We start from the raw sequence: 72,089 nt of genomic DNA, 5'->3' as shown, positions 1-72,089 counted from the left end.
AACTAGAGCAGCCACTCTGGATAACAGTGTGGAGGTTCCTCAGAAAGTTAAAGATAAACTCTATGACCCATCAAATGCACTACCAGGTATTTATCCAAAGGATACAAAGCTACTAATTCAAAGGGGCAGATACACCCTAATGTTTATAGCAGCATTATCAACAATAGCCAAACTATGAAAAGAGCCCAAATGTCCATCAACTGATGAATGGATAAAGAAGAAGTGGTGTATATATATAATGGAATATTACTTGGCAATCAAAAAGAATGAAATCTTGCCATTTGCAACAATGTGGATGGATCTAGAGTGTATTGTGCTAAGCAAAATAAGTCAGAGAAAGACAAATATCATATGATTTCACTCATATGTGGAATTTAAGAAACAAAACAGATGAACATAGAGAAAGGAAAGGAAAAATAAAATAAGATAAAAACAGGGAGGAAAACCATAAGACACTCTTAACTATAGAGAACAAATTGAGAGTTGCTGTAGGGGAAGTGGAGGGATGGGCTTAATGGGTGATGGGTTAAGGAGGGCACTTGTTGTGTTGAGTACTGAGTGTTAAATGTCAGTGATGAATCACTCAATTTTACTTCTGAAGCCATTACTACACTATATGTTAACTAACTTGAATTTAAATAAAATCATGCAAGAAAAAAAAAATTCTATGAAAAGGAATTTTTGCCTTCAAAGTTAAACTATCATATTTGAAAATTAAAGTAACATTTTTGTAGCACAAATAAATAGAATGGAATAAGAATCATTAAATCCTAAATGATAAATGCTTAGCTGATCCTATGCAAGATTTTTACAAATTTTTTTCTACAGGAAAAAAATTTTTAAATTAATTTTAGTATGGATCTAAGTTCAATATGAACTGGGCTTGTGTATTTCATAATTAACAAAAATAGAAACAGAGTTTTGTTACAGCTTGATTGTTTCACCTACTATTACTAATGGTATATTGTGATACACAAATATCTTGAACTTCATCCTTAAAAAATAATTGACTGGAGATGAGGAATTAAGATGGTGGAGAAGTAAGGGAACCCTGGGCTTTCCCTATCCCTCAAACACAGCTGTATTGAGGTCAGATCACTTGGAACACCCTGGAAATCAATCTGAGGACTGGCAGATGGATATCCATCATTGAAGGGTGACAGTGTGGCAGGTGTGAGGTTTATTTTAACAAACAAATCAAAGTACATCTAGTTAAATGTCCAAACACCCCACCACTGCAGGCAAGGAGGAGCTCTGCAGAGGACTGACCAATGGGAAAGAGAAGCCAAAATGCAACAGTAGAGTGCACACAGCATATACAGAAACATCCTGAAGTTCCAGGCTCTGGACAGTGCCTAACCCCTTTTTAATATAGCATTATCTTCAGATGCAGGAAACATAACCAGCATTCAAAATAGACAAAAGGCAGAAACTTAGCCAAAATGACAAGATGGAAGAATTCTCCCCAAAAGAAAGGTCAAAAAGAAATCAGAGCCAGGGACTTGCTCAACACAGATATAAGTAATATATCTGAACAAAAATTTAGAACAACAGTCATAAGACTACTGTCTGGACTTGAGAAAAGCATCGAAGACACCAGAGAAACCCTTGCTGCAGAGATCAAAGACCTAAGAACTAGTCAGACTGAAATAAAAACTGCTATAACTGATCTGCAAAAACAACCGGATATATTTTCAATGAGGGCTGAGGAATCTGAGTAGAGAAGAAGTTATATAGAAGATAAAATTACGGAAAACTAAAAGCTCAAAAGAAGATGGAAAGAAAACTATTATACCATGCCAAGGGAGATCAGCAATTCCATAAAGCAAAAATAGTCTCCATATCATAGGAGTCCCAGAAGAAGAAGAGCAGGAAAAGGGGGGAGAAGGATTATTTGAACAAATTAAAGCTAAGAACTTCACTAACCTGGGGAAGAGCACAGTAATTCAAGTCCAAGAGACACAGAGAACTCCCCTCAAAATCAACAAAAACAACTCAACACCACAACCTATCATAATGAAATTTGCAAATACAAAGGTAAAGAGAGAATTCTGAAAGCAGCTAAGGGCAAATGTCCTTAACCTGCAAGAGTAGACACATAAAGGTAGTAGCAGACCTATCCACTGAAACTTGGCAGGCCAGAAGGGATTTGTAGTAAATATTCAAAGTGCTGAGTGGGAAAAATATGCAGCCAAGAAATATTTATCCAGCTAGGTTGTCATTCAGAATAGAAGAAGGGACAAAGAGTTTCCCAAACAACAAGTAAAGGAGTTTATGACGACTAAACCAGGCCTACAAAATATTTTAAGGGGGACTTTGAATGGAGAAAAAAAAAAGGCCAAAGCAACAAAGACTACAAAGTACCAGAACATCACTGGAAACACCAACTCTACAGGTAACACAACAGCACTAAATTCATATCTATAGTCACTCTGAATGTAAATGGAATAAATGCTCCAATCAAAAGATATTGGGTATCAGAATGGATTAAAAAAATCAAGATCTATCCATATGCTGCCCACAAGAGGTTCATTAGACCTAAGACACCTGCAGATTGAAAGTGAGGGGATGGAGAACCATGTTAACAGATGTCAAAAGAAAGTCTGGGTAGCTATACTTATATCAGACAACCTAGATTTTAAATCAAAGACTGTAACAAGAGATTAAGAAGGACATTATATCATATCCATCAAGAAGATCTAACGATTATAAATATTTATGCCCCAACTCAGAGGCACCCAAATATATAAATCAATTAGTAACCAACATAAAGAAACTAATTGATAACAATACCATAATGGTAGGGGACTTTAACACCCACTTACAGCGAAGAACAGATCATCTAAGCAGAAAATCAACAAGGAAACAATGGTTTTTAGTGACACACTTGACTGGATGGGCTTAGCAGATATATTTAGAACATTTCATCCTAAAGCAGAAGAATACACTTTCTTCTATATTTGCATGTCAATCAATGTAATACACCACATTAATGAAAAGAAAGTGTAAGAATCATAGGATCCTATCAATAGACGCAAAAAAAGCATTTGACAAAATACAGCATCAATTCTTGATAAAAACCCTCAACAAAGTAAGCATAGATGGAAACATCATAAAAGCCATACATGAAAGACCCACAGCTAATATCCACAGCGAGGAAAAACTAAGAGCTTTTCCCCTAAGGTCAGGAACAAGACAAGGATGTCTACTCTCACCATTACTATTTAACATAGTACTGGAGGTCTTAGCCTCAGCAATCAAACAAAAGGAGATAAAAGGCATCCAAATTGGCAAGGAAGAAGTCAAACTTTCACCATTGTATGTAGAAAACCCAAAAGACTCCACCGAAAAATTGTCAGAATTAATACATGAATTCAGCAAAGTTGCAGGATATAAAATCAACTTGCAGAAATCTGTTGCATTTCCATACACCAATAAGGAAGCAACAGAAAAAGAAATCAAAGAACCAATCCCATTTACAATTGCACCAAAAAAATAAGATATCTGGTAACAAAACTAACTAAAGAGGTAAAAGACCTATACTCTGAGAGCTATAGAATACTTATGAAAGAAATTGAAGAGGACACAAAGAAATGGAAAAACATTTCATGCTCATGGATTGGAAGAGCAAACATTGTTGAAATGTATATATTGCCAAAAGCAATCTACACATTTAATGTAATCCCTATCAAAATACCATCAGTATTCATGGGGAGCCTGGGTGGATGAGTCAGTTAAGCACCTGACTGGCTCACGTTATGATCTCTCAGTTCGTGAGTTCCAGCCCCGCATCAGGCTCTGTGCTGACAGCTCGGAGCCTGGAGCCTGCTTCGGATTCTGTGTCTCCCTCTCTCTAACCCTCCCCTGCTTGCGCTCTCTCTCTCTCTCTCTCTCTCTCTCTAAATAATAAATATTAAAAAATTTAAAAAATACCATCAGCATTCCTTACAGAGCTAGCTCAAACAATCCTAAAATGTGTATGGAACCAGAAAAAAACCCAAATAGTCTAAGCAATACTGAAAAAGAAAAACAAAACTGAAGGCATCATGATTCTGTATTTCAACCCATATTACAAAGCTGTAGTCATCAAGATTATATGGTACTGGCACAAAAACAGACACAGAGGTCAATGGCATGGAAAGAAAACCCCAGAAATGGACCCACAACTATTTGGTCAACTAATCTTTGACAAAGCAGCAAAGAATAGTCAATGGAAAAAAGACAGTGTCTTCAACACATGGTGTTGGGATAACTGGACAGCAACATGCAGAAGAATGACACTAGACTACTTTCTTACACCATACACAAAAGCAAATTCAAAATGGATGAAAGACCTAAATATGAAACAGGAAACCATCAAAATCCTACAGGACAACACAGGCAGCAACCTCTTTGCAGCAACTTGTTACTAGACACATCACCAACGGCAAGGGAAACAAAAGCAAATATAAACTATTGGGATTTCATCAAGAAGCTTCTACACAGCAAAGGAAACAATCAACAAAACTAAAGGACAGCCTACAGAATGAGTGAAGATATTTGCAAATGACATGACTCATAAAGGGATAGTATCCAAAATTTATAAAGAACTTACCAAACTCAACACCCAAAAAACAAATAATTCAGTAAAATATTGGCAAAAGACATGAATAGACACTTTTCCAAAGAAGACATCATGGCTAACAGACATATGAAAAGATGTTCAACATCACTCACCATCAGGGAAATACAAATCAAAACCACAACATGATACCACTTCACAAGAATGGCTAAAATTAACAACACAAGAAACAAGTATTGGTAAGGATGTGGAGAAAGGGGAATCCTCTTGCACTGCTGGTGGGAATACAAACTGGTGCAGCCACACTGGAGAACAGTATGGAGGCTCCTCAGGAAAAAAAAAAAAAATAGAACTACCCTACAATTCACAGTGGTGTTGTTAGGTATTTACCCATAGGACACAAATATAGAGATTTGAAGGGGTACATGCACTTCAATGTTTATAGAAGCATTATCAACAGTAGTCAAACTATGGAAAGAGCCCAAATGTCCACCACCTGATGAATGAATAAAGAAAATGTGGTATATATATACACACACAATGGAATATCACTCAGTCATAAAAAAAAGAACAAAATCTTGCCATTTGCAATGACGTGGATGAAGCTAGAATGTGTTATGCTAAGCAAAATAAGTCAATCAGAGAAAGACAAATACCATATGATTTCACTCATATGTGGAATTTAAGAAACAAAACAGATGAACATATGGAAAGTGGGGACAAAGAGAAGAGAGGGTAACAAACCACAAGAGACTCCTAATAATAGAGAACAAACTATGGGTTGATGGAGGGAAGTGGTTAGGAGATGGGCTAGACAGGTGATGGGTATTTAGGAGGGCATTTGTTGTGATGAGCACTTGGTGTTGTATGTTATGAATCGCTAAAAACTACTCATGAAACCAATACTGCACTGTATGTTAACTAAAACTTAAATAAAAAAATAAAAATAGCTGACTGGAAATGTGAAGGAAAAGGAGAATACTGTGTAAATAAAACACCATCAACTCTCTGTGTATTTAGTTATCATTGATGTTTTTGTTTTGCATCGTCTTTTGCAACAAGTTTCCCATACAAAGTGTGTACTTTTAAAGTAATCATTGCTGAAAATACAAATTCATGCAAGGACTGATTGAAATTTGCAACAAGTTTTTCCCATTGAAACATCATGAATGGTGATTAGGTGCCTAAGCAAGCACACAATATCCCATCCAATCCATAATGTACCTGCTCATAGTATCAATGCATTCTAAGATCTAATTACAGGTACCAGGAGGGGTGGGAATGGCAAATAAAAAGGAAGAAAAACAAGCACAGCAACACATGAGTACTCTTGCATGCAATTGACTTGTGAACCTCCCACACTTGGATATGTGAATTAAGATCTTTGAGTTTATCACTCTACAGAAGTGAGTTCTCTCACTTTTAGAGTCAGGGCATTCCTTTAAGCCTTTCAGAAGGTAAAACGACTCACTTACCAGATTCGTGCCTTGAATTCTGTGTGTGCACATGTAAGTATGGATGGAGCAGAGGAGAAAAAAGAACAGGAAACTCTGAGAGGCAAGACTTGAAAGATAAGGCAGAGCTGTATTGCAGGGGCATTATTGACCCGACTATAGACTTTGAGTTATTATACACCATGGGTAGGGGAAACATCAAAGGTGCTTCAACCAAGTGTGAGATGTTTAAGATGAAAACTACTTCAAGGAGTATGAAGGAACAGGCAAGGAGCAGTGCTAAAAGATCTGCTCCTTTGTTAAGGATGAAGAAAAATTGAAAGCCAATTCCCAAGGGCATCTTCTCTGCACTTAGCTGCAGAATGACCCTGCTATGTCACCCCTTTGGCCAAGAGTATCCTTGGGCCTGATAAGTGTCCCATGAGAAGCAGGATTCTTCAATGAAGCTGCTGTGACTCAGAACCTCTAACTGAAAGAAGAGCAGGAAAGGTCACTGAGGAGGCCATAGTGGCCTTGGAAAGAGAGTGATTCCACAGCCCCTTGGCTAAGGTCCATTACTCCCCCCAACCAATCTCCTCTTTATTTTGGTGGGGGGTGGGGGATCTTTCCCCAAGACTCAGAATTGACAGCAATTTATCAGAAGGCAAACAAATTAACTTCTGCAATACTGACACCTTATCTTGGGTTTTGTTTGACAGAATTTCCTTAAGCATAAGATACATATTCTGAACAGGTTGGTGAGTGATTGTTCACTATTGATTCCATCTCTGGCTATCTCTAAGAGATTTAGACCCAAAAAAAGATATTACTTCCTCCACCACTGGGGAAAATAAAGACAGAAATGGAGGCACAAGGGTCTCCAGAGAAAGGAGGGAGTGAGCAAGGGAATAGTTAGCACAGATATGTCTCCTGGCACAGCTCCCCTTCTAGAGACAGTAAATGAATCCTCAAGGAGCAAAAGACAAACTCTGCTTATAATTCCTGGATCCTACAGTACATACATTCACTGATCTTCATTCCAACCTATTTTTACACCTTCTCTCCAACTGGTTACACAAAAGCAACTACTTCTACTCTCAGAAAAGCCTACAAGAAACTGACTGAGAAGTTTCAGTTGGATTTCCTTTCATGCTTCAGGGAAGAAGGTAATGTAGTGCTTAGAGAGGGAAAAATATTAAAATATAGCTGGAGAATCTATATCTCTGAAAAAAAGCTTCCTGCTAATTCTACTACAGTCTTACATAAAACATTTGGTATTTATTTTATGTCAGATATCGACAAGTTGCTTCCACCTTGTCATTTCATTATCTCATTCAACAGTCTTTATCCCAGGGGAAGGCATTATCACCTCCATTTGACATTTGGGGAAACTAAGAGGTATGAAATAACTGGCTTGTAGAATTTCCCACAACAGTGCAATATAAGTGCTGGAATTCAAGTCCTGGGCTCCCATGTTCAAATTCAGTACTACTTCTATTATACCACAATTACCAACTACTTATGGGCAATCCAGGCTGTGGATACTCATTTCACAAGTTAAAAAGTGAAGCTTCTTTGCCTTATTAATCTTCTGTCCAAGCAGCCTGAATCGCATAGATACAGTGAGACCCCTGTGTTCACGTTCCCACAATGTTGGCCATACCACCCTCTGAGGCCCATTTAGGGGGACTCAGCCAACTTAGATGGACAGTTAACATGACAGCTGCCTTCTACACTTAGGAACTAACTGAAAAACAGTGAGTAATAAGACAGCTTAGCAGAAACATATCTACCTTTACTTACATTTAATTTCATTAGATTCAGCATAAAATATTTTTACACACTTCCTATTTTCCAGAACAGTTTTGTCAGGCGTTTACCTGGAAAACTATCCTGCAAGGGAGCTGTCCTGTATATCTTCATTTATAATTAACACAATATCCAGCAAGGGTTTTCATTTCAGGATTATATATCACTTCTAGAATTGTAAGTCTAGCTATCCTGTGCAGTCTGGGTATTCCTAGAATAACAACAAACATCTCAGAAATAAACAGGATTCAGAATTATGTAGTATAGCTCCCATTCTACATTCAAGAAACTAAGAGATGTTAAATAACTATACTAGATCCATAAAGCAAGATAATTGTTTTTTTTTTTATTCAAGAGAATTTAGGCCCTTGTCTTTCTACTTTTCCTCTCTGCCACCCATCCTTTAGCAGTTAAAGACATAATCACTTAAAATAGAATAGTTTCTGTTACCAAGAACATTCAATCTTTCAAAACCCTCTTTCAAATGAATTCCCTGAAAACTATACCAGAATTCTAGTAACTCAAGATAATACATGGAAGCTATTAAATAATTCATCCCTGCAAATTTTACTCACATTACATTTTAGGTTCATTTGGTGTAAAAATCACTTTCAAATAAATAATATTATTTTAAGTCTTGGAACATATTTCTCCCAAAATATCATTGTTGTTGTTTTTAAGAGGGGGAGGGGCAGGGAGAGAGAATAGAGAAAATCCCAAACAGGCTCATGCTGTTGGCACAGAGCCTGACTCAGGGCTCACACTCACAAAACGTGAGATCATGATCTGAGCTGAAATCAAAGTCTGACACTTAACCAACTGAGCCACCCAGGTGCTCCAAAATATTTTCTTTTATAGATACTTTTAAAAGTTCTTATTCTCTTCATTACAACTCATGCATTTTTCAAAGTATTCCATGATATACATATTTATAATTAGAAAAATATTTGTTAAAAAAAAGAGCAGTTATACAACAATTTATTAAGTACCTACTACACACCACAACTATAATCAAACAATGAATTCAACAGACCAGTTCCCTGACTTCATTCAACTGGCAAATGCAACAAATAAATAAAGAAATAAAATAATTTTAGATCTTGATAAGCACCTTAAAGAAAATAAATAGAACTTTAGGAACAAAAGAATGGCAGAGGAACTAACATAGGGTGTTCAAAAGAAGAGAATATTAGTGCTGGAAACTGAAGAATGGGTTCCAGATGAGATTTCCAAACAAAAACAAACACACACACACACACACACACACACACACACACACACACACACAAAACCTAGAGCAAAAGCACCTGGTCAGAGACAGACTTGCCTTATTCTAGTATAGGAAGAAGTCCCATGTAACTGAAGAAGAGGGAAGAGGGAAAGGCAGAGGAGGAAAAGAGGGAGAGGAAGGGAAAAAACTGGTGAAGTAGGTGAAGGTCAAATCGTTCAGAGACTCATGCACCATAAAATGGAGCTTGGATTTTATTCTACATTGGAGAAGTTACTGAATGTTTTCACACAAAGAAATGACATGACCTTATTTACATTATTAAAAGGTCAATATGGCTACTGTGTAGAAAATGGGTTGTAAAGAAGCAAAGGCAGGAAGAAGAGAGATAATTCAGGAGGTCTTCGTGGTAATCCAGAGAAATAATAATGGTAGTTTGAACAAGGAAATGCAGGAGAAAGAAAAGCAGATTCATCAAGATAAATTTTAGAAATAGAGCAAATAGAAATTGTAACTGAGTTGTATGTGAAGGATAGGAGAAAGGGAGATGTGATATTAAAAGAGAAAGTCCATAAAGATTTACTCTAACTACCCACATTTCCAGTAATAAGATGTTCAAATAGATGACCAAGTATAAATTGAGATTTGAGGAAACCCAATAAAACAATCCAAACCAAAAGACATAATCACTATTAAGCAACAGATTCCTTGAATTGATCAAGTCCAGGTATTCTGTCTGTAAACTTATTTACAAGCTTCATAGAATTTTTCTTTTAACTTCTGAGACTGGATAACCTGAGTTCATTCGTTACATCAAATCCTGCCTTCTGCCATTTGTGAGTAAGCAGTGTACCAAATGGACTCCAATATTAGTTTTAACACATTCTACAGAAACAGGCAAATTAGGGCAAAAATTTTTCTTCAACAAAAGCATCAAGTCCTGAATATTTTTACTCTAAATGAGAGTTGCTTTACAAATATAAGCTTTTTAAATAAAGCCCGCTTTCAGTGCCCTTCATGAGAAATAAATGTAGGGGCACGTGGGTGGCTCAGTCGGTTAAGCATCCGACTTCAGCTCAGGTCATGATCTCGCAGTCCGTGAGTTCAAGCCCCACGTCAGGCTCTGTGCTGCTCTGTCTCTCTCTGTCTCAAAAATAAATAAATGGAAGGAAGAATGGAAGGAAGGAAGGAAGGAAGGAAGGAAGGAAGGAAGGAAGGAAGGAAGGAAGGAAGGGAGGAAGGGAGGAAGGAAGGAAGAAATGTATAATCAAGTGGAACTTAGCCTGAGCTCCCAGGCAGACAAATTTAAAGCTCAGCAAAAGCATATAGAAGATGGAGTTCACAATACAGTCATCTTCTCCCCATCCCTTCCCACCCTAGCTGAAGCCACAAAAGCCCTGTGGCAGTCAATAGATATTGGGATAGAGATGGTTAGGATCTTAAAAGTTCTTATGAGACACATGCCCTTGCCATAGGAATCGAGTAAATGTCCTAAACAAACTTGGGTCCAGAAAAGAGGTGTGTGGTTCCAGCACATCACTTCATCCTTACCCCCAGAGAACAGACCTTTTCCAATATGGTCATATTATTGATGTTAATTTTATCTTTAGGATAACAATCCAAATGGCCTTAGGTGCAATTTTTTCAGGAGTTTTCTCCAGCACACTTGATTTACTCATAAAATTGGTAAACAATGGCATTAAAGATATTGAATCAACAGGTTAGGTTGAAATATAGCCAAATGTCAAATAATTTTTAACTGATATCAAAAGTCCCACAGTTTTCTTGCTCCAGAATCACATGACCCAACAAGGCACCTGCATATAAGCAGCTGCATTAGGTGACTACTCATGGAGGTCTTAAAGGTAATGCATTTATCCATTCATTTTTTAAGAATTACAGAAACCCTTATGCCCCAGGTCATCTCCATGACACTGCTATTAGAAATTACCTCAGGTTCTTGTTTTTATTTTGTTAATGTTTTTATTTATTTTTGAGGGAAAGAGACAGAGAACTAGTGAGGGATGGGCAGAGAGAGAGGGAGACACACAATCCAGGCTCTTAATTGTCAGCACAGAACCTGATGCAGGGCTTGAACTCACAAATGGTGAGATCATGACCTGAGCCGAAGTCGGACACTCAAATGTCTGAGCCATCCAGGCGCTCCCCTCAGTTACTCTTACAAAGGCATTCATGAAGAAGAGAGCTAACCCAGTATATTTAGTTTAGGAGGAGAGAAAAAGAGAATTATGCAGAGTAATGCCAGTCTACATTGCAATCTCCTATCTGGGATAAGCTAAATGAAGTAAGGATTTTAATCTCTTTTGTTCACTGCTATATCCCCAGTATCTAGGAAAAATACCTAGCAAACAGTAAACATTCAATAAATATTGACTTAATAATTTATAAATAAACAAATCTCAGTTTCTTCTTTGGACAAAGAAAATGAAGCCCCTCTGCTATTCCAGGAACATGCAGTAATTATGGGTTTTTTCACAGCTTCCAGACACATGAAAATCTCAAATACTCTCAACACCTCCAGCACCATCACTGGCTTCATCCTCCTGGGCTTCCCTTGCTCCAGGGAGGGGCAGATCCTCCTCTTTGTGCTCTTCTCTGTTGTCTACCTCCTGACCCTCATGGGCAATGGGTCCATCATCTGTGCTGTGCGCTGGGATCAGAGACTCCACACCCCCATGTACATCTTGCTCGCCAACTTCTCCTTCCTAGAGATCTGGTATGTCACCTCCACTGTCCCCAACATGTTGGCCAACTTCCTCTCTGACACCAAAGTCATCTCCTTCTCTGGGTGCTTTCTCCAGTTCTACTTTTTCTTCTCCTTGGGTTCTACAGAATGCTTCTTCTTGGCTATTATGGCATTTGATCGGTACCTTGCCATCTGCTGGCCTCTACATTACCCCACTCTTATGACTGGACATCTCTGCACCAACCTTGTGGTCAGCTGCTGGATACTTGGTTTCCTTTGGTTCCCAGTACCTATCATTGTTATTTCCCAAATGTCCTTCTGTGGATCCAGGATAATTGACCACTTCCTGTGTGATCCAGGTCCCCTATTAGCACTCACCTGTGCCAGAGTCCCAGTAATGGAGTTTTTGTGGACTATTATAAGTTCCTTGCTCTTATTTATTCCTTTCCTCTGCATCATGGGGTCCTATACTCTGGTCCTGAGAGCTGTGTTTAGAGTCCCTTTAGCAGCTGGACGAAGAAAAGCTTTCTCGACCTGTGGGTCCCATCTGGCCGTGGTTTCACTGTTCTATGGTTCGGTGATGGTCATGTATCTGAGCCCAACATCTGAGCATGAGGCTGGGATGCAGAAACTTGTGACTCTGTTTTATTCTGTAGGAACCCCATTCATTAATCCTGTGATCTACAGTCTAAGGAACAAAGATATGAAACATGCCCTGCAGAAATTTCTAGGAATATAAAAGTTATGACCTTGATAAAGAAAAATGGGGGTAATTGGCCTACCTTCATATTTTTTCAGGTGAAAAAAATTAGTAACTAATACCACTCTGAAAATTGTTCATCCTATTATTGAGCTTATTCATCATGGCTGTTTTCTACTTTTCCTGGAATGATGAGAGCAAGAAAAGATTCAGAGACATTATCCAATTCCCTCATTTTATAGATGAAGAAGCTGGGGAATGGAAATTTTGAGTGACTTGCTCTGGCCATAACTATATAATGCACAGAAAAATCTTTTTAAAGAGCTGTTCTTTCTACTCATAAAGAAATAAATACATAATAAACTATAAGAAAGTATTATTTTTTGCCGTTCAGATATGTAGCCATCAAATAGTCTTTCATCTGAGGAGGGGGAAATATGTATATTACTGATAGAATTGTAAATTGGTGCAACTTCTACTTAGGACAAATTGCAAAACAATTTAACAAAACTTAAAATGCACAGTATCCATTAACAGCAAATGCACTCACTCCTAAATACCTAGCCTACACATATAATCTATCACACATATGTGAAAATATGCATGCAAAAGAATATTTATTGTTGCAGCATTGTAATACCAAATTACTAGAAATCACAAATGCCCATTTATGGAGACCTATTTAGATAACTTATGATGTGCCCATGCAATGGAAAATGATATAGAATTTTTTAAATGAGGGAGTTTTAGATGCACATAGATGGAACCACCCACAAGTTATATTGTTAAGAGAATAAACAATGTATAATACATAAGCTGTCATTTATGTATAAAATCATAAATGTGTATGTGTGTGTTTAAAGGATAGAATATCTTTCAAAGGGTAGATATGAAATCTAACAGTGGTTGAACTTGGGAAGGAGGATGATTGAGAATGTCTTAGATGCAAGGCAAAGGAAAATATTTTCACTGTGTACTCTTTGGTATCCTTGATACATTTATTGATGATGATGATGATGATGATGATGATGATGATGATGTCATCTGTATTAGAAAAATTTCCAAGAATTGGATCCTGAGGAACAGTGTTTCCATAATTCCTGGATTCCTTGAGGAATCTATAAAGCAGGGTGTCTTCCCTGGGTCATAGCATATGAAGGAGTCAGGATCTAAGAGCCCACAGATATCTTTTCATTCAGACTTCTTGGTTCTGGAGAGACGATGTGAGAATTACTTTGTCATCTGAGGATATCTGGGAGGAAATAAACTGTTGAAGTTATATCTAGTCTCTTGTCAGAACAATTGTATTTATTATATTCTTTATTGTTCACTCATTTATCAAAAACATTTAATGAATACCTTCAATATGTCAGGTACGGAGCTAGTAAATGAATCAAATAAGGTGAAAAATCACATTTGAGTCCTCATGGAACTGACAGTTTACGATAAGAAAAAATTTAAATTGTGAGGTGGATTATGACCAAGAGAGATATTAGTTGTTACAGAAGTCACCTGGAGAACAGTGTGTGCAAAGTAAGGAGAGGTGAGGGGGAAAAGAGCAGGAAAATGAATTATTCCCACATAGCTAATTATAGCTCATAGTCTACAGGATCACAGCAATAAAAAAGTCAGGAGTATCCCTGAAAAGGGTCTATTAAGCTCTTTTTTTAATTAACTAATTTATTTATTTTTTAATATACATCCAAGTTAGTTAGCATATAGTGCAACAATAATTTCAGGGGTAGATTCATTAATGCTCCTTACCACGTTTAGCCCATCCACCCTCACACAACACCTCTAACAACCCTGTTTGTTCTCTATATTTAAAAGTCTCTTATGTTTTGTTCCCTGCCCTATTTTTGTATTATTTTTGCTTCCCTTATGTTCATCTGTTTCATATCTTCAATTCCTCATATGAGTGAATTCATATGATATTTGTCTTTCTCTGACTAATTTCGCTTAGCATAATATCCTCTAGTTCCATCCATGTAGTTGCAAATGGCAAGATTTCATTCTTTTTGATTGCTGAGTAATACTCCATTGTATATATGTACTTTTTTTTTTTTTAGTTTTTATTAAAAAACATTTAATTTTTATTAAAATTTCAATAAGATAGCACTTTGAATTCCATGTATGGATCTCATAGCAGTCTGTGAAACTCAAGTCAGTAATTCCTCAATTTATTTCATTAATCTTCAGATGAAAAATTAAGATTCTCAGAAGGTTGTAATTCAGTCTTTCTTTTTTTTTGTAATTTAACTTTATTTTTTATTTTTTAAAATTTACATCCAAATTAGTTAGTATATAGTAAAGCAATGATTTCAGAAGTAGATTCCTTAATGCCCCTTCCCCACTCCCACAATCCCTCCCATTTAGCCCATCCCCCCTCCCACAATCCCTCCAGCAACCCTCAGTTTGTTCTCCATATTTATGAGTCTCTTGTTTTGTCCCCTCCCTGTTTTTATATTATTTTTGTTTCCCTTCCCTTATGTTCATCTGTTTTGTCTCTTAAAGTCCTCATATGAGTGAAGTCATATGATTTTTGTCTTTCTCTGACTAATTTCACTTAGCATAATACCCTCCAGTTCCATCCACGTAGTTGCAAATGGCAAGATTTCATTCTTTTTGATTGCTGAGTAATACTCCATTGTATACATATACCAGATTTTCTTCATCCATCCATCCATTGATGGACATTTGGGCTCTTTCCATACTTTGGCTATTGTTGATAGTGCTGCTATGAACATGGGGGTGCATGTGTCCCTTCGAAACAGCACACCTGTATCCCGTGGATAAATCCCTAGTAGTGCAATTGCTGGGTCATAGGATAGTTCTATTTTTAGTTTTTTGAGGGACCTCCATACTGTTTTACAGAGTGGCTGCACCAGCTTGCATTCCCACCAACAATACAAAAGAGATCCTCTTTCTCCGCATTTTGGCCAACATCTGTTGTTGCCTAAGTTATTCATTTTAGCCATTCTGACAGGTGTCAGGTGGTATCTCATTGTGGTTTTGATTTGTATTTCCCTGATGATGAGTGATGTTGAGTGTTTTTTCATGTGTTGGTTGGCCATCTGGATGTCTTCTTTGGAGAAGTGTCTATTCATGTCTTTTGACTATTTCTTCACTGGATTATTTGTGTTTTGGGTGTTGAGTTTGATAAGTTCTTTATAGATTTTGGATACTAACCCTTTATCTGATATGTCATTTGCAAATATCTTCTCCCATTCTTTCAGTTGCCTTTTAGTTTTGCTGATTGTTTCCTTCCCTGTGCAGAAGACTTTTATTTTGATGAGGTCCCAGTAGTTCATTTTTGCTTTTGTTTCCCTTGCCTCTGGAGATGTGTTGAGTAAGAAATTGCTGCAGCCAAGATCAAAGAGGTTTGTGCCTCCTTTCTCCTCAAGGATTTTGATGGCTTCCTGTCTTACATTGAGGTCTTTCATCCACTTTGAGTTTATTTTTGTGTATGGTGTAAGAAAGTGGTCCAGGTTCATTTTTTTTTGCATGTTGCTGTCAAGTTTTTCCAGCACCATTGGCTGAAAAGACTGTCTTTATTCCATTGGATATTCTTTCCTGCTTTGTCAAACATTAGTTGGCCATACGTTTGTGGGTCCATTTCTGGGTTCTCTATTCTGTTCCATTGATCTGAGTGTCTGTTTTGTGCCAGTACCATACTGTCTTGCTGGTTACAGCTTTGTAATAAAGCTTGAAGTCTGGGATTGTGATACCTCCAGCTTTGGTTTTCTTTTTCAAGATTGCTTTGGCTATTCGGGGTCTTTTCTGGTTCCATGAAAATTTTAAGAGTGTTTGTTCTAGTTCTGTGAAGAATGCTTGTGTTATTTTGAGAGGGATTGCTCTATGAAGCTTTTTTAACTCCAACTCATGTTCACCAATTTACTGCAATTATAGGCAAAAGAAGTCTAAATATAAAACATAACAAAAGTTAAAATCAAAATACATTTTTTAAAAACAACACCTGCAAAGGAACGTTATTATCATATAACTAAAATGTGGAAATTATTCTTCAAGGCTCATGAAACTTCAAATAGCCCATCTGATTTCCCTTAAGGTAGGAACCACAAGAGCTAGTAACTGTATCAGTTCTTTGCCCTGCCCTTTACATTTAGTATTATATCTCAAAGTAAAATCATTTTTCTCTGAAATATGTATTTTTATATTGCAAATATCTTATCTTCTTTTATTTACACAGTGCTTGTTTATTATAAACATGTTTAGACACAAAGTATAAACAGATATAAATCACATTATCCTAAGATAACAATAATTAAATTTTAGGTAATCACCTCCTCAGTCAGACATGTCTATATGCATATGCATATTATATTAAGTATATAATTTATATCAATGTATATATATAATTTATACCCACACATATATAGTTTTACATATATGGTCACAACAGACATGCTGTCTCTATGGAAGACACCCTTCACTTTATTCTTCACTTTTCTTTACTTTTCCTTTACTTACTCTTCCTTTCTCCCTTCACTCCTTCCCTACTTCTCTCCAAAACCACCTGACACTCCCTTAAATAAGAATATTAATAACTAATGTATAGCATTCTATGTTGTTCTCCAACCCATATAATTATATATTTATACACACAGAGACACACACCTTCACAGTTTTCACTGGGAAGTTTTCACAATGCATACTTATTTTTATCATGATTTTTTCACTTAACATTATGTTGATGACTTCCTTCAAAGTCAACTACTATAAATTTTAACTCATTATTCTTCTTGGCCCTTTAATTGTTCATTTAGCACTATTTACTCAGCTGTTTCTCTACTTCTATGCATTAACTTCCTATTTTTATCCCTGTAAACAATGATGCAACACACACACACGCACACACACACACACACACACAGGCACACACACTCTAATGTACTTGGGTCTTTATTTTTATGGGATAGATTTTCAGGAGTGTGGAGAAGGAGTTAAGATGGCAGAGGAATAGGAAGACCCTAGGTTTGCTTTGTCCTCAAGCGCAGTTAGATAAATATCAAATCATTTTGAACACCCAAGAAATATATCTGAGGACTGAGAGAGCAAAACTGCACAACTAGAGGTGAATAAACCACCACATTGTGGAAGGTAGGAACTGCAGAGAGTTGATTTGGAGGAGAGAAGAGCTGTGGGTGCTGTGTAGGGGAGGGAGCCCTGATTGTAGAGAGAGGAAGGAGAAAGAGAGAGAAAGAGTGAAAGTGCACATGGGGAATTTCACAATACTCCCCAAACCATTAACTGGAAAAAGGAGAAGGGCTGACCATTGCAAGTTCTTATAAGCAGTGGAGCTCAAAGTCTGAAGTTTTAGAAGTCTGAGCCATCACCAGGGTTGTGACTAGTGAACTTGGTGGTGCTCTAGTGGGGAAAGAGGGTGGAGACCCAGGAGCAGGTAGTGTGATCCTCTGGGTCACACAGGGAGAAGCAATTCCCCTGCTTGGAGTGATTTGAGAGCTGGGACACAGCCTGCCCAGGAGCAAAAGAGCCAGTGGGCACCATTGAGTTGCCCCATTCACTAACATAAGAATGGGGATGCAGAAGGGAAAATGGGTGATGGGCATTGAGGAGGGCACTTGTTGGGATGAGCACTGGGTGTTGCATGTAAGCCAATTTGGCAATAAATTATATTTAAAAAAGATTAAGACAAACAAACAAACAAACAAAGAATGGGTATGCTGGCTGAGGGCAGCAAGCCTTGGTGCCTGCTTTCTTCTGTGCTTTACCATAAATCTGAACTGGTGCATGTTCATGCAACCAATATCTCGAATAAGCCAGCACTGGCCATAATGAAACAAGATCTCCCCCAGATGATTAGCATGGGTGGCACTACACAGATCTCCAAAATTTGAAGTTTTGAAACCCAAGTGGGTACCTGAGATGAAAATGCATGAGTGCTGTGCTGCCTGGCAGGTGGACAGCTCAGACATAGGCAGGGTGAAGACAGGGATCTGGCAGAAGCAGGGACACAGGAGAAGTGATTGTTTGCTCTTCTGTGAGGGCTTCCTGAAGAGTGGCAGGCAGAAGCTTACCATTCCACGGGGGAGAGCAGGGCAATGCCATTTTCACCCCACCCATAAGCACGGACCAACTTCAGTGAACAAAACAGTGCCATCAAGTGGAGCCCAGAGGTGCTGACACGAAGCCCCACTCCCATGAGCCCTGGAGAAGCATCTCCACTAGGCCAAGTCCCTGCAGTAGGCTCCACACCCACAAGATCAGTACAAACTCCTGGCACACACACAGTCTACTGCAAGTGCTGCAAAGCTTCAGCTCCAGGGGATATATGATCTAACTTCTTTTGTTTTTTCTTTTGATACAGAAAAAGCAATTTTATTGGTTGATTGATTGATTGACTTAATTTAGCTTCTTTTAACAAGCAGACAAAAACACGTCTAGAATCCAGCTTCCCTATCTTTTCTTTTTTAACATCGACAATATGCCAAGATGGAGGAATTCACCTGAAAAGAAAGAATAGGAATAAGTAATGCCCCAGTGATTTCATCAATACAGATATAAGTAAGATGTCTGAACTAGAATTAAAACAACACTTATAGGGGCGCCTGGGTGGCGCAGTCGGTTAAGCGTACGACTTCAGCCAGGTCACGATCTCGCGGTCCGTGAGTTCGAGCCCCGCGTCACGCTCTGGGCTGATGGCTCAGAGCCTGGAGCCTGTTTCCGATTCTGTGCCTCCCTCTCTCTCTGCCCCTCCCCCGTTCACGCTCTGTCTCTCTCTGTCCCAAAAATGAATAAACGTTGAAAAAAAAATTTTTTTTAAATAAAAATAAAAAAATAAAAAACAACACTTATAAAGATACAACTGGGCATGAAAAAAGCATAGAACACTAGAGAATCCTTTACTACAGAGATAAAAGAACAAAAAACTAGTCAGGCCAAAAAAAAATGTTATAACTAAGATGCAAACCCAAATAGATGCCATGACAAGGATGGATGAAGCAAATGAATGTATAAGTGATACAGATGATAAAATTATGGAATAATGAAGCTGAAAAGAAGAGGGAAAGATAGGTAGTGAATCTTGAATGTAGACTTGGGGAATTCAGCAAGTCTTTAAAGCATAATATCATTCATATTATAGGAGTCCCAGAATATGACAGAGAAAAAGGAGCAGGTTTATTTGGGCAAATTATAGCTAAAAATTTCCCTAACCTGGGGAAGGAAACAGACATCAAAATCCAATAAACACAGAGAACTCTCATTAAATTCAACAAAAGCCAGCCATCATCAAGACATATCACAGTCAAATTCACCAAATACACAAACAGGAAAGAATCCTGAAAGAGCAAGGGGAAATACAAACAAAAACCTTAACCTATAAGGGAAGACAGGTCAGGTTCACAGCAGAACGTTGGCAGTCCAGAAGGGAGTAGCAGGAAATACTGAATGTGCTGAATGGGGGGAAAAAATATGCAGCCAAGAAATATTTAACCAGCAAGGCTGTCATTCAGAATACAAGGAGAGATAAAAAAGTTTCCCAGACAAACAAAAATGAAAGGAGTTCGTGACAGTTAAACCAGTCCTGCAAGAAATATTAAAGGGGACTCTTTGAGTGGGGGGGGAAAGGACCAAAAGCAGCAAAGACTAGAAAGGAAGAGAGAATATCACCAAAACACCAACTTTACAGGTAATGCTATGGCACCAAATTCATATCCTTCAATAATTACTCTGAATGTAAATGGACTAAATGCTCCAATCAAAAGACATAAGTTGTCAGAATGGATTAAAAAAACAAGACCCATCTATATGTTGCCCACAAGAGACTCATTTATGACCTAAAGACACCAGCAGATTGAAAGTGAAGGCATGAAGAACTATCTATCATGCTAATGGATGCCAAAAGAAAGCCAGTGTAGCCATACTTCTATCAGACAAACTAGATTTTAAAACAAAGACTGTAACAAGAGATGAAGAAGGGCTTGATTAAGGGGTTTATCCACCAAGAAGATTTAACCATTGTAAATACTTATGCTCCAACTTGAAAAAAGCCAAATATATAAATCAATTAATAGCAAACATAAAGAAACTTATGTATAATAATACCATAATATTATGGAAATTTAAAACCCTACTAACAGCAATGAACAGTTCACTAAGCTGAAAATCAACAAGGAAACAATGACTTTGAATGACACACTGGACTGGATGGACTTAACAGATATATTCAGAACATTTTATCCTAAAAGCAGCAGAATACACATTCTTCTCGAGTGCACATGGAACATTCTCTAGAAGATATCACATACTGGGTCACAAATCAGCCCTCAACAGGTACCAAAAAAAAAAGATTATACGATGCATATTTTCAGATCACAGCGCTATGATATTTGAAATCAACCACAAGAAAAAAATTTGGAAAGCCTTCAAATACATGGAGGTTAAAGAACATCCTACTAAAGAATGAATGGATTAACCAGGAAATTGAAGAAATTTAAAAATTCATGAAAGCAAATGAAAATGAAAACATGACAGTCCAAACACCTCTGCAGCAAAAGTGGTCCTAAGAGGAAAGTACATTGCAATTCAGGCCTATCTCATGAACCAAGAAAGGTCTGAAATACACAAACTATCCTTACACCTAAAGGAGCAGTAAATGAAGCCTAAAGCCAGCAGAGGAAGGGAAATAATAAAGATTAGAGCAGAAATAAATGATATAGAAAGAAAGAAAGAAACAAGAAAGTATAACATGTCAATGAAACTAAATGTTGGTTCTTTCAAAGAGTAAACAAAATTGATAAACCTCTAGCCAGACTTATCAAAAAGAAAAGAGGGATGCCTGGGCAGCTCATTTGGTTAAGCATCCGACTTCAGCTCAGGTCATGATCTCACAGTTTGTGGGTTTGAGCCCCACATCAGGCTCTGTGCCGACAGCTGAGCCTGGAGCCTGCTTCCAATTCTGTGTTTCCCCCTCTCTCTCTCTCTGCCCCACCCCCCCACATGTGTTCTCTCACTCATTCTCTCTCTCTCTCTCTCTCTCTCTCTCTCTCTCTATCTCTCTCAAAAATGAAATAAAAATAAACATTTAAAAAAAGAGAGAGAGAGATAGAGCCCAAATAGACAAAATCACAAATGAAAGAAGAGAGATCACAACCAACACCCCAGAAATATAAACAATTATAAGAGAATACTATGAAAAATTATATGCCAACACATTGGGCAATCTGGAAGAAATGGAAAAATTCCTAGAAACTCGTGTACTACCAAAACTGAAACAGAAAGAAATAGAAAATCTGAACAGACCGATAACCAGCAAAGAAATTGAATCAGTAATCAAAAATCTCCCAACAACAAGAGCCTGGGCCAGATGGCTTCCCAGGGGGACTCTATCAGACATTTAAAGAAGAAATAATACCTATTCTTCTCAAACTGTTCCAAAAAAGAGAAATCTAAGGAAAGCTTCCAGATTCATTCTACAATACCATCAACCTTGATTCCAAAACCAAAGACCCCACTAAAAAGGAGAATTAAATGCTAATGTCCTTGATGAACCTGGATGTAAAAATTCTCAACAAGATACTGTTAAATCAAATTCAACAGTACATTAAAAGAATTATTCACCATGATCAAGTGGGATTTATTCCTGGGTTGAAGGGTTGGTTCAATATTTGCATGTCAATCAATGTAATACACCACATTAATAAAAAGAAAGGGTAAGAATCATAGGATCCTGTCAATAGATGCAGAAAAAAGCATTTAACAAAATACAGCATCCAATCTTGATAAAAATCCTCAACAAAGTTGGGATAGATGGAACATACCTCAACATCATAAAGGCCATATATGCAAGGCCCATGGCTAATATCTTCAATAGGGAAAAACTGATAGCTTTTCCCATAAGATCAAGAATAAGACAAGGATGTCCACCTCACCATTATTATTTAATATAGTACTGGAAGTCTTAGCCTCAGCAATCAGACAATAAAATGAAATAAAAGGCATCCAAATCAGCAAAGAAGAAGTCAAATTTTCACTATTCACAGATGACATGATCCTCTATGTAGGAAACCCAAAAGACTCCACCAAAAATTTCTAGAACTAATACATGAATTCAGCAAAGTCACAGGATATAAAATCAATGAACAGAAATCCATTGCATATCTATACACCAATAACAAAGCAGCAGAAAAAAAATATCAAGGAGTCAATCCCATTTACAACTGCACCAAAAACCATAAGCTATCTAGGAATAAATCTAAAGAGGTAAAACGTCTATACTCTGAAAACTATAGAAAACTTATGAAAGAAACTTAAGAGGACACAAAGAAATGGAAATACATTTCATGCTCATGGATTGGTAGAACTGACATTGTTAAAATGTCTATACTAGCCAAAGCAAATACACATTTAATGTAATCCCTATCAAAATACCACAACATTGTTCACAGTGCTAGAATAAACAATCCTAAAATAAGTATGGAACCAGAAAAGACCCCAAATAGCCAAAGCAATCCTGAAAAGAAAACCAAAGCTGGAGGCATCATAATTCCAGACTTCAAGCTATATGACAAAGCTGTAGTCATCAAGACAGTATAGTACTGGCAAAAAACAGACACATAGATCAATGGAACACAATAGAAAACCCATAAATAGACCCACAAGTGTATAGTCAACTAATCTTTGACAAACCAGGAAAGAGCAGCCAATAGAAGAAAGACAGTCTCTTCAACAAATGGTGTTGGGAAAACTGGACAGAAACATCCAGAAGACTGAAAATTGGCCACTTTCTTACACCATACACAAAAATAAACTCAAAATGAATGAAAGATCTATGTCTACATTTTAACTAAACTCCCAGTTGTGGGACTCGGGGAATGAAATATATATTCAGTGATGTGTATGGAGGTAAAAAACAGAGTATCAGTGGGTTCATGTCACACAGAAAGTGCTCAGTAATGTTAGGAAAAGAAGAAAATGAGGATTAAGTATATAAGGACACCAATGAATAAATACAGATACACCAGAATTGTCAGAGCCCCTGGGTCATGATAATGGGATAGTGCAATGGATGTTCAGGTATGAGTCATTGGCCATGACAGAGAGCCAGCAGCGTTCAGTAGTGTCAGGGAAATGAAGCAGAAGTAAGCAAAGTAGTGAAGAAATAAATGGTATTGGACTGAATTTTCATCCGTATACTGTGTGAATGTGCAGGAAATGAGAATGTAATCATTACCCCCAACAATTCATCAACATAGCCTCATAGAACAATGGATCCAAACTCCATGACCTCCCCATGACTTCATGACCTTCCCATGAACTTTAGTTTTTCCACTTACTAGTTGTGCAATGGCAGAAAGTAACTAAAATCCTTTAAGTCTCAGTCCCCTTGTATGTAAAGGTAAAATCAAATATAATCTTTGAAAGCCCTATAAATCGTTCAAATTACTGTTCAGTCCCAGGCAAACATCAATTATTTTTATGATGATTATTGCATAGTTTTGCATTAGGGTGAGAAGGGGATGGGGAGTTACACCAGACAGTTTTATGGTTAACCCTTAATTCATAATTCAATAAGACTAAGAAGAGAGGGACTTCTGGGTAGCTCAATCAGTTAAGTGTCCAACTCTTGGTTTAGGCTCAGGTCATGATCTTGCAGTTCGTGAGTTTGAGCCCCACATTGGACTCTGTGCTGACAGTGCGGAGCCTGTTTGGGATTCTCTCTCTCCCCTCTCTCCCCTCTCTCTCTGCCCCTACCATGTTTGCTCCCTCTCTCAAAATAAATAAACTTAAAAAATAAAAGATTAAGAAGTTTTAGAAACATAAGCTTATATTTTATATAACTGTTAATCATTGGTAAGAGATAAGTGATATACAGAAGATAAGGATATCTTCTATTGAGGCTGTGAGTAGGGTTTGATATGCCTTTTCTGAACTAATGCTATAATTCCCAACACAAAGACCATATCCAGTTTAGCCAGAGAGATGGTTAGCCCTATTCTGAGTTGCAAGGAACTAAATTATCAAGTCAATCAATTAAGATAAAAAATTTAATAAGGAAACTATTGCAGACCCTGCAAAAAAAATGGTAGTCAGTCAATCTCACATCACTTAGCCATCATATCAGAAACATCTAAACCAACTAATTCCAAAACTCCTTTGTATTGTATTTGTACAGCCAGCAAATCTGACTCTATTTCCCCTGAGTGGACACCCACAGTCAGTGAGTGACACTGACATGATCTATGGCAAGGACCTGAGCAAGGACCCATGTCACATGTCAGCTCCAACTTAACAGTCAGTATACATAGAGCCTGTTCATCAATACTTTAAAGGGAGAAGATAAAGAATCAGGGAGTGAAATGCTATTCCCCACTACAATACTCAAAAGAGGTAGGAGTTAGAACCTGTCCCACCCCCTAACTTGATGTAAATGGGATGACAGAAGTGGTACCCTAGGTCATTCCATTGACATTCACTAACTGCTGGTCTTTTTACATTTAATAGATACATGAACATTTATAACACCTCCAAAGTGCCAACACTCTGACTGACTTCTCTTGCCCTGAGATTTGGATCCTCCTCTTTGTGCTCTTCTCTATTGTCCACCATGGACACTACATCCTACAAGCTCTATTGGTATATGGCTTCCAGCTAAATTCAGCCAATGGGAAACACTATCAGGAGATCAGAGGCAAGGAAGAGAGATAAGTTAGCTTCAACACAGCCTATATACCCAGGCAAATGGCGATTATTCCTGTGCTTTAGAGTGCCCCACTCTGGCCACTTCCAATTCTCTAATGGTGAGGTGGCTGTGGAACCAACAAGACGTTCCCACAGACAGCCTACACCCTCTCCCTTTCTAGATCAAGCCCTGAGTATGTAGGACTCCGGAATTCCTTGCTCTAATGGCCCCAAGTCCACTTCCAGGGCCTGTGTGAACCTCTTCCCTTAGTCTATCTTCTGAATGGCAGACTCTGTGTACATTCCTAGATCATACAGGTGACAACTGGAGCCAATTTGAAGGATGTGGACAGAGCCTGGATATACAAGCTATATGTCCTCCTGTGAGTATGAAGGCCCCTCACATTGTGGAACAAATTCAAGGGTAAGAAGAGAAAGGAGTAAGCCACAAGCCGGGGTCAGGAGTCAGAGGTCAGCTCTCTCCACACCACCATTCTGCATGAAACTCCCAGGAATCTGAGAATTCAAATTTGAACCTAATAGTCTAAGTCCATACAAAGTACACCTGAAAATGTAGAAGCATATGATATATTTTACAGAACAGTTTGTTAGTTTGATTTTTAACTTTTAAATATTTAGATTTAACTTTTAAATATTTAACTTTTAAATATTAGTATGTGAGTGTCCACTTGTACTTGTGCCCTGGGACCCACAAACATTCTGGCTCACCCTGAACAGTACATTTCTTCTGTGTTCACTACTTGGTGCTAGCAATGGCTGCATCTCTCTATGACTGCAGCTTCTCTCAGAGGACACCTGCTTGACAGCTCCAGCTCTCATGGGGGCTCCTGAACACTATTTCCTCTCTTGATCTTTTCAGGTGTTGTGTAATGATAGTTTCTCAGTGCTACTAGTCTCTGAGTACCTCACTATCCATTCTTGATTCTCTTAACTCTATGTGTCTATAAAAAGTCTCTTAGTTAGAGTCTCTTCAGCTGAACCCTCTGAATGAACTTGTGTTCCCCAAGAGGACCTTGGTGGATACACCTGGCACCATGTTGGTGAAGTATGTGAGCCACCTCATAGTGTAAGACATAATGAAAAAGAACATCAGATGGAAGGAGGAATGTCCTAAAAGAAATAATGACATGAAAGTTATTATCTTTGAAAAATAAATATTTTGTTCTTCCTCCCCGAGGAAGGACTATTATACTTTTTGATGAACATACTCTTTGATCCATTAAGTCTAGGTGTCAATCCCAAAGAAACAACTTGTTCCCAAAGAAACAACTCCTTTTTTTTAACATATGCATGCAGGTTTTATTTTATTTTATTGTGATTTTTTAATATAATGTATTGTCAAGTTGGCTAACATACAGTGTGTACAGTATGCCCTTGGTTTTGGGGGTAGATTCCCATGGTTCATCACTTACATACAATAACAGTGCTCATCCCAACAAGTGCTATCCTTAATGCCCACACTCATTTTCCCCTCTCCCCTATCCCCCATCAACCCTCAGTTTGCTCTCTGTATTTAAGAGTCTCTTATGGTTTGCCTTCATCCCTCTCTGTTTGTAACTATTTTTCCCCTTCCCTTCCCCCATAGTCTTCTGTTAAGTTTCTCAATTTCCACATATTAGTGAAAACATATGATATCTGTCTTTCTCTGACTGACTTATTTCACTTAACATAATACACTCCAGTTCCATGCATCCACATTGCGGCAAATGGCATGATTTCATTCTTTCTCAATGCCAAGTAGTATTCCATTGTGTATATAAACCACATCTTCTTTATCCATTCATCAGTTGATGGACATTTAGGTTCTTTCCATAATCTGGCTATTGTTGAAAGAGCTGCCATAAACATTGGGGTACATGTACCCTTATACAAAGGATACAGGAGCATAAATTCCTAGTAGTGCTATTGCTGGGGTCGTAGGGAAGTTCTATTTTTAATTTTTTGAGGAACCTCCACACTGTTTTCCACAGCAGCTGTACCAGTTTGCAGTGCAAGAGGGTTGCCATTTCTCTACATCCTCACCAGCAACTGTACTTTCCTGAGTTGTTCATTTTAGCCACTCTAACTGGTGTGAGGTGGTATTTTGATTTGTATTTCCCTGATGGTGAGTGATGTTGAGCATGTTTTCATGTGTCTGTTGGCCATCTGGATGTCTTCTTTGGAAAAGTGTCTATTCATGTCTTTTGCCCATTTCTTCACTGGATTACTTGTTTTTTGGGTGTTGAGTTTGGTAAGTTCTTTATAGATTTTGGATATTAACCCTTTATCTGATATGTCATTTGCAAATATCTTTTCCCATTCCTTGGTTGCCTTTTAGTTTTGTTGATTATTTCCTTGGCAGTGCAGCTTTTTATCTTGATGAGGTCCCAATAGTTCATTTTTGCTTTTAATTCCCTTGCCTTTGGGGATGTGTCAAGCAAGAAACTGCTGCAGCTGAGGTCAAAGAGGTTGTTGCCTGTTCTCTCCTCTAGGATTTTGATGGTTTCCTGTCTCACATTTAGGTCTTTCATCCATTTTGAGTTTACTCTTGTGTATGGTGTAAGAAATCAATGTGATACATCACATTAATAAAAGAAAGGATAAGAACCATATGATTCTGTCAATAGATGCAGAAAAAGCATTTGATAAATACAGCATCCTTTCTTAATAAAAACTCTAAAGAAAGTTGTAATAGAAGGAACACACCTAAGCATCATAAAAGCCATATATGAAAAGCCCACGGCTAATATTATCCTCACTGGGGAAAAACTGAGAGCTTTCCTGCTGAGATCAGAAACACAACAGGGACTGTTGTTCAAACAACAACTGTTGTTTAACACAGTATTGGAAGTTCTAGCATCAGCAATAAGACAACAAAATGAAGTAAAGGGCATCAAAATTGGCAAAGAAGTCAAACATTCACTTTCATATGTAGACATAATACTCTACACGGAAAACCCAAAAGACTCAACCAAAAGGCTGCTAGAACTGGTACATGAATTCAGCACAGTTGCAGGGTACAAAATCAATGTACAGAAATCAGTTGCATTACTATACACCAATAATGAAACAACAGAAAGATAAATCAAGAAACTGATCGCATTTACAATTGCACCAAGAACCATAAAATACCTAGGAACAAACCTAACCAAAGAGGTAAAAGATCTGTATGCTGAAAACTATAGAAAATTTATGAAGGAAATTGAAGAAGACACAAAGAAATTGAAGAAACAACTCTTAATAAGCCTTTAAACACAATAACAGCTAACATTTACTGGGTACTTGCTGTGTGTCTGGCATTGTTCTAGGTATTAGCTCAGTTAAACCTCACAATAATATTATGGGGTGGTCACTGTTGTTACTTCCATTTTACACATGAGGAAAGGAGGGCAAGTTGTTTCAGTGACTTGGTCAGGAATGTTAGTGAGTTTAGAGCCAGGATTTGAACCCCTGCACTTCAGTTCTATCCATCTCTGCTGCTTCATTATGATAGCTGATTATATATGAACCACTGCTAAACACTTTAAAGGCATTATCTTTTTTAGTCCTAATGAAGTAGGCACTATTATACTCATTTTACAGAGAGGAGACTAAGATATGGATAAGAATATAATTGCCCAAAAGCAAACTTATAATAACGACAGGTTAATTCAAACCCAAGTCATCTTAGCCAAAGCACATACCCTCACATACTGCCATTTTGTCATAACTTAGTTACAAACAATATCAAATATGGAAAACATTCTCAGTGTTAAAAGTTTAAAATCATTTAAAATGCTTACTTAATGTTTAGGACTTGTAAATGGCTAATTAGAACTTTAAGTAAATGGATATAATATTGAAAACACACTGTTAATCCTCTGTGGGGAAAAAAAAGAAGGAAATAAAAAATCTAATCCTTGGGAAAACTAAATATTGGAATAAATATACCAATGATATCGTGTGTCTCTAGTAAAAGTATACTTGATTTTTTTCTTCTTTTCATTTTTGCTTTTTCTAACTACCTACATTAAGTACAGAGTATATCAAGAGGAATTTCAAATTATAATTAAGTATGTTATTTTATTAATAAAATAGTAAACTTGGCTCAATGATTCCTAGGTTTAAAGGACTGATATATCTTATGTTTATTCACCCATTATGAAATCTCAATAACTATACTGTTCACCTAATTCTTTGTGATAAAAATTGTATTTATAATGTCAGAATAGGGGCGCCTGGGTGGCGCAGTCGGTTAAGCGTCCGACTTCAGCCGGGTCACGATCTCGCAGTCCTGTGAGTTCGAGCCCCGCGTCGGGCTCTGGGCTGATGGCTCAGAGCCTGGAGCCTGTTTCTGATTCTGTGTCTCCCTCTCTCTCTGCCCCTCGCCCGTTCATGCTCTGTCTCTCTCTGTCCGAAAAATAAATAAACGTTGAAAAAAAAATTTAATAATGTCAGAATATATGTCATTCATTAATTTTTTCAGAATTAAATCCAGAGAGTTAATCCATGGCAATAAATTCATGGGGAGCAGGAAAGCAGGAAGATTAGGAAAATGTCTATTTAAAAATTGATAGAGAAAAGAAAAGGCTGAGAGTCTCACTCAGCTTGATCTCTCTCATACTACAGAGAATATAGTAACTTTCTTTTCTCTGATAGCTCCTCAGAAAATGCAGATGGCAAAATCCTAAACAAGACACACTGGGACAATTTCTGGAGCCTTCCAGCCCACTCTGGATCTTCATATGCCCATCATATCGCTTTCTGGGGAGTTTGGCTGGGAAGGCATTATAATGCCAAGAAAGATAAGCCAGAGTCCTCTCCTGAAACCAGCCTTACCTGAGCCTGCCATGGATTGGGCAGATTACAAGAACTGGGTCTATATCTGCACTTCCCTGGACCAGTGTAGTAGGCAGAATAATGACATTCCAAAGATATTCATGCCCTAATCTCTAAACCTATGAACTCTAAGGTAATATGGTTGCATTGTTTTTAGCCACTAAATTTGTGGCATTTGTTATAGCATCAATAAGAAACTAACACAATCAACTGGATAAGAACCTGGAATATTCATATTGTAGTAATACTCTGAAGGAAACTGTGTGCCAAGGAGGATGTGAACACATGTTCTGTTTTGACTATGTAAGTAACTACTTTGGGAAAGAAAGTAAAGCATGCTACTCTCCAGCTTAGCCAGCAGATGATAAAATAAACAATTAGTATGATCCAACTTGGTAGCAAGCTTCAAAATATGGTAGTGAGTTTAAAAAGTTGAAAGAAGACACATCTAATAAGCCTATGCATATAAGCTCAACTAATCTTTGGAATAGGACTAAGAATACCAAATGGAGAAAGGATAGTGTCAATAAATGGTGTGAGAAAACTGGATATCCACGTGCAAAAGAATGAAATTAGAACTATATCTCACACCATACACAAAATCAACTCAAATAGATTAAAGACTTAGATATAAGACCTAAAACTGGAAAACTCCTAGAAGTAACCATAAGGGTAAAGCTTCCTACTACAGGGGAGTTTCTGGTCTGAGCAATAATTTTTTGGATATGACAACAAAAGTACATGCAACAAAAGCAAAAACTAAGTGATACTACATCAAACTAAAAATTCTGCACAGCAAAAGAAACAAACAAAATGAAAAGCGACCTGCAGAATGGCAAAGTATTTGCAAACCATACATTTGACAAGAGGTTAAAACCCAAAATATATAAAGAACTTCTACAACTCAAAAAAATTTTTTTTAATTTTTACCAAAGTTTATTGGTGAATGCTGAGTGCCTATGCTAGTTTAGTTTCATAATTAGCATAAAGAGAAACAAAAAACAGGACATCTGGGTGGCTTAATCAGTTGAGCGTCTGACTTGGCTCAAGTCATGATCTCGCAGTTGGTGAGATGGAGCCCCACATTGGTCTCACTGCTGTCAGTCTGAGAGCACAGAGCCTGCTTCAGATTCTCTGTCCTTCCTCTCTGCCCTTCCACTGTTTGCACTCTCCCCAAAAAAATAAATAAATTTTTAAAAAGGAAAGAAAAAAAAAGAAAAACAAAACATGCCCATAATCTAATCTTGTCCAGCTACTATGACCAGTGAAAAGAAGATGACAGAATTAGGTAAGGCAAAAGTGGTTTGCTCTTTCTCCAAAAAAAGTTGTAGAGTGAGTCATCTGGAGAACAAGTGTAGATTACATATTTATAGGTGAATTTGAAGAGCAGAATTTCATAATTCACCTTTCCAAAGTACATAATAGTTTTAAAGAAAACATAAAAAAATAGCACCCATCTCATAGCATTTAAGTTGTCAAAAGTTTATTTGGAAAAAATGTTTGACTGGGTTGTTTGAAACCTGAAACAAATTTGTTCATCAAACATTGCTACAAATGGTAATAGGGCTATAATGTACCTGCCCCTATGTCTTTGTTGGTCTCTCCAGAAGTAAATCCTGAGACAAGGATTCCAGTGCAGGTAGCTCATTTGGGTAATGAAGGGAACATTGACAGGGAAAAGTGAAACAAGGAAGGGAAGTATTCCAACAAAAGGTACATTGTCAAGCCAGCTACCACTGTGGGTAATGAGATAATCCCTCTGGAGAACCCCAGAGTAGCCAAGTAGACATCCCAGAGTTATCCCACTATATGATCGAGGAAGCTGGAATATTGACGCCCCAACTGTCATCTGTCTATAGTTGAGGGCTTCTGGTGAGTGCAGAGGTCATTAACTATAGAATTTCCGGCCTGGAAGAATAAAGAATGGGCAGGCAAAGCTGGTTTCCCAGTCAAGAAAAAAAAATTGGGAAATAAATGTGGATGTTGGCAGTTATGCTGAAGTGAAAAAAAGGAGGAAATATGGAGACAATATGGACAAGAAACCAATGATCTCCATTACATTATACTCATACCACCTCCAAGAATTCTGTGAGAAAATATCTGGGCTGAGGGGAACAATTAGAGGAGAGGCTAACAAAAAAAGAAAAGGAATATAAAGAGGACATTTCAATAAATTAGTTCTCTTCATCTGCATGAGTAAATTAATCTCTCTGTGTCCCTCACCCCACAGGGCTTAACTCCCCTACTGCTAGTCGTTAATGCAATGCTTCTGTCTCCTTTTCAGAGGATAAAATTATTCACTCCATGAAAATATATGATCTTCCATTGAGTGCCTAAGTAGATTGATGTGGCCATGACACAAGGACATCTGTAGGAAATGGTGAGGAAAAGGAATATAACAACAATAATAGTAATAATAATGATGGGCTCAAACTGAACAGCAGGTGTCCTGATTTGCCAATTTTGAATCCTGTGTTGTGGACTGAGAGAAACATCAAAGCTGTTCAAACATGGAAATGAAATGAACTAAGTCTTTTTTTTTAATTTTTTAATGTTTATCTATTTTGAGAGAGAGAAAGAGAGTACAAGCAGGGGAGGGGCAGAGAGAGAGGGAGACACAGATCCAAAGCAGGTTCCAGGCTCTGAGCTGTCAGCACAGAGCCTGACACAGGGCTTGAACCCGTGGACCACAAGAGCATGACCTGAGATGAAGTCAGAGGCTTAACTGACTGAACCACCCAGGTGCCCCTAAAAAGTCTTTAAGATGAAACTCCTTCCACAGTTGGAAACAGGGAGAGAGAATGAGTTGTGCTAAAAGAGCTGCACCCCATCAGAGATGAGGAAGGCATAAAGCCCAACTCCTAGGTGCACCTGCTGGAGTGGAACTATGAACTGCCCTGCTCTGGCCTCTCTTGGACCTGGAAACTGTGCCCTGAGACTCAGCTGCTTGAGGCTCACAGAGCCCAACCATAAACAAGAAAGGGAAAGATCTATGAAGAAACTAGGTAGGAGCCAAGAAGATTGATTCCTGCTGTAACTGCGCAGCCCTCTATGCCTGAGATCTCATCACACTTTCCCCCATCTCTCATTTCTGGAAAATCAGAAGAGGCTCTGCCCCTAAAACCCATGATTGACAACACTCAGCAGAGGCCCAGTGAGTGGCTTCCTTCATACAGCCACCATACCCCATGTTACTTTGATAGACTTTCCCTTGGGCAGCTGGCAGGTGCTCCAAGTAGTTTGGAGATTGACTAGACCTCTTGTCATCCCTGAGAAGTTTGTGGCTGGAAAAGGTAATATTTTCTACTCTACTGGAATACAAAGGCAGAGTGCTCACTTCGGCAGCACATATACTAAAATTGGAACGATACAGAGAAGATTAGCATGGCTCCTGAGCAAGGATGACACGCAAATTCGTGAAGCGTTCCATATTTTTGCTAATTGGAATACAAAGGCAGAAGGCATCAGGGTCTCCAGAGAAAGCAGGCCCCATGGGAAGAAAAGAACTAGCACAGAACAGTCTCCTGATACCATTCTTCTTCTAGAAGTAGAAAGGTGATTCTCATGGAGTAGGGCTCACTCCCTGGAGGCTCTGCTTATAATCCCTCCAACCCCTGGCAAACACCAAGAGATCATCCTATTTCTACACTTTCACTCCTTGATGGTTTTGTGGAAGAGACCACCTCTCCTCTGCAGGAAGATCAGACACCATAAGAGAAAACTTCAGGTTTGGATTGCCCTTTTGTCCCCTTGAAAGGAATGAAATCGTGCTTGGAGGAGAAAATAAACATAAAAGAGCTAGAAAAGCTAGAAAAGGTACTACCCCCTAAATAAGTCTCCCCTTTACTTTGCTTCAGGTACATATTCTAGAGCTAACAATTCCTAAGCATTTTTGTGTGTCAGGAGGTAGATAAGATTCTTCCACAGGTTCTCTCATTCAACCATTTGGTGAAAGTGTTACTCAGCTCATTTTACAGATGAACAAACCAGGAAATAGTTTATATAATTGATCTGAGAAAGTTTCCACAGTTGGTAAAGTATGATGTGTAATTCAAACCCTAGGCTCATTACTTCAAGTTGTTTGCTTTTCTACTATGCTTAGCTGCCTATTACTTCTCATAAATGAGAACATTGTCCTTATTTTCAAGGGTTTTGCAGAAATGACACAGGTGTGACAATATGTCCAAACCAAATGAAGTAGATGGATGTGATGTTATGAGAGCAGACCAATAACCCTTTCATGTCATTGTGCCTTCTTAGACCTGCTTTAGGAAAAAAGTAAAATATCAGAGAAACATCTTTCTCTCATCTTACACATTATATCTCAAGACCTGGCTGTCCTAGATTGGGTCTATCCAATCTTTCCAAAATATAATAGAAGTGAGAGTGTAGTTTATTTTGTTTGGCTCATCAATTGATTCAGTCCAAGCATCCTGAATATGTAACATAACTTCAGCAGCAGTGTATTCATATGTGCACTATGTCCGACACATCACTTTCTAAAACAGTCTGGAGAAAACTTCTGCCACTGACCAAAGCCTCATGCCAGGTAAACACCACTGCCGCTCTCTGTACAGAGGAGCCAAGTAATAAAAGGCGGGTAACAATACAGTCTTGTTAGATTTATCTTTTGGAGGGGGGCACTTGGGTGGCTCAATGGGTTATGCATCCAATTCTTGATTTTGGTTCAGGTCATGATCTCCCAGCTTGTGTGATCAAGCACCATGTCAGGGCTCTGTGCAAGCAGTGTGGAACCTGCTTAGAATTCTCTCTCTCCCTCTCTCTCTGCCCCTCCCCTGCTCTCAAGCACATGCATGTACTTTCTGTCTCTCTCTCTCAAAATAAATAAATAAACTTAAAAAAAAGAAATATCTTTTTTTTCACCCACTGTCAATTTAGTTAAGTCAAGCATGAAATGATGATGGCACATAGAGAATCATTTTTCATCCCTTCTTGTTTTCCAGGGCAGCTTTGTCAGACTCTCAAAGTCAGAGAATGCCCTGAAAGGTAGTTGGCCTGGATCTTTTGGCTTCATGTATGAGCAAAAATCTATCCAACTGATGTTTTATCTGAGACATAAATGTAACTAAAATATCACCTCTAGATCTATTAAAGTCTTTATAGCATGTGTATTAGTCCTGTACTTGGAATAGGAGTAAGCATTTTATACTAAAAAGTGATTAAAAATCATATGCTGTTGCTCCCCTTTCATATAAAGAAAATAAAGCTTACAAAAACAAACAAACCTCCACTATAGCCACTAAGCAACTTTGTTGTGATGCCAAATTTAGAATTTTCATCCCAATCTCTCCTACTTCAACATCCAGAGCTGTGGGACCATAACTATCTTTAGCAGTCAGACTGAAACCTCTGGGTTTGGAGTGGAACATGTTCTACTACCCAGAATATTCCATCTCACATTGCTTCCTTTGGAAGGAATTCCTCTCAAGTCTGAACTAATGCTCTAGTAGTCTCAGGTCAGTTGGAGCCTTTCTTGTACATTTCATTTCCTAAAATTTCATCTCACAACTTTTTTGAAGTTCAAATGAAGTGGCCGGTAAATGTTTATCTATCATCTATCTATATTCTCTGTACAGTATAGGTAATCTTTTTTTGACAGATATTTACAAAATACTATTTTCTTCAGACTGTGCTGGGCACTTAGGATAAAGAGTGAACTTGAAGGACGAAAACCATGAGTCAGGAAAGTATTTTGTTGCTTCTATTAACTAGAAGAAGGCCAATATTCTATTTCTGAACTATCATGTGCACATGCAAATTGTGTGTATATACATGTATGTATGTGTGTAGAGACAGAGAGAAAAAGGCGAATCCTGATGGCTTTGTAAACTCATTTAATAATTTAGCTGAAAGCTGGCCAAACAGGTCTGTTAGCTCAGTAGAAGAGGTTGATTGCAACTGCTGACCACTATAGGTCCTCTCTTTTTCTTATAAAGTCATTATTGTTGGACCAAGTTACCACTGTTCCACAGTCAAATGGATGGTTCTTGCCTTCCTGTCCCTATAAATATACATAGAGCAAGAGTCAGCAAACTGTGACCAATGGACCAAACCTAGCCAGCTGCCTATGTTTGTATGGCCACTGAACTAAGAATTTTTACATTTTTAACTTAAATTTGAAAATCAATATATGAATAATACTGCAACACATGCAAGTTATATGAAACTCAAGTTTCAGTGGACATAAATAACATTTTATTGAAACACAGCCACATGTGTTCATTTAGGTATTGTCTGTGGCTGCGTTCACATAACAGCAAAGGGGAGTAGTTGTGATAGAGACTATATGGCCTTCAAGCCAAAATTTTTAAGAAAAAGCTTGCTGACCCTCAGTTTAAATCATTATAGAAATGGGTCCCTCTCTACTGAAATGATGACTAGGGTGGGTATAATCCAAAGATGTGTATCTCCCAGGGAGATCAGCACAGGGGATAATGTACACCCTGTAACCCATCTGCTTGTGGAACCCTATTTTATATTTGAAGTCTTTATGTTAGTGAAGTATGTGTGTGCCTCCTTTTCCCAACAGAGTGTATGTATATGTGTGTGGGCATGTGAGTATAAGAGACAGAGAAAATGTGTATATATGTGTGTGTTTGGTTAACAGTATCACAAGATGAGGTTGGGGATATTAAGAGGGGCAAATCAAAGACCCTAGTTTGGAGATTTTCATTTTATTCTAAGTGCTTTGGGAAGTTAATTGAAGTCTGTGTGCAAGAAAAAGGACTGATAGGATTTCCCTTTTTCCAATAGTCATTCTGGCTGTGGCATGGATAGGAGGTTGTAGAGGGCAATGGTGGAAGCCAGAAGCAGTTAGGACAGCATCACAGTGGTCCAGCGGAGAAAAGACAGCTTGAAATACAGAGAAGTGGGTGGAGCTGAGACTTATTTTGGAGAAAAATGAACAGAAATTGCTGATAATTAGACATGAGGGTAAAAGAAAGGGGGGAAATACTACACTGAAGTAAGTTCTATCAGGGGAAAAAAAAAAAGAGTTCTTAAACATTTAATTCAAGGGGCCAATTATTAGATTGTTGAGCAGAAGCTTACTCCTAAAATGAAATTTCATAAATACTAGCAAATCAGCCCTGGTCAAAAATAATTATTAGTAACATTTGTTTTTAGTTGATCATAATTAAGTTACCTTGCTCTGCATTGGTCCTAGACTTTTGGACTTAATATTTTTCAGAATCCACCAAGGACCTTTACACATAGCAGAATGCTTCCTGTGTGTCTTTGTTTTTATTTTTGAGCAATCAGCGGGCTCATGTGACTCCATATAACTGAAAACACACTTCCAGGTATACTGCAAAAAAGGCTAAATGCTTAATGTCCTTAACCACGAGTGGAGCTGGTACAGAACAACTTTTTAAAAATGTTAACCACTTCTTTTTAAAAAAAATTTTTTACATTTATTTATTTATTTTTGAGAGACAGAGACAGAGCACAAGCGGGGGGCGGGCAGAGAGGGAAGGAGACACAGATTCCGAAGCAGGCTCCAGACTCCAAGCTGTTGGCACAGAGCCTGATGCGGGGCTCGAACTCACAAACTGCAAGATCATGACCTGAGCCAAGTTGGCCGCTCAACCAACTGAGCCACCCAGGCACCCCATTAAACACTTCAGTTGTCTGCTTCCGACTCCCTTTTATAAAAGATAAATATGTGGTCTCAGAAATTTATTGGGCCCCTAAACAACTAAGTTTAAAAGCAGATGCTGAAAACTATAGAAAGCTTATGAAGGAAATTGAAGAAGATATAAAGAAATGGAAAAACATTCCATGCTCATGGACTGGAAGAATAAAGATTGTTAAAATGTCAATACTACCCAAAGCTATCTACACATTCAATGCAATCCCAATCAAAATTGCACCAGCATTCTTCTCGAAGCTAGAACAAGCAATCCTAAAATTTGTATGGAACCACAAAAGGCCCTGATGAGCGCAAGTAATTTTGAAGAAGACCAAAGCAGGAGGCATCACAATCCCAGACTTTAACTTCTACTACAAAGCTGTCATCATCAAGACAGCATGGTATTGGCACAAAAACAGACACATAGACCAATGGAAGAGAATAGAAACCTCAGAACTAGACCCACAAAAGTATGGCCAACTCATCTTTGACAAAGCAGGAAAGAATATCCAATGGAAACAAGACAGTCTCTTTAACAAATGGTGCTGGGAGGACTGGACAGCAACATGCAGAAGGATGAAACTAGACCACTTTCTCACACCATTCACAAAAATAAACTCAAAATGGATAAAAGACCTGAATGTGAGACAGGAAACCATCAAAACCCTAGAGGAGAAAGCAGGGAAAAACCTCTCTGACCTCAGCTGTAGCAATTTCTTACTTGACACATCCCCAAAGGCAAGAGAATTAGAAGCAAAAATGAACTATTGGGACCTGGTGAAGATAAAAAGCTTCTGCACAGCAAAGGAAACAATCAACACAACTAAAAGGCAACCGATGGAATGGGAAAAGATATTTGCAAATGACACATCAGACAAAGGGCTAGTATCCAAAATGTATAAAGAGCTCACCAAACTCCACACATGAAAAACAAATAATCCAGTGAAGAAATGGGCAGAAAACATGAATAGACACTTCTCTAAAGAAGACATCCAGATGGCCAACAGGCACATGAAAAGATGCTCAACATCACTCCTCATCAGGGAAATACAAATCAAAACCATACTCAGATGTCACCTCATGCCAGTCAGAATGGCTAAAATGAACAAAACAGGAGACTATAGATGCTGGAGAGGATGTGGAGAAACGGGAACCCCCTTGCACTGTTGGTGGGAGTGCAAACTGGTACAGTCACTCTGGAAAACAGTGTGGAGGTTCCTCCAAAAATTAAAAATAGATCTACACTATGACCCAGCAGTAGCACTGCTAGGAATTTACCCAAGGGATACAGGAGTACTGATGCATAGAAGCACTTGTACCCCAATGTTTATAGCAGCACTCTCAACAATAGCCAAATTATGGAAAGAGCCTAATTATCCATCAACTGATGAATGGATAAAGAAATTGTGGTTTATATACACAATGGAGTACTACATTGCAATGAGAAAGAATGAAATATGGCCACTTGTAGCAACGTGGATGGAACTGGAGAGTGTGATGCTAAGTGAAATAAGTCATACAGAGAAGAACAGATTCCATATGTTTTCACTCCTATGTGGATCCTGAGAAACTTAACAGAAGACCATGGGGGAGGGGAAGGAAAAAAAATGGTTAGAGAGGGAGGGAGCCAAAACATAAGAGACTCCTAAAAAGTGAGAACAAACTGAGGGTTTATGGGGGGTGGGAGGGAGGGGTGGGTGGGTGATGGGTATTGAGGAGGGCACCTGTTGGGATGAGCACTGGGTATTGTATGGAAACCAATTTGACAATAAATTTCATATTAAAAAAAAAAGCAGAGGGGCACCTGGGTGGCTCAGTTGGTTGAGCGTCTGACTTCAGCTCAGGTCATGATCTCACAGCTCCTGAGTTCGAGCCCCGCGACAGGCTCTGTGCTGACAGCTTGGAGCCTGGAGCCTGCTTCGGATTCTGTGTCTCCCTCTCTCTCTGCCCCTAACCCACTCACATTATGTCTCTGTCTCTTTCAAAAATAAATAAACATTTAAAAAAATTAAAAAAAGAAAACATGTTAGTGGGTTTTAAAAAAAAAAAAAGCAGAAAAGGAAAAGACTTCCAGAAAGTTAAAGTTCATAGTGCGGATACCAGAATCTAGCCTACTTTCACCCCACCAAAAGCAGGGTCCATTAAGCCCTATACTAGTTTATATACATTAAATAGAAGCAGATCTGTAGAGATCTTATCGGCTCCAAGAATCCCCCATGGCATTGGAATCAAGGGGTCCTGAGTTTAAAATGATGCAGAAGTGTTTTAAAAGAATATTTATTGTGTTATAACTCCCCAGTCTCATCACCACCCAACACAATTGCATTCTTCTTCCAACACAACACTTTAAGTGTCCACACCTAATTCTTGAGATGGGGTGTCAGCTGGCTGCGCCACCTTTTACTCTTGACCCTACAGATTTCCCAGAACTTGACTACTCCTAGTAAGAAATTATTAGGCTCCCTGGGTCTCTTGCCAAATTTCAAAAAGCAAAATATGGATTTAACACTAAAAAAGAAGCAGTGAGGGACACAACTTTCTTTATGTTGCTCATTTATATACTTATTTACAGAGGATTCGAAGTGATTCTAAGTCCTGAGGCATGATTGTTCAACAAAAGTACTCTTACTCATTTAGAATAAAAGAAAGGCATTATGTGTATATTCATCCTTTAAAAGCCACTCTGTCTTGAGATGCTCCCCAGTAGTTTCTAGGAGATGGAGTAAAATTTTAGCTCTGCATCCCCTACAAATCCACTGCTATTTAGAATTCCATATTATCAGTAACATCCATAACTTGCACTGCTGGAATAGAATTCTATCTATAACTGTAGAGTAGGCAAATTCGTATCTCTTTTTCAGGTAAGCACAGACTTGTTTCAACATGGGCCATTAACAATTCTTTCACCTTGGTCAACTGGATGACTACAATTGTTGTTTTAACACAACAGAAACTAAGATTAATTCCCTCCAGTTGGCTTGACTGTTTTACACATGAAATTGGCATATATTATTAAATTAATAAGTTAATCATTTAGTTTTAAATAAGGCCAGTTTCAAGTCATGTAAAAGAAGTCATTCAAAAAGTTCTGAGTTTGTGTAACATAACTAACGAGTTTGACTCAGTTTCTGCCACAACTGCAATGATGTCACCTCCTTTAAAAATGGAAAAATTCCATTTTTGAAAGGATATGTAGGTAGGTAAGTAGGTAGATAGAAACTCTATTAAGCATAAGGTCTAATATAACCTTAAAACACCTCTAAAACACTCTCCTTCAAGACCTTATCAATCCTAACCAAAGTTTTCTTGATTCCACAGTGAAAATGTGAATGAGAATAAAAAGCAACCCAGGTCAATTATTTCAATTTCAAAGAGAAAACGTAACTATTAACATACATGTCTTTATTTTCTTTCCCAAAATTGTTTAAATATAATCTGGGGCCTCATGTGTCTTTACAGGCATTCAATAATTTGATGGTTTTTTTCACAGCTTCCAGACACATGAAAATCTCAAATACTCTCAACACCTCCAGCACCATCACTGGCTTCATCCTCCTGGGCTTCCCTTGCTCCAGGGAGGGGCAGATCCTCCTCTTTGTGCTCTTCTCTGTTGTCTACCTCCTGACCCTCATGGGCAATGGGTCCATCATCTGTGCTGTGCGCTGGGATCAGAGACTCCACACCCCCATGTACATCTTGCTCGCCAACTTCTCCTTCCTAGAGATCTGGTATGTCACCTCCACTGTCCCCAACATGTTAGCCAACTTCCTCTCTGACACCAAGGTCATCTCCTTCTCTGGGTGCTTTCTCCAGTTCTACTTTTTCTTCTCCTTGGGTTCTACAGAATGCTTCTTCTTGGCCATTATGGCATTTGATCGGTACCTTGCCATCTGCCGGCCTCTACACTATCCAACCGTTATGACTGGACGTCTCTGCACCAATCTTGTGGTAAGCTGCTGGGTATTTGGTTTCCTCTGGTTCTTGATTCCCATCATCATCATCTCACAAATGTCCTTCTGTGGATCCAGGATAATTGACCACTTCCTCTGTGATCCAGGTCCTCTTCTAACACTCACCTGCAAAAAAGCTCCTGTGGTAGAGATTATCTTCTCCACTTTAAGTCCTCTGCCTCTCGTTATTCCGTTTCTCTTCATCATGGGATCCTATGCTCTGGTCCTAAAAGCAGTGTTGAAAGTCCCTTCAGCATCTGGGAAAAGAAAGGCTTTCTCCACCTGTGGGTCTCATCTGGCCGTGGTTTCACTGTTCTATGGCTCAGTACTGGTCATGTATGGGAGCCCAACATCTGAGCATGAAGCTGGAACACAGAAGATTGTGACCCTGTTTTATTCTGTTGTGACCCCATTCCTTAATCCAGTGATATACAGTCTTAGGAACAAAGATATGAAAAATGCCCTGCAGAAATTTCTGGAAATATAAAAAGTGTTCATCAAAAAGGCTCTTGGGAAATTACAGCCCAATATTATATTTAACTTACTTACAAACATTTACAAAAATTGTATTTAACTTATTTTCAGGTAAAAAAAAAAAAAACTAGTTTTTAAAAAAAATTTGAGGGGCGCCTGGGTGGCTCAGTCGGTCAAGCGTCCGACTTCGGCTGGGGTCACGATCTCACGGTCCGTGAGTTCGAGCCCGGCATCAGGCTCTGGGCTGATGGCTCAGAGCCTGGAGCCTGCTTCTGATTCTGTGTCTCCCTCTCTCTCTGCCCCTCCCTCGTTCATGCTCTGTCTCTCTCTGTCTCAAAAATAAATAAATGTTAAAAAAATTTTTTTTTAAAAATTTGAGTGTATTTGACACAATATTATATTAATTTCAGGCATATAATTTAGCAGATTGACAAGCTTATACACTATGCTATGTTCACAAGTATAGCTACCATCTGTCTCATTAAATCACTGTTACTATATCATTGATTGTATTCCTTATGCTCTGCTTTTTATTCCTGTGATTTACTCATTCCATTACTGGAAGTCTGTATCTTTCTCTCTTCTTCACCCATCTTTCCCAACCCCCATCCCCCTCCACCCCTGCAACCATCAGTTTGTTCTCTGTATTTATAAGTCTAATTCTGCTTTATGTTTGCTTGTTCATTTTTAAAATACCATTTTTGAGTGGAATTATATGGTATTTGTCTTTCTCTGACTTATTTCAGTTAGCAAAGAAACCTCCAGGTCCATCCATGTTGAATCAAATGACAAGATCTCCTCCTTTTTGTGGTTGTGTAATATTCCATTGTGAATATTTTCCTTATCCATTCATCTATTGATTTACACTTAGGTTACTCCCATGTCTTAGTTGTTGTAAATAATGGTGCAATAAACAGGGATGTGTATATCAAGTTAGTGTTTTTGTTTTCCCTGGTTAAATATCCAGTAGTGGAATTACTGGATCATATGGTACTTCTATTTTTAATTTTTTGAGGAACCTCCATATTGTTTTCCACAGTCGCTGCACAAATTTACATTCCCACCAACAGTGCACAAGGGTTCTTTTTTCTCCATTTCCTCAGCCAATACTTGTTTCTTGTGTTTTTTATTTTAGCCATTCTGACAGGTGTGAGGTGATATATATCATTATGGTTTTGATTTACATTTCCCTGATGATTAGTGATGTTTAACATCAAAAAAAAAAACTAGTTTATTCCAGTAATTGTTCATCCTAGTATTAACCAAAAACCTCAAGCGCTTGTAAGCATGTGTCTGTTGCTTACTGCTTCACTTGGTTCTTAATCATTTATCCTGTTTCTTAGCATGCAGGTTTTTTTAACTGAATGCTGAACATTATACTTCAAAAACCGTGAAGACAATGGGTACAGTAAATCCACAAAAGTTAAGTTTTCTTGTAGCAGTAGAGAAAGTAGAGGCAGATCACTTTGATCTCATTTAAGGACTATATTTAAGTACAAAAATAGCCTAGGCCAGTTTTGCCTTTATTCCCGGAATTGACTCTTACTCCATGAACAGAGCCTGAGTCTCATCTGCAAGCCTGGACCCCTCCACTTTAGTGGGCCCTGGTTTCCTATTTCTGTACTCCTGGAACCCCGTGCTCCTGAAACTTCTGCTCAGCTCTCTCAGACTCCCAGTTTTGCTTTCTGCTAGATTTCTTGAAAACCGATTTGCATGTTAATGGCTTAGAAATTAAAGAAAAAAATGTCTTGAAGGGATACTGCATCATATGTTGAGTCTCACTTCTCTGTGGTCCTCCTCTCTCCAGGATTTGTTTCTCAAACTCCAGTTTCTTTAGCAGCCACAAACACCAAATCCTTTATCTTCTCAGTTCAGTGAAACTACTGCTTTCTGCTGAGACTTTATTCTTCCTTCCCCTCATTCTTTCCCACATCTCTCCATTTCCCCATAGTACCCCCATCCAGTGAATTGTCGAACATACTCAAGAGAAAGCACCCAAGGTGAATGTGGAACTCATTTCCTTGTCTTTCCCTTCTTGGAACTGTAGCCCCTGAATTCTTGCCTGTGTTGACTGCTCTTCAGTATCTTCAAATGATTGTGTTAGGTATTCTGCCCAGATTGTATGGTTACTTTTGGCGGCAAGGTTAGTTTAATACATGATGCTAGTCATGACCATAACCAGAAATGCTTTTCTATTGCTTCTATTACACCTAAATTCTACACTGACTCACTTCCTTCACTTTCCAAAAATGATCTTGTAACAAAATCATGCAAAAACTCAGAGGCAAATCAGAGATGAGTGGATATAGGGACTGAATAAACACAAGTCTGGGATACAGACCTGCTTTTCTTTTCATTGCAAGCAGCTGCAGATTCCCAAAGAGAAGCAGGTGAAGGAGGGAGATCCCTGCTTACAGTAAAATAAGAGGTAAAACCAAAACAACAGAGAACAGATTTAAACTTTTTTTTCTGTATAGGAGGTGCTCAGGAATTGTACATCAGTAAAAGTATTTACTCAGGAATTGTATTAGTCACTTGCCCTAGTTCCCCTTGAACTCCCTCCTAGGTCCTAAATGAAAGGTAATCTTAATATTGAAATGTCTTCACCAATTCAACACCTTGATCTGCATAAGAAGAAAATGATGGTTAGGAATCAGGAGTGATGTGCTAAGGATAATAACTTTAATGGTAAAAAACAAAAATTTCCTATCGACCACCCTTTCATTAACCCAAGTTGCTTTTTTGTTACCAACTCATCCTATATTTCTATCTTGAAGACTTTTCATTATTTGCCCATCAATAATTTAGGATGTCTCAATTATTTGTCAAACAATGTTTCCTTGATGTGCATAAAGGTCTATGAACAGTAAGAGAACAGAACAATATCCCAGTAGGAAAATAAGCAAGAGGATATAAACAACATACAGAAAATATCCTTAAACATATGGTAAGAGCACAAATTCATTCATAAAAAAGATAAAGGCAGAATAAGCCTATTTCATTTTTAACCCATCAGAGTGACAAAGACCAAGCAGTTTGATAACCATTGTATGGTTGAGGATGGTAACTTCTCTGACACTTGCTGGTAAAGTATAAATTTTACAAACTCTATACAGGACAATTAGACAACTTTGATCAAAATTTAGAATACATACACCCTGAAACCCATAAACCCAACTTCTAAGTTACTCAGTCTACAGATATTCTCACATATGTGGGAAATGATGAAAGTATAAGAATATTCATTGCATTATTGCTATAACAGTATATTATATTGCAAAATGTTGAGAAAAATGTCAATTCCCATTAAGAGAAGACTAGTTAAATAAATTATGGTTCAGTCATACTACCTTAAATCTTATATGTAATGTTATATAGTATCTCCAAGATATGTTGTATTTTGGGGCTTATTATTATTATTATTGAAGTATAGTTGGCATCCAAGATATATTGTTGAGTGAAGAAAGCGAGGTGAGTAGCTGAGAGTAACTACCTTTCATGTAAATGTATAGACTATCTCCTGAAGGAGATCTAGAGACTGATAACAGTGGTTGCTTTAAATGACAAGACTTTGGTGTCTGAAGAACAAGAGACAAAGGAGCGGCTTTCTTCATACCCCCTTTTGAACTCTTTACATTCTTTGTTGTATGGCTGTATTATTTATTTAAAAATAAATAATGATACAATTGTTTTTAGACAAAGAATGACTTCCTGGATTAATTTTCTTTTTTAAGTTTATTATATTTATTTACTTGAGGCAGGGTGGGGGGGTAGAGACAAGGAGAGAGAGAAAGAGAATATCAATCAGACTCCACATGGTCAAACTCACAAACCTTGACCTGAGCTGAAATTAAGAGTCGGAGGCTTAACCCACTGAGCTGCCCAGGTACCCCTAGAGCAGCTTTCTGATAATTAGATCTAAAAAATAATTCCCACCCACCCACCCCCAACAATTCTAGGATTCCTTAGGAGCCTATTCACTTATAGAAAATTTGAAGTAGTGTCCAAAGAACATCTTAACATTTTTTTACTCAGAATTTTTGGTACTTCAGAGAAAATAAGAGACATTTGTTAGGGTTTCTACAAATATACTGTGACAAACTGTAACTACCTTATAACATTTATATTTAGACATCCTCTTTTTCATTGTTCAACTATATATTCTTGTTTTTGTTGTTGAGCACCTACAATCCAAGACACTGAGCCTGAAAATAAATTTGATCCAGAAGTATATAAGAGACATTTTCTTCCCTCAAAGGGCTCACAGTCTCGTGATACAGAGGCATAAAAATATTGCAAGGGTTTTCTTTTTTATTAAATGGTACACATGCAATGAGAGGTGAGAACCAAATGCTATGAAAGATCGTGATAAGTAGCAGGTGTGTAAGCATGGATCTGTGTCATGTGAAAGAAGTTTTAAGCATAGCTAATCATAGGGCATTATCTTTTTGTAAGTACACCTCAGGCTACAAAATAAAAGCGCTTTAATAAAAAGCATCTGTGCTGGTAAAGAAGATAAACTGTCACTATTTGCAGATGACATGATACTATTTTTAGAAAGCCCTAAAGAATCTACAAAAAAACTATTTTTTCAGGACACAAAATTAATTCTGAGAAATCAATTGTGTTTCTATACATTAATAAGTGTAGAAAGAAAAATTAAGGAAACAATCCCAATTATTACAGCTGCACCAAAAAGAATAAGATACCTAGGAATAAACATCACTAAGGAGGTGAAAGACCTGTACTCTGAATATTATAAAACATTCATGAAAGATATTGAAGATGACAAACAAATTGAAAGACATTCCATGCTCATGTTTTTGAAGAAGTAATACTGCTAAAATTTCCATACAACCCAAAGCAATCTATGGATTCAATCCCTATTGAAATACCAACAGCATTTTTCACAGAACTAGAACAAATGATTTTAAAGTTTGTATGGAACCACAAAAGACTCCAAATAGCCAAAGCAATCCTAATAAAGAATAACAAAACTGGAGGTATCACAATTCTAGATTTTGAAATATACCACAAAGCTATAGTAATTGAAACGGTATGGTACTGGCACAAAAACAGACTGTGGTTTATATACACAATGGAATACTACGTGGCAATGAGAAAAAATGAAATATGGCCTTTTGTAGCAACGTGGATGGAACTGGAGAGTGTGATGCTAAGTGAAATAAGCCATACAGAGAAAGACAGATACCATATGGTTTCACTCTTATGTGGATCCTGAGAAACTTAACAGGAACCCATGGGGGAGGGGAAGGAGAAAAAAAAAAAAAAGAGGTTAGAGTGGGAGAGAGCCAAAGCATAAGAGACTGTTGAGAACTGAGAACAAACTAAGGGTTGATGGGGGGTGGGAGGGAGGAGAGGGTGGGTGATGGGTATTGAGGAGGGCACCTTTTGGGATGAGCACTGGGTGTTGTATGGAAACCAATTTGACAATAAATTTCATATATAAATAAAAAAAATAAATAAAAAAAAATAAACATCTGAAAAAAAAAACAGACTGTGGAAAACAGTATGGAGTTTCCTCAAAAAATTAATAATAGAAATACTATATAATCTAATAATTCCAGTACTGGGTATTTACTCCAAAAAACAAAAATACTAATTCAAAAGAAACATGCATGCTTAATGTTAATTGAAGCATTGTTTACAATAGTCAAGATATGGAAGCAACCTAAACATCCATCAATAAATGAATAGATCAAGAAGACATGGTATATACATACAATGAAATATTACTCACCCATAAAAAAATGAGATATTGCCATTTGTGACAACGGATGGACCTAAAGGTCCATTATTATACTTTGTGAAATAAGTCAGACAAAGAAAGGCAAGTATGATATGATTTCACTTCTGTGTGGGATCTAAAAAACAAAACAAATGAATAAATGAAGAAAAAGCAGAATCAGACCTATAAATACAGAGAACAAACTGATGGTTGACAGAAGGGAGAGGGGTAGAGGGGTGGGCAAAACCTGTGAAGGGGAATGGGAGATATAGGCTTCCAGTTACGGAATGAATAAGTCATGAGAATAAAAGGCACAGAAAAGGGAATATAGTCAATGGTATTGTAATATCATTGAATGGTGACAAGTGGTAGCTACACTTTTGGTGAGCATATCATAACATATTATCGACAAGCACTGAGTAATGTATAGAATTGTTAAATCACCACATTATATACCTAACATCAACATAACACTGTATGTTGACTATACTAGAATTAAATTTTTTTTTTATTATTTATATATGAAATTTATTGTCAAATTAGTTTCCATACAACACCCAGTGCTCATCCCAAAAGGTGCCCTCCTCAATACCCATCACCCACCCTCTCCTCCCTCCCACCCCCCATCAACCCTTAGTTTGTTCTCAGTTCTCAACAGTCTCTTATGCTTTGGCTCTCTCCCACTCTAACCTCTTTTTTTTTTTTTTTTTCCTTCCCCTCCCCCATGGGTTCCTGTTAAGTTTCTCAGGATCCACATAAGAGTGAAACCATATGGTATCTGTCTTAGAATTAAATTTTTTTAAATAAAGTTGTTGAACCACTATGTTGTACCTGAAACCAATATAACATTGAGTGTCAACTATACTCAAATTTAAAAATAAATAAATAATTTTTAATTTTTTTAGAGCAAGAATATAAGTACTTACAGAAAATCTTCTATAAGCCACTATATAGCTAACTACTCCCAGAGATTAATGAGCTCCCCAAAACAAAATGGCTGTAAAATGCAATGTAAATTAAAGCCCAAATTGAAATATTATTTACAAAATTTTAGTAAACACAAATTTTCATAATAGAAAGGTGGTTACTTCAATCTACCATCCTGATAAGAATAAAGAAAAATACTGATTTTTTTTTAAGTAATCTCTATGCCCAACGTGGGCTTGAACACATGACCATGAGATCAAGAATCACATGCTCTACTGACTGAGCCAGCCAGGTGCCCCTCAAAAATACTGCATTAAAAAAAATAAAACTTTAAAATACTGACAATATGAAGAGTCAATAGGAAACTCCTAAGTCAAAAAAATTTTTGGAAGTCTGAATGGTAAGCACTGGTCATGTTCAGAATGCACTTGCCTATAGATAAAATCATTATGCTTCATGGCAGTGCCTGGCTGCAGAGATGGAGATGGGAACCCAGGGCTCACATGAAGCTAGAACCCGTGGTGGTCTTCATCCTCAAGTAATTACGGACCAGAACTAAACCTGACACCATTCAAAAGGAAAATCAAAAATCAGCCATCCCCGGAAGTTTATGGCCATGGTTCAACTGTTGCTTGGATTTGGACTTCACATACGATTTTCTCCAATTTCCCCAACATATTGCCAGCAGCTGTGGGAGAGTGGAATGGGAAGTTATTGTTTAGTGGGCATAGAGCTTCAGTTTGGGATAATGAAAAGTTCTGGAGATGGATGTTGGTGGTGGTTGCATTACAATAGTAATGTGTGTAATGCCTCAAGACCATACACTTTAAAATGGTTATTTTTATGTTATATATATATTACCACAATAAAAAATATTATAAAACCATCAAAAAGAGGTAATAGAGGAAAATGACATAAAAATACATGAATAATATGAAAGAAGGCAAGAAAGAAGAAACAAAGAACAGATAAGACAGATAGAAAACAAACAGTCTTGGGACACCTGGATGTCTTGGTCAGTTGAGTGTTTGACTTGATTTGGGCTCAAGTCATGATCCCAGAGTCATGGGATTGAGCCCCAGAATCAAGCTCCATATTGAGCATGGAGACTGCTTAGGATTTTCTCCCTCTCTCCCTCTCTCCCTCTCTCTCTCCCTCTGTCGCTCTCCCCTGCTCACATTTTCTCTAAAATGAAAATTAAAATAAAATAAATAAAATAAAATAGTCTATCAGTAACTAAGGACTGGAAGCAAAAATTTGCAATGTCAAGTATGTAAAGAAAATACTCTCCCAGAGTATAAATAATGTATGTTGTGAACATTTTCTATATTTCACAGTGAAAAAAGACTTCTGAAAACAAAAAGAAATTCTCTAGAAATCCACATATAGACACCTCATCATTGCCTTTTAGACATTATTCCTACCTTCACTCTAGGAGCCAATTTAACCCAAACTGTATGAAGACTATGGATAAAGAAAGGATGCTACACCAAGGGGTCTTGTGGGAGTCATAAACCATCCCAAGGGGAGACTGAAAACTTCATAATAATCTCTATGATGAAACTTTAATTGTACCCTTGAGAGTCTCAATAATACATCCTATGCATTTATTTATCTGTACCCCTTCTCAAAATCTCCTCATGAAGTTTATATCTTACTTTGTTCAGCTATTTTAAAACAAAAGTAACCAATATATAAAATTCACCTATTGAATTTCCTCTGCTGAGTGAGACAAATGAAAGATCCAGGTGCTTGAGGGTGATTGAGGTCTCTCATACAGCTCTTGATGAAAATATTGATATGTCAATGGAGGTCCGCACCTCAAGGATAGATTGTAGGGCTGTACTTCTTTCCACTGGCTATCCTATTGCCCAACAGAAGTACCCTAATACTATAACTGTTTCTTTGGAGCACTTCAGGAAGGGAAGAAAGGGAGTGTCAGAAGTTAATTTTGTCTATCCCATGATTCTCAAGGTCAGGCTCCCCCATTTTGATTTCACATAAAGGAAAGAGAGGAATCAATAAGAAGATATCAACTCAGAGTTCACTCCCAGCTTTCTCCACACTTAGACCTATCATGAAGGGTAAGTAACTTTTCTGTCTAGGCATCATTGCACTTTTTCTAAGACATCCATAAATGGAATTCTAGCTCCAGTAAAATACCATTTTAAAATTAATACATTTTGGCAAACTTGGGTGGGTTTCATGCCTCTGGATATGTGATTTCATCCACAATATCTCCCATAACATAATAAGTTATGTTACATGAACTGTTGACTCCAGTGCCCAGCTACTCAGATCTCCCTCAGCTTAACAATCCCTGAAATTTTCTTGCCTAGTGATTCATAAAAGAATGCCTCATTATTCAGAAATTTGATAAGTTACATAATTTTGTTTTAGAAACTGTTCAACGTTGTACTCAATAACTCATTTTCTACAATGCCCTCAATTAAATATAACTTATTCCCAGTTAGTCTTATGCACATCACAGGTAATATAATGCCCTTCCTTTAACCATTTTTCTACATCTTGAATTGTTAACACTACTATCTTTTAATGTCTTCTTCTTTTATATCAGACAAAGCTCTATGTCTTTAAGTACCAGAATATATAAGAAAGTTAGTAAAATAAAAAACCTGAGCAACCAAAGAGAGCTACCCATAGCTCTGCTATGTGATGCACTGGAACCTACTGACTTTTTAACCAGTTTTTTAGGTTTATTTAATATTGGTTTTCATTTGGGTTTTTAAATGGTTATGTTAAAAAAATTATCCTAGTTACTTGGTAATCATAGTTGTTGGTAATATTATTATACTAGTATATTCCAGGAACTGTACTAGGCATACATGTTCAACAGTATTTTCACAAAAGCTCTGAAAAATAGGTGCTGCCTCACTTAAGAGCATACAGTACGTCATATGGTTTTTGATCCCAAATCAATCTAGATGTTATCATTTATTTTCCTCTAACTACAGTTATATAAGAGGACCACTGAGTTATATATTACTGGACTGAGCCAATCAGTTGTGAACCTGATCCAGCTATGGTATGTCACCACATAGCTATTGTCAGAGTGGGTGATCTCGTCCTCACCAAAGCAGCCGCTTTCCTCCTAAAAATACATTCCTAGTCCATCAGAGAGGCCCATTTTTTCTTTCTAGGTTATATGTACAGCAGCTCCACTCCACTACTGGACCATCCAAACAAAGAAAGCGTTTACATTGATCTATGCGCCCAAGACAGATTTGAAAAACATTTGGTAGGGAAAATCAGCAGGATATGGTGATTGACAGCCTATGAGAAGTGACAGAATTAGAAAGTGCCTGGAATGATTCTCAAGTTTTTCCCTTTAGCAAATGCCAAGAGTGGAGCCATTCACCAAGAAATGTACAAAAGGGACAGGAAACTCTTAGAAAGAAACAGATGAAACAAGAGGTATTAAGCAGAATGGTGATTATAGATTTGAAGATATAAAAAAGGGTAAATAACTAAGCAGGCTTATATTTAGAATGAACACTCAAACATGACAGAGATATGAGGCAAGAAGGGATTAATGGGCCACGGGTTTAAACATGACCTTGCTACAAGTCACATAAGACTCTGTCCAATGATGTTCAGATTGGACGCTCAGTGATAGCCCATAAATTCAGTAGATGAGCTTTATTGTGATAGGATTGGCAAGACCAAAATTTACCCAACCACTAATTTACTCAATAAATGCCTACTATGCACCATAAACTCAATCAACTGAGAATATAAAGATAAAGTAACATCATTACTTAATTATAAAAGTTGTCAAGCTAGAGGGAGGGAAACATAAATACATGATTTAGTCATTATGCACATGCTCTAGTAGAGACATCCATAACATGCTATAGAAATATTAAGCAGGAATTTATCTTATAGGTAAAGACAGAGAAACTCAAATATCATATGATCTCACTTCTATGCAGAATCTAAAAAACAGAATGAATAAACAAACAAAAAGCAGAATCAGACCTATAAATGCAGAGAACAAATTCATGGCTATTAGAGGGGAGGGAGGTGGAGAGATAGGGCAAATAAGTGAAGGGGAATGGAAGATACAGTATTCCAGTTAAGGAATAAGTCATGGGAATAAAAGTTACAGCACAGGCAATATAGTCAATGGTATTGCAACAGCATTCTACAGTGACACATGATAGCTACACTTGTGGTGAGAATAGCTTAACATATAAAGTTGGTGAATCACTGTACTATACACCTGAAATTAATGTAACATTGTTACACTCAAAGAAAAAATTATTTTTGTTTTTAAATAGTTTTGGGGTGCCTGTGTGGCTCAGTAGGTTGAGCGTCTGACTCTTGATCTTGGCTCAGGTCATGATCTCACGGTTCATGAGTTTGAACACTGCGTTGGGCTGTGCACTAACAGTGCGGAGCCTGCTTGGATTTTCTCCTTCTCCCTCTCTGCCCCTCCCCTGCTCATGCTTTCTCTCAAAATAAATAAACTTAAATAATAAATAAATAAATAAATAAATAAATAAATAAATAAATAAATAAGTTCTGACTTGATGACTTTAGTAAATATCAAAAAGATATCTAGAAATCTTCATCATCAAAAACTAGGATGTAAAAAATTGATTAGCCTATTAATTTTTTAATCATTACAAGCTCACTTTATAGGTCAAGTATCTTAAGATATGTGTTAAGAATATTAATAAAGTGCTTATAATATAAAACATTGATCATCTAAATCTATCACAAGGGAGTTGATTAAATCTATGGAAGACAATGCAGCCATTGAACTGATGATATAGAGCTATAATATATATTTTTAAATTTCAATTGTAGTTGAAGTATATATTAGTTTCAGGTGTACAACAAAGTGATTTGACAATTACCTACATTACAAAATGCTTACCACTATATGGGGCCCCTGGGTGTCTCAGTTGGTTAAGTGTCTGACTTTGGCTCAGGTCATGATCTCACAGTTCATGGGTTCAAGCCCTCCATCAGGCTCTGTGCTGACAGCTCAGAGCCTAGAGCCTGCCTCAGATTCTGTGTCTCCCTCTCGCTCTCTGCCCCTCCCCCACTCACACTCTGTCTGTCTGTCTCTCTCTCTCTCTCTCTCTCAAAAATAAATAAACATTAAAAAAAAAATTTTTTAATGCCCATCACCATAAAAATAGTTACTGTCTGGCACCATACAATGTTATTACAATATTATTGACTACATTCCCTATGATGTACTTTTCACCCTGTGAAAAGTCGTTTTATAACTGGAAATTTGTGCCTCTTAATTCTCTTATTTCCCCTACTCCCCCAAGCCCCTCCACACTGGCAATCATCAGTTTGTTGTCTATATTTATGAGTCTATTTCTATATTTTTGATGTTCATTTTGGTTTTAGATTCCACATACAAGTGAAATCATATGGTGTTTTTCTTACTCTGTATGACTTACTTCACTTAGCATAATACCCTCTAGGTTCATACATGTTGTCTCAAATGGCAAGATTTTAATTTTTTTATGGCTGAGTAATATTCCACTGTGTATATAAACCACATCTTTTTTATCCATTCATCTACTGATGGACACTTAGGTTGCCTTCATATATTGGCTGTTATAAATAATGATGCAATAAATATAGGCATGCATATACCCTTTCAAATTAATGTTTCCATTGTCTTAAGGTAAATACCCAGAAGTGGAATTACTGGATCATATGGAGTAGAGCTTTATTTTTAAAATGGAAAAAATACTAAAGTATATTAAGTCTTAAAAACATGCTATAAACAGCCTATTTTGAAAAATCCCATTTTAATTTTTAAAGAAAAGAAGTATGCAATTCTTCAAAGAGTTAAAATTTGCTTATTCTAAGAAGTGGGATTGTTTTGGGGGTTTTTTGGTTTGTTTCTATATTTTTCATGCTCTTAATTATTAAAAAATAAGATTTTTTCATTTTGAAAGTAAATTTTATTTGGGTAAGATAAATGTAGTATTTATAGCATCTGTAGCATTAGTAAACTGAAATGACAATACATAAGCATTTTAAATTGTTTGAAATGTATTGAATAACTTAATGTTTAAAAATATCCTTGCATTTGGAGAAATCTTATTTAATATTTTTACATAAGGTTTGTGTATAACCAAAATGGCATAAAATATCATTTGTGTTCAGCAAGAAGATTTAATCTTTTGCAACATTTAGAGCTACGTTACGTTTGCTTGTTTGTCTATTTGACTTTTGATAATTAACCTTTCCCAGTTTATGAAGATTCTGAGTTTCCTGCATGTGAGCAGGGGAGATTGCAATCAGTAATGTTAAAACTCATCATCTATGATATGTAGACAGCATAAGAATGAATCCTTCCAAGTAGCTGAACCATATATTTTGAAGTAAATACTTACTTTACTTTAACAAATACGTTACTTTAATGAGAGATTTATGGTAAATTATTCAAAACACTGTACTTGTTTAAAATAGTGAAGATTCAATTGACTAATTAGGGGAGGTTTTTTATGCTTTTTTAAAATTATTTATTTCAAGAGACAGAGAGAGAGACAGAGTGTGGGGTGGAGGGAGGGGCAGGGCAGAGACAGCAAGAGAGAATCTGAAGCAGGCTCCAGGCTCTGAGCTGGCAACATACAGCTCGTCGCAGGGCTCAAACCCATGGACAGGGAGACCATGACCTGAGCTGAAGTCTTCAGAAAAATATTACTATGACCCCTCCTCCTGGTTTTTATGCTAAAAGTTATAATTCATTAATATGTTATAAGAGAAAATTATTCTGATGTGAAAAGCTCAGAAAGCATAATGGACATTCACAGCCCTAGGATATCTGAGATGCCAAGTACTTTCTACTTAGTGAGAGATGTCAAAAAAGAAAAAAAAAAGTTATCGCAGTCCTAATTCTTGGCTAAAAAATTAGCACAGACTAAAAGCTGTTCTATCAGCTTTTTTAACTATGGGTGGGGAAAAAATACAAATACTTTACTGCATTTAACAGTGGGTAATACTCCGAGTTTCCAAAACCTCAAAGGTAAGATAGTATTTTCCTTTCAAACCTAACCCCACTGATGATGAAAATTTAAATAATGTAAATCATTCCATTGTTATGGACCTAAGTTTATTGAAATTTGGGATAGTCAGAATTATTGATTGGTTACTTTTAAATAAGATCTGACGAGTTAGTGGATGAGTTATTACAAACTAATTGCCAAATAGCCAACACACACACCTTACATAGGTTTCCTACCAGTTTTCCAGGAAACAAAATATCTTGTATAATGGTGTTTTCTGTCTCCTCTGCAGCCCTGGAATTTATGAACAGTTCAGAGACAAGCACTGTGACTGAGTTTGTCCTCCTAGGCTTCCCTGGTTGTCAGGAGTTGCAAAGTTTCCTTTTCTCACTGTTCTTGGGGATCTATATATTTACCATAATGGGAAACGGGATTATTGTCTGTGCTGTGAGGTTGGACCAACGGCTCCATACCCCAATGTATATTCTCCTAGGCAATTTTGCTTTCCTTGAAATCTTGTACATTACCTCCACTGTGCCCAGTATGCTAGTCAATTTCCTCTCAGAAACAAAAACCATCTCTTTTGTTGGCTGTTTCCTCCAGTTATATTTTTTTACTTCCCTTGGTACAACTGAGGCATATTTCCTCTGCATCATGGCATATGATCGGTACCTCGCTATCTGCCACCCACTGCACTATTCAACCACCATGACCCAACAACTCTGCTATATCTTGATGTCTCTTTGCTGGGTGTTGGGGTTCCTTAGTTACTCTGCCTCCACTATACAGCTCTCTCAATTGCCTTTCTGTGGACCCAACACCATTGACCACTTTATGTGTGACATGGACCCACTGATGGCTCTGTCCTGTGCTACAGCTCCAGTCATGGAGATCATCTTCTATGTCCTGAACTCCCTCATCATCATCCTCACACTTCTGTATATTCTTGGCTCCTATACTCTTTTACTGATAGCTGTGTTAAAAGTGCCTTCAGCTGCTGGCCTGCGGAAGGCCTTTTCCACCTGCGGATCACATCTGACAGTGGTATGCTTATTCTTCGGAGCCCTTTTGGCAATGTATGTGAGTCCCACAGCTGATAACCCAGCTGAAATTCAGAAGATTTTGACTTTGTTCTACTCCGTGGTGACTCCCTTCTTAAACCCTCTGATTTACAGTTTACGAAACAAGGACATGAAGGCTGCACTGAAGAAAATCCTGAGGATAGAAGGAACGTAAACTAGTCTACATGAGACCAAGCAAACCAATGTCCAGACAAAAAATTAATTATGAACTTGATTTACTGTTGCCAATTCTCCAATGCACACTTCAAAAAACATATTTCTCAGTGAGAATGCTTTATTCTTCAACCAACCTGGTAGAGTTAAACCATAACTGATTCATTTATATTGCAAATGTAACAATATTTCCAACATGGATAACTCCAGTAGATAGTGATATGAGGGCATCATACTGTGCTATTGTATACTGTGTAGTTTGGGTTATTTGGAGATGGTGGTGGAAGGTAGAACAAGGGCAGTTATCCCAGGTGCACATCATCGCTGTATTCAAAGCATTAAGACAGACCAATATTTTTTAAAGTGAATAAAGAATCTAATTTAAATGCCTAATGGATACATACTTAAGGGATTTAATAACAATGCCTTCCTTATCCCTTGGGTCTGCATGGTTGAGAATCTTCCAGGTTAAGGATAGACTGAAAGTTTCATGCTTATATAAGAAATACGTGTCCTAACATCAGATAAAATTGTAATAATTCTTTCAAGAAAGAGTTTGTTAGTATTTATTATGTTCTTGGCACTCTTTTAAGTACCAGAGATACACCATGACCAAAATGTTCAAAGACCCGTATCCACATAGTTTACTTTCTAGTGGGGACAGACAATTTAAAAAATAAGTAAAATATATAGGAGGTCAAAGCATGATTAGCACTTTGGAAAAAGTGGAATGAGGACAGGAAGTGTGGAAGAAGGAGCTGAAATTTTAACTAGGATGATCATCAGAGAAGGCCACATGAAGAAGGCAGTATTTAAGCAAAAGCTTGAGTAGATGAAGAAATGAGCCAGACAGACAGCTGAGGCAGAGGGAAACAAGTTCTCTATAAGATCCCAAGGCAGAATTATGTTCAAGTAACAGCAAGGAGGTTGGTTTGGCTGAAGCAGAGAAATTAAGGGGGAAATTTTTGGAGATAAAGTCAAAGAGAATGATCAGAGGGCCAAATTGTGCAGGACCTTGTACACCATAGTAAGAACTTTTAATTCCATGTGAGATGGGAAGCCTTTGGAGATTTTTGGACAGAGGAGCAACATTACCCCATTTATATTATGGAAATTTTGTTGACAATAGACTAGAGACAGGCATGGCCATTTTTAAAGCTCTTATTTCCAGTTAAATTAAAAAAAAAAAAAGTTTGTTTCTTTTCAAAGGAATTTGTATCTGTAATCTCTCCTTAAGGATACATAGTTGGAGATGTGGAAAAGCCAGGGAGCTCATTTGCTCAAAATGAATGGAAAGTTCTCCTAGATTCTAAAAAAGGACATTCTAATTCGGAAATGATGTTTTTGTGACAATCTTAAGAGATAATGTAGGGGAGAGCTTGGGGAGATGGCAGAATAAGAAGCCCCTGACTTCATCTCATCCCACACTTACAAGTAAATATCATAAATATCCAAGTCAATAAACCAGAGAGCAATCCAAAGACCGGCAGAACAAACTCCACAGCTAAATATGGAGGAGCTGCACCTGAAAGATTATGAAAGTCAGAAAGGCAGAGGAAGGATCCTTGTAGGAGGGAGGTATCTGCACAAATGGAGAGGGCAGAGAAATGGGCCCTCATCTCAGGGAGCTCACACAGAGATTAATCCCAGTAATGTTTAGCTTTGAAAACCAGAAGGGCTGAATTCTGTGAGTTTGTAAAACCAGTGGAACTTGAAGCCTGGAGCTTTAAAACTCAGCTGACTCAGCACTAGGTGATGTGCCACGCTTAATGAGACAGCAGCCTGCACAGAAAGACAACATAAAAAATGGCAGTTTACACAATGAGGGTCAGGGGGAGGTGGAAAATGGGAGACAAATATGTCCATACTGATTTAGGAGCATGTTGGGGGACTCCTTGGAAAATAAGGGAGCTGGCAGGTGGGCGGGGTGAAGAGGTGAACTGGGGGAGAGAGAAGCCCCACAGGGTAGGCAGCTGTTTTTGCAGAGACAGGATAGAGGAAGGGAGGGGGGTGTGTGTGGCACATCAAGTGAATAGAAGAAAAGCACTCCCCCTGAAGGTAGCTGGAGAGAAAGAGAAAGAGTGGAAACACAAGGGACTGAACAAAAAATCTGTTCCCCAAACCACTGACAGGTAGAAAAGAGAGGGTTTCAATACCATTAGGACTCTATAAACAGGGGATCACAGAGTCAGAAATTCTAGAGCTCAATACCTGGCATTGCTCTGGTGGGGATGAAGGTAGAATTCCCAGAAGCAGGCAAAGAGTTCCAAGGGGTCCGTGGGCCACATGGGGAGAAGAGGTTCCCCGTTTGGAGAACAAACAGTGGCTCCACCCCCCAGGGGACTCCAGAGAACAGCCACATTTGCTAGTATTGGAACAAAGATGCCAGAGTGCAGTGAAACCTGGCGCCAGCTGTGTGTTGTGATTCGCCATAATCTCTGAACCTCTTCTGGCGCAAGCCAGCACCTGGCCACAATCTCTGAACCTCTGCCACAGTGCAATCCAATGGACGTTCTCTGGGGCAAGTCAGCACCCAGCCATTGCTCAGCAAGACCCTCCCCCAGAGGGTTGGAGCGGGTCCAAGCCACAGGGTTCTTAGAAGTGAGGGGTTTGGAAACACAGCCCCATCTGAGTTAAAATTTAGGAGGGAGGTGCTGCCTGTCAGGCTGATGGCTTGGACAGGGACAGCGTAGAACCAGGAAGGGGGCAGAAGCCTAAGACAAAGGAGGGGTACTTGATTGCAGGTTGGTGAGAGCGCAGAGTTCCTGTGCCAGAAATTAGGAAGCTGGGTGATTCTATATTCACCTCTCCCATGAATGGCATACTTGCACTTGCTGCCTACACTGATCGACCCCCAAATTAAGTATAGACAAATAATTACCTATACAAATATAGATCTACAAATATCTTATATCTATACAAATATCTGTATAGACAAATAATTTTTTTTAATTTAAGTGCTTAGAGGTTTGGCACCAAGAATAAAGCAAGTATATTTGGGGAAAATCTCTCTCCCCACCAACACACACACACACACACTTTTCTCCCCTATTAACCTGTGCCCCTCGCTGCTCTCCTCCACTTCATCCCCCAGGTAGATCAGTTCCTTAGAGGAAGGAATCTCCACCAAGAGGACAATTTTCCCTCCCTCTCTTGGATATTTATTCTGACCTCTGTGTCTCACTATTTCAAACCACTGGGGGAAATATAAACAAATATTGGACCAGAGATACATAAACAGAGAACTAGATGCCTCCCAATGAACGTTCTGGGGAACTATGACTTCTGTTCAGGAGGGACATGTAAATTCTTAGTAATTACTGGCATGAAAAATACATTTCATTTGGTTCAGAATACTAAAGGAAGGAAGTCTCTGGGGCCACAAATGCTGCTCTCCACCCATGAATGTTTTAGATTGTTAAATGAGGACACTCTTGTGGCTGGAGTTTCCCCTTGGTCTTCCTCTTGGAGCCAGAAACACCATCAGGTATGTACGGAAAGTCTGCCTACATCAATGCTTCACTGCTCCTAGATACCCACGGCTGTCAGATACTAAGAATGTTCTGATTCGTCTACAAGTCCATTCATTCTTTGTTCCTTTGTTCTTTGTAAGAACGTGTTAGGCCCTGCAGTTCTCTTCTCCCAACACATGGGGTAATAGATTCACATGAAGGATTCACTGGTATCACAGAGTTCCACTATGCAACTCACTTAGGAAAAATGGGGCTCAGATGTCTTGGATATTTGCGGGGGGGGGGGGGGGGGGGCAGGAATTAAATCTTCTTCAGTTACAATGTAGCCTGAGTCTTCTACCACTTAGTTTCTAATATTTGTCAGTAAATTTTGGTTGACAAATATCCTTTGGCAAGGGCAACTAAAATAGGATTTTTTTTTCAGAGTTGTTGGCAAGGGACAATTGGAAAGTGGAAACTGAGAAAGTAATAGGCAGACTCTCTTGTCCTTTAGATTTACCAAATTTATCAAATTACCAAATTTATGGATTAATCTTAAAAATATAAATATTTAAAGGAAAAAGAACCCCTGCACTTATAATTTTTAAAGTGCTCTTCTTTGGGCAAGCAGCTTAAATTTCAAGCAAGTAGCTGGTATTATGGAGGAGGAGCTGGCTTCCTTATCAGTTCATATAGAATGGATTGCCCATGTTCTTTGTTGTTCCTCTTCTAACTGTTCATTTGTTGCATCACTTGAGGTGAACAGAAAGCTGAAGGAAGTGGATTTAAATTCACCCTTTGAGCTACTAACAGATGTGTTGTGAAGGTAAAGGAAGCAGAAATGGATGGATGCAGTGAGTTTCAAATTATTTGTGAAATTCATTTATCCCTCATTTTCTGATCCTGTATTCCACAGATAACTAAAGTTTCAATGTAGCACAAATTTTAAAAGGTCCTGGACATCCTGAAGTCAAATGACCAGGAAGGAGTTAAGACTTATGAGTTTGGGTTCCAACTCAAAATCATGAACTGGAATTCTATTTCTTTTCTTGGTGCCAAGAACTACCTGGCCTATGAATAGAGTAAGTCAATTCATGTCTTATATCTCTATTTTCTTGTGAAGCAAAAAGTATCTCATTTATGTCAAATAAAGTCAGCAATCATGCTACTACCCTCACTACATAGATTTATCTAAGTTATTATGAACTGGAATAAATATTTTTTTCAGGCCCACGGCACATAATTAGATATGTGCTATGAAACACACAGTTCAAGACACTACAGAGGTAGGTGGCAGTCTTGATTGCTTTTATAAGTCATAAGTTCCAAAAGGGGAGGAATTTTATTCATCATGTTTACTATTGTACTCCAGAACTTAGTACGCTGCTAGGAATATAATCAATAGTGAATAAATGTTTGTTAAATGCCCAAATGAATAAGTAAATGGGTAATATGCTACAATTTAAATTTGACATTCAACTTTTTTTTTTATAAGCCCAGTAACTACTTTCTGACCAAAAATGACAGCATGCGGTCTGAAAAACATAGGTATGGTTATGGAAAATATATGTGAAATTACAAATCTCCTGGAAATGTTTATACATATGGTCATAATTATAGTCCATTGAACTAACTTGCTTGGAAAAATTTAAATTTGCATAAAAATAATATTTATTATGCAGTTTTTTTCATCATTCTAAAATGTTGTTAATCAATACAAATATCCAAAGTTACCTTGGCAGTAAAACATTTACCATCTGAGTTTGTTCCAGGTTTGATGAAATACTGAGAAGCAAGCTTCATGCTCTCGGAAGATTATATAAATGGCATAAGGATGCAATTTTGTGAGTATCTTAATAGTGACATTAATAAATAATGTGGTTGGGGTGCCTGGGTGGCTCTGTCAGCTAAGCGTCCAAATCTTGATTTCAGCTCAGGTCATGATCTCATGGTTTTTGAGTCTGAGCCCTGCATCAGGCTCTGCACTGATAGTGCTTGGGATTCTCCCTCTCTCTCTCTCTCTCTCTCTCCCTCAAAATAAATAAACTTAAATAAACAAATAAATAAATTGATCAATTATCCTATGTTGGTTGTCAATATATTACTAAATTTAAAATACTGGTGGTGGTTTACCCAGCCAAATATCTTGAACTTTAACAAGAAAACTTTAGGACATAGAAATAAGCCTGAACATATTGAAAAAAAAAAAAAAAGAAGAAAGAAAGAAGCCTGGACAAATAGTTTTAGAAAGGTTGCTACCAATATCCAAGTTTATAGTAATATCTCAACTCCTAATTCATCCAATATGAGGAAGATTTTTCTGGTCTTGACATATCCTAAGGTAACCTTTCTATTTCTATTCATTATTTATTTAATTTAGGTAAAAGCAAGATGATGAATGGAAAGTTATGGTGCTTAGGGTTTAATTCATAGCAAAAAATGAAGAAACATGGTGTTATATACTAGAAAAATTTGGCATACCCAGCGGTAAGTTATCTCAAGAGCCTAGCCATGATGTAGAATAGTGCAGCTTAGGGGAAAACAAGCCAGGATAAACGTTGGCATCCAAAAGAAAGTAATGTATAGGGGACATAACAGCTTCCATTTGTTATATAAGCCTCCAACCATCACCATAATGGAAGAAGAATGAGACTTACTTTGTTTTTTGGTTTTTTTTTATTTTTTTTCAATATATGAAATTTATTGTCAAATTGGTTTCCATACAACACCCAGTGCTCATCCCCAAAGGTGCCCTCCTCAATACCCATCACCCACCCTCCCTTCCCTCCCACCCCCCATCAACCCTCAGTTTGTTCTCAGTTTTTAAGAGGGAATGACACTTACTTTGTATAGCTTTGGCAGAGTCCCAGGATCAATGCACAGAAGTAATAAAGGAGACATATTTTGTTCAACACAAAGTACTTTGAGAGAGCCAGAGATCCTCAAGAGGAAATGAACTAAATTGTTCTACAAATCCAGATGCCTCCTAGCAGAATGTGACCTAGAGAGGGCTACTCAGATGATTTTCACACCATTTTACAGAATCCTGAGGTTTCTAGATCACCTCCCTCAGAGCAGCAAAAGCAAAGGGTCTCAACACTCTCACCACACAGTTCCACTTATCTGCTTTTTATTGGACTTTTGTGTATGAAACTCTAAGAAGAAAATTTATTGCTTCAGATTTATATTCAATTTTGTTTCAAAGTAAAGGAATGTATCCAAAATCTATACTTACATGTAGAATATCTAAGAGGTAATGATTTTAACATGAAAGATAAAATATTACTGAGACTCAGAGTTATAGGAATATTTGAAAAGAAGTGAGGTTCGTTCCAAACCAATCTTCAAATGGCCAGAGTATCTAGGAGTTACTGGCTTTGCACATTTAAGTAAACCCCTTAAATTTCTCTGAACTTCAGTTTCCTTATCTATAAAAGAGAAGGATGAAGCACACCTCCCTACAGCTCAAAGGGTCATTTGGAAGATCAAATGAGATAATTTATGTAAAAATACTTTGTACATTTACAAGTGAATTGTTAGCAAAACCCACAAATGTTCATTGTTATTCACTCCTTGGTTACTTCTGTTTCTCTAACAGCTTTGGAATCTCAGAACGCAACAATGCATTTTGTGACTGAGTTTGTCCTCCTGGGTTTTCCTGGTCAAAGGGAGATGCAGAACTTTTTCTTCTCATTAATCCTTGTGGTCTATCTCCTCACTCTGCTGGGGAATGGGGTTATTGTCTATGTAGTGAAATGGGACAAGCGGCTTCACACACCCATGTACATCCTCTTGGGAAACTTTGCCTTCCTAGAGATCTGGTACATCTCCTCCACTGTCCCAAACATGCTGGTCACCATCCTCTCTGAGACCAAGACCATCTCCTTCACTGGATGCTTCCTCCAATTTTACTTCTTTTTCTCACTGGGTACAACAGAGTGTTTCTTCTTATCAGTTATGGCTTATGACCGGTACCTTGCCATCTGTCGCCCACTACATTACCCTTCCATCATGACTGGGAAGCTCTGTGTGATCCTGGTCTGCGTTTGCTGGGTGAGTGGATTTCTCTGCTATCCAATCCCCATTGTCCTCATCTCCCAACTTCCCTTCTGTGGACCTAACATCATTGACCACTTCGTGTGTGACCCAGGCCCATTGTTCGCACTGGCCTGCATCCCTGCTCCTTCGACTGAACTTATCTGCTATACCTTCAACTCAGTGATTATCTTTGGGCCCTTCCTTTCTATCTTGGGATCTTACACTCTGGTACTCAGAGCTGTGCTTCGTATTCCTTCTCGTGCTGGTCAAACTAAAGCTTTCTCCACATGTGGGTCACACCTAATGGTGGTGTCTCTATTCTATGGAACCCTTATGGTGATGTATGTAAGCCCAACATCAGGAAATCCAGCAGGAATGCAGAAGATCGTCACTTTGGTATACTCAGCAGTGACTCCACTCTTAAACCCCCTTATCTATAGTCTTCGAAATAAAGACATGAAAGATGCCCTAAAGAAACTCCTAGGATTAAGAAGTAACCCAAACTGAGACATGTTTGAGAGAGAAGCAGAATTTGTCACTTCTAACCTTAATTATTTATAAAAACAATAGAGAATGGCTTCAGAAAGTCGTGTTCCAGCTCACACTTAAGTAGAGGGAGATACTTATTTTTCACGGTAACTTAGCAGTTCAAGTTCAGCTCATCAATGAAAAATGTTCAATAAAACATTTTAAATTATCTCACTAGATAATTATATTGTGTTATTATATATATCTTCTTTCCCTGTGATGTATCTTCATTGGTTTAATCTTAGCTGGTGGAAAGAATCACATATATGTGTACCTGGAGCCTTTCAATAGAGGGTGCAATCTTCTAAATTCAGAAAATACTCTTAAAGACAATGGACCAAGGGGCCACCACTAACAACAACAACAACGACAACAACAACAACAAAAAGCCCACCCAGTAACAGACATTTTCCATTGTTTAAAGCTGTCTTTCACACCAAAAACAGAATATGTTTCATACTTCTTTCACTTAGAGATAAAGTACAAACTCTCCTTCCTGCCAAAGCTCTCATTCACTAGACTCCTCAATCCATTCTTCTTTCCTATTGATCCACTGTCTAAGCCCTGCACTTCACAATGATCATTCTACATGTTCTCCCAAGTGGGCATCTTTACTCTTAGTGCTTACTCCCCAAATCAGTTGTGACAACTCCACTTGTAATATGGAATAACAATGTCCTAAGCATATTTTTACGCCTCTCAGAAGGCTATAGTGCAACATCTGAGTCAGGAAGGCATTAAGAGAAAATTATACCAAGAACAAATTCCATCTTTGTGCCCAAACCCCATTCTGAAACAGGAAAGCCATTAGCTGAAAGGCCAATGTACTTAAAATGAAAGTACCCCCTTTTAGTTATGGCCATTTGGGAAATAAAATTTGGTGTGCCAGGAAGATAGGCCTGCTGGTACTAGTTGATTAAATACTCTCACACAGTGTTTCTCAAACCTTTCACTCCTCAATTAAAACAAAGAATGTTTGGCAACAGTGGTCAGAAAACATGGGGCATTTGGGGACAATATTTCTTTGAAACTCAAAGTTTTATCTAAAAAATGATCACAAATTATACTTTCTGTTCCACAGTACATACGTATTTTGTGTAATAAAGAATTATCTTCTCTTAGTAAAACCTTCCCTTCAGGAAGATATTTAATTAGGGGCTCTGTGTATCCCATGGCATACAATCACATACCCTGTTTGAGAAATACAAACTTAAGGAGACAATGGGGTCCCCAGAGAGTCAATGTAGCACATTATCTAATAATAACTATGGGCCAACCTACCAGAAATATTAATGAAACCCCCAGGCAAGAAGGAAGAAGGTCCCTAGAGAAAGTTACAAGATCACATGAAGAGATACCTGAGAATTCTCAACAATGGCCAAAATGGCACATAAACTAAGACCAGCACATAGTTTCAGCACACTCTGTAGGAAACAGACCACTAGAATCTCACAGTGCAAAGGAAGTGAAATAAGTCATGCATGAAGCTCTCACAGAGGGCTTCCACATTAAAGGCAGTGAAGGAGAGAATCTTCGTGACCTTCCTATGAAGGTCATCTCCCCAAGATGACCTAGGAAAGCTTCTCAGTATATAGGAATCATCATCTCTGATGGGCATTGCTGCTATTATACACCACAGGTGGGCCTATTCACCTATATATTTGTTCATTCAATATGCTCAAGAGATTGAGTATCAAGGAATATTGGTTACTTACAGCTCAAAAACAAAAACAAAACTCTCAGAGTGTTTAGATCACCCTGGAACTTATACTCCCCCAAATAAGTACACTAAATTGTGTCAAAGTAATCCACAGATCTTCCCCATCTCAGGAAGTGTCTGGAGCACCAGGAATGGTGTGACTTTCACTGGTATTTTGAACAAAACAGTGTGGAACTAGCTCCATCCACTGGGACTGAAACCAAGAGAATACAGGGATTTGTTTTGTTTTGTTTTGTTTTGTTTTGGTCTCCTCTCTCAGTTCTCTCCTCTTTGTTCATTCCATTACTTATGTCCACCATCAGGAGAGGTGGCATTAAAAAAATTTTTTAAGGGTAAAATCATATCTGTGTATAACAACTAAGATTCACATAGGGTTTAATGGTGAATATATTAGGAAATGCTTCTTATAATTATGTTGGAAACCATTTGTGAAATTCATTTACCATGCTTTCCCTAGAGCTAATAGTTTTTCTGTGAAGTCTTTTTGTAATGTAAAAAAGAGTAGCCTCTAGCTCAAACACATGCATTTTTATTTTGAGTCAAAGTCTGTGAATCTGATTCAAGTCATTGTTGCTGTTTTCCCAGGGGTAAGTGGCTGCTCTCTGCATTACTCCTTTCTTGTCTTGTCGAGAAAAGAGAGCTCTTGTTTGGAAAGCACAAAGTTCCCACAGTGGGAAACCATTTTTTATACCAAATTATCTTACCAAAATCATACATTCTATGGAACACTTAACAAAAATTATGATCAATGCAGGTAAGTTTAGTTCTTCATAATCATCTTAATTTAAAAAATTAAAAAGAATTTATCTCCATCTTTCGATTTCCTTCTCTTCTTGGTTTCTTGTCCACAAGACTACAACCTGCTTTGACTTAACCAGTCCAATAGGAAGGTTGTGTTTGCTTCTAGATGAATAGGTTCATAGTTCACTTTATGCATTATTCATTTAGTGAACTTGCAACAGCTGTTTCATTATAAATATATTTATATCACTTAACATAATCTCACTGAATAGAAGGATTTTTCCCATTTGATTATGCTCAGTGAGTACTATAAATATTTTATACACACCACTTCTATCAAAATTATTTTTAAGCAGAATTTTCCTCTTATCAAAGAAGTATCTTATTAAAAAAATTCTGGAGATTTTAATATGTTAAAGCTATCATTGTGTTCTTTTCTCTGAATTATTTGATTCTTAAAAAGGTATCTTTGGTGATGGTATTGTAAAGAGAATAAGGTCAAATTTTGGAATATGGGAAATAATTATTTTTGATACATCTTTGATTCTTTTCTATTATTTTGAAAATTGAGAGTATTTTTTAAATAGACTAAATCTATTTAAAAATCTTCCAAATAATAAACTTTAGGAAGATTGTAGCAGCAGTGAGAAGAGCTTTACAAGAAAATCTCCTGGTGATTTTAATTTTCTTCTCCAATACATTGTATCTGTTATATTCATCTTTAATAACATAGATTTAAATGCATATGAAGCATTACTTATCACATGAAATTAATCATTATGGAGTGAATTATAGTGACTTTTTATTGACAAAAACAAAGGAATAAATACCAAATTGTAAATGAGCTTTAATGCAATGTAAACATCTTTAAATAGGAAGTAGCTGTAAGAATTTGTTATCTGAATATCTTTGTTGATTTTCTCCCACTATCATGAAAAAAATGATAGAAAGTAAATCTCCTAATGGAAATGGCTCAAGAAAAAAGGTAGGGGAGACAGAGAGGGTGAGAATCTGTAATAATGTCAAAGCTCAAACCATTCAAATCTATACAATGTGTCAGATACAAACCTATTTTTACATGATAGCATGTGTGTCCTCACATTTTGAAATAAATAGCACTAACTGCTATATATGAACAGTTTTCACTGAAAAAAAATTAAACATAAAACAAACCATTTTTGCCTCTAACACAAGATTTCTTTATATCTAAAAAAGATTAAATTTAACTGATTTTGCCCACTGATAAAGAAAGTTCAAGTAGCTTAGAATTGTACATTTACAAAAAAATCAGGGCCAAAGAGCTCACTCAGAATAGAGCAGGACTTATTCAAAACTTGTTTTAGAATATTCAGTACACTTTCCTGCATCAAACTGCCTATCCTAAGAAAAGTTTCAAATGTCTCAGCAGAAAAAGTGACTTGTCATTATCTGTCTTCTCTCCACAGTCTGGGGGCCATGAATAAGTCAGGGATATCTACTGTGACACAGTTTGTCTTGTTGGGTTTTCCTGGTCCCTGGAAAATACAGATCATCCTTTTCTCAATGGTTTTGTTGGTCTACATCTTGACTCTGACTGGGAATATGGCCATCATTTGTGCAGTGAGGTGGGACCATCGACTCCATACACCTATGTATGTGCTCCTGGCCAACTTCTCCTTTCTAGAGATCTGGTATGTGACCTGCACAGTCCCCAACATGCTGGTCAATTTTCTTTCCAAAACTAAGACCATATCATTCTCTGGCTGCTTCACTCAATTCTACTTCTTCTTTTCCCTGGGCACAACTGAGTGCTTCTTCCTCTGTGTCATGGCCTATGATCGGTACCTGGCCATCTGCCGTCCACTGCACTATCCCTCCATTATGACCAGGAAGCTCTGTGTCATTCTGGTGTGTCTTTGTTGGCTCATTGGTTTCCTTGGACATGCAATTACTATTTTCTTCATTTCTCAACTACCCTTTTGTGGTCCCAACATTATTGATCACTTCCTGTGTGATGTGGACCCACTGATGGCATTGTCCTGTGCCCCCACACCAATCATAGAGTATGTATTCCACTTTGTGAGCTCTCTTATCATCATTCTCACCATTTTGTACATTATTGGGTCCTATGCCTTAGTGCTCAGAGCTGTGCTTCAGGTTCCTTCTTCAGCTGGGCGGCAAAAGGCCTTCTCTACCTGTGGATCCCACTTAGCTGTGGTGTCTCTATTCTATGGAACCATAATGGTGATGTATGTGAGTCCTACATCTGGCAACTCAGTTGCTATGTATAAGATCATCACACTGATATACTCTGTAGTGACACCAGTCTTAAACCCCCTCATCTATAGCTTACGCAATAGGGAAATGAAATTTGCCCTCCGTCAGGTCATTTGTGGAATAAGAATCATCCAACCCTCATGAAAAGGTTTTGTGAGAAACAATGACTCTTTTTCTGAAAGTGGAACAGTAACTCTTTTCTTCCAATCCAAACTGATTTGACTTTATTCATAACCATAATGGTCCTGTGGTACAAAACAAAATTCATGTATTTAGTCATATTTGGATGTGCTTTTAGTTTCATGAATCTGTTTCCATAGAAAGAGATTGCCACCCAACACAGAGAAAAAAATAACTCTTAAAAATCTCAATATTTACCTCCAGGAAGGTTTTGATTTTTTCAGTGTACAATCTCTGTCCACACAACTTGGTTAAGAGATATGAATCAAATTGGTTATTTGCTTACAAGGCTGTATAATGCTTCACTTTTAAAAAAAAATGTTTAGTGTTTATTTATTTATTTTGAGAGAGAGAACTTGCAAGGAGAGGAGGGACAGAGAGAGAAGGAGAGAAAGAGAAACCCAAGCAGTCTCCATGCTCAGTGCAAAACTGAACATGGGGCTTGATTCCATGATCATGAGATCATGACCTGAGCTGAAATCAAGAGTCAAATGCTCAACCAACTGAGCCACCCAGGCATATAACACATAAAATGCCTTTTGTCATTTCAACTTGGACCAATCTTGAAAGGGTTTTCACCCCAAAGCACAACTTGGAGAATAAGGCCACCCCAAATGTGAGTCTATATGGAGTGGGTCACCAGAATCCAGGGATGAAAGAAGTCATAAGTAGCCAATCAATGAAGCACTACATACATCAGGTAACTACAGTTTAGGGAGCTCTGCCCCCACCAAAAAAGGAAACACTCCATGAGAGAAAAATCAACATACAAATTTCTGCTAAACAATAGGGCAACAATACCACTCAAGGAAAAGCTTTTCACCTTTATTTTTCTCCCACCTGAAACCTAGAGTAACCAGAGGCAGTGTAGTCATGTGGGAGAAAAGGAATAAAAGGGCAGAGGAAAAGTAGTACATCAAGTCTGAGTCAGACACAGTCTTGAGAAATAAGTTTTAATTTGGATAAAAGATTAAAATTTTGCTTTTAAACTATACTACAATTTCCAATATCTGGACAAGAGAACCCTGTATTAATACTAAAAGTAACCAGAAAAGCTATCACAGTGGCCCAAGATATTATCCACAGATGGAAACAAATAGAACACCAGAAAGTGTGTGAAGTAGAAATGGTGAAAAAAAATAAAGTTTCTTTGTGTTTATATCCCACTAAGTCCAAAACAATCAATTAAATAATTAAAGTGCAAATGTTTTTAAAATGCTGTAGCCTAAAGAAGGAAGAAAACCTTCACCTGAAGACCAAAAGGTATGTTTTTGAAAGTATTCTTGGGCAACTGGACAGCACTATACTTCAAGATGAGTACAGGAACTTAAAAAAGGTGGGAACAGAATCAGAAAATCTACTTGGGAAGCTACTAATGACAGATTTGAACAATCCACCACAGTTTGGACTTAATTCAGCACTAATATTTTAGTGATTCAGCTGAATTCATTAGCTGAAGGAAGAGAAAGTATTTTGTATAAAATAGCTCACACGTATCCTACCACTACAACTTATTAGATGTTGAATATGTAGCTATACCTATCAAATACCTATTCTTTTGTTAAGATTCAATTGAGACGTCACTTCCACCAGAAAGTCTTCCCAACATTCCCAGGTTGCACTATATGTCTCTTCATAATGCATATAAAACACACCAGGTAATTTTTCATCATTGTACTTACAAACTCTTTGAGGTGAGTCTATTAGGTATCTGTCTCTTCCTCTAGAGTATAAGCCCTTTTAGGACAAGGACAGTATCTTATCGTTTCTTCCCCAGCATGTAGCATGATAACTGACTGAATTATAGTAAGCATGTAAAGAAAGCAGGAGCAGGGGCCAACATGGTGGCGAAGTAGGGGGAATTCATACTCCCCCCCTCTCTCAAAGAAGTGTAAAAGCCAAAGGACTTTGAACACCAGAGCCTGGGAGGTAAAGAGAATGAATCTGCTAGGAAGAAAATGGGAAAGCTGGAAAAAAGATAGGTGGGTAACTGCTGACTTGGGGGAGATTAAAAAAAGGCCACGTGGGCACGGAGGGGAGGGACCCCCTTCTGCAGAGAGACAAAGGAAAGAGAAAGAGCGGCTAAGGAAGTGCAGGACCATATCTGGACGGGAGAAAGACTTCGGACTGAGACTGAGAGGGATCCGACCTCTAACTGCGGGGCTTACTTCGGACTGGAGCTGGCTCCCTGTTCATACACCTGGGGAGGAGGGGAACCAGGCCGGGATATGGTTGCAGGTGAGGGGCTCAGTCGGCAGCTGGAGA

The 72,089-nt window shown here is 37.8% G+C and overlaps 5 protein-coding genes and 1 non-coding gene across 6 annotated transcripts; all 6 read left to right on the top strand.

Moving 5' to 3' along the window:
• Positions 1–11,514: 11,514 nt before the first annotated feature.
• LOC112855140 (olfactory receptor 11G2-like) lies at positions 11,515–12,477 on the top strand. Its single transcript, XM_025918689.2, has one exon. It carries the CDS (start codon positions 11,515–11,517, stop codon positions 12,475–12,477), a length of 963 nt encoding a protein of 320 aa, XP_025774474.2.
• A 20,771-nt stretch (positions 12,478–33,248) lies between these two features.
• LOC112856529 (U6 spliceosomal RNA) lies at positions 33,249–33,355 on the top strand. Its single transcript, XR_003223103.1, has one exon. It is a non-coding gene; the product is annotated as a U6 spliceosomal RNA (small nuclear RNA).
• A 7,689-nt stretch (positions 33,356–41,044) lies between these two features.
• On the top strand, positions 41,045–42,007 carry LOC112855194 (olfactory receptor 11G2-like). The gene has a single exon (XM_025918743.2). The coding sequence runs from the start codon at positions 41,045–41,047 to the stop codon at positions 42,005–42,007; it is 963 nt and encodes a 320-aa protein (XP_025774528.1).
• Positions 42,008–52,045: 10,038 nt separating this feature from the next.
• Positions 52,046–56,910, top strand: LOC112855661 (olfactory receptor 11H6-like). The gene is made up of 2 exons (XM_025919273.2): positions 52,046–52,057; positions 55,993–56,910. Exon 2 carries the CDS (start codon positions 56,095–56,097, stop codon positions 56,908–56,910), a length of 816 nt encoding a protein of 271 aa, XP_025775058.2. The 5' UTR covers positions 52,046–52,057; positions 55,993–56,094.
• Positions 56,911–61,434: 4,524 nt separating this feature from the next.
• Positions 61,435–64,906, top strand: LOC112855206 (olfactory receptor 11H6). The gene is made up of 2 exons (XM_025918760.2): positions 61,435–61,443; positions 63,974–64,906. The coding sequence occupies exons 1-2, from the start codon at positions 61,435–61,437 to the stop codon at positions 64,904–64,906; spliced, it is 942 nt and encodes a 313-aa protein (XP_025774545.2).
• Positions 64,907–68,825: 3,919 nt separating this feature from the next.
• On the top strand, positions 68,826–69,788 carry LOC112856467 (olfactory receptor 11H7). Its single transcript, XM_025920033.2, has one exon. It carries the CDS (start codon positions 68,844–68,846, stop codon positions 69,786–69,788), a length of 945 nt encoding a protein of 314 aa, XP_025775818.2. The 5' UTR covers positions 68,826–68,843.
• The last annotated feature ends 2,301 nt before the right edge of the window (positions 69,789–72,089 follow it).

Source organism: Puma concolor, chromosome B3, assembly GCF_028749965.1.
Source record: "Puma concolor isolate L17-30 chromosome B3, mPumCon1.1.hap2, whole genome shotgun sequence".
Taxonomy (NCBI): Eukaryota; Metazoa; Chordata; class Mammalia; order Carnivora; family Felidae; genus Puma; species Puma concolor.
Note: the sequence above shows the minus strand (reverse complement) of the source record. Positions and strands in the feature narration are given on the sequence as shown.

What these genes read in the sequence shown, in the direction of transcription:
- LOC112855140 (XM_025918689.2), top strand. Translation starts at nt 11,515, where the DNA reads ATGGGTTTTTTCACAGCTTCCAGACACATGAAAATCTCAAATACTCTC.
- LOC112855194 (XM_025918743.2), top strand. Translation starts at nt 41,045, where the DNA reads ATGGTTTTTTTCACAGCTTCCAGACACATGAAAATCTCAAATACTCTC.
- LOC112855661 (XM_025919273.2), top strand. Translation starts at nt 56,095, where the DNA reads ATGGGAAACGGGATTATTGTCTGTGCTGTGAGGTTGGACCAACGGCTC.
- LOC112856467 (XM_025920033.2), top strand. Translation starts at nt 68,844, where the DNA reads ATGAATAAGTCAGGGATATCTACTGTGACACAGTTTGTCTTGTTGGGT.